Raw genomic sequence first — 58008 nt, 5'->3', positions numbered from 1 at the left:
CTTATTTGTTAGGTAAGTCATAACAGTAGCTAATCCTTGTCCAGAATAAATCCCAGTTTCTCTAGAGAGCGATGCCAAAAGACAGACTAGGAAGAGGTGCAAGCACCTTGAGACAGCGCTCGGCCAGATGGTTGCAAACAGCACCTGAGTTCAGTGGGGTTCCTTGCGTGTTTCAAGTGGGATTCATTTAAAAGGAAATGAGTATGTGAAGAAGGGAAGGAGAACACTGGAGGCAGGACCGAGACAGACGGAAAGGTAAAGGGAAGGGCACGAGAGGTGGAGGAGAGCAGTGAGATCGAGGTGAAAGGGCTGAGCGAAGGAAGAAGTTGGAGCGAACACCAGTCAGCGCAGGGCGAGGAAAGTCCTGCCAGAGTGCTGCTCCATCAGGCTGGCATGGCTTTATGCCCGAGCCAAAGCTCTGCTAAATCCCTTTGTGCTCCTTGCCTGATTTTATTCAGCGATGAGGCAACCTGGTTAGTGACATCACAGAAATACACCTACAAGTGGTGTTACAGTCTAGATTGTGACCGGCAGATTAGTCAGTGGTGTCACAATCCAGTGTTTATATCATTGTCTCCTGAATGTGGAAGTGATTGCTATGTCGATAACTAAGTTTTCATCGGCGGATCAGGCTGTTAAAAAAAGCTGTCCCTTTTGCAGAGGCAACAGCTTTGATTTATTTGGAATAAAATGATAGTATGTTCTAGTTAAGTAGAAATATCAAGCGTGGCACATTACTAAGATTTTAACAATTTGGGTGCAATGTAAACATGACTGAGCTTCTTCAGGTAGTGCATCTGGGTCACTTACGGCTACAGGGTAGTATTATATTTTATTGTTAATGAAAAGTATGCACATGTGCCAAAAAAGCAGTGTTTGTGTCTGCACATCCCAGAATTTCACGAACAGAAGCGGGGAATGTGAGTGAATAACACCTGAGAAAGTTAGCAGTCCTTTCCAATGCTTGCAATTTTGAGCTGGTTTTGTAATTTGTATTGGAAACAAAGTGAGTTATGTGGAAAAATGTAATTTTCTAACATCTTAATTGGATGACAGTAATTTTTTCATATGCAGGAACAGAAAAAATTTTCTTCTAGGTAATCTTGAATTAGATTTTAAAATGGGTTAAATGGGTTTTTATTGCATGTCATAAAGAACAATTTACATCAGTTCATTTCACTTCGTAGAGCAAGATCCTACTTCGGTAATATTTATCTTTGCTATCCTAATGGCAACATTTGTAGATCCAAACAAAGCATTTTGTTTCTAGAACGCTAGTTGTAATCCAGTCAGAGGATATTAAGCAACTTCTAGGATTAGACCCTTAGTGAAAGTTTCTTCCCTTTAGTTTCATATTTCCTTCGGTTGGCTGCTTGAATTGTCCTTCTATAATTTTGCATTGGAGTATATCCTGTACAAATAGGGAAGAGATTTTGACCTATAAGGAGAGACCTCTTATTAGCGTACATACTTTTAAATTACAGTAGCTATCTGAAGCATCTTGACATATGATAGATAGCATTGTTGCTATATGGGTTTGATTCAACTTGTTACTTAAACAAGCAACCTCCCACCCTTATTTCTCAAGGAGAAACTTAAGATCTTTCTGATTTAAATTCATGCATGCCACTTTGGATATATCTAATGTATTTGTAATGTTGCTGCTGCTGTCAAACCAGAGGAATTACATGCATTTCCAGCAGTAACTCCATTGTAAACCTCCCTTTCTCTCCAACCCCAGGTTCATCTACGAGGCACTAATGATGCTAGGATCCCCTGTACTGTGGAAGTTGGTGCAGTGCTCGTGCAAATTAACGTGCCTTGTGCCAGTTTTAGACTTTCCTAAAAATGGGTTTAGTGCAGGAAAAATAAATAAGGTTATATGGGATGGGAGAGGGAAAAGGGGAATCCATTTTTGGTGCAAAAACGCTGCCAGGGTGATTCCCGCGTCCCATACCGGGAGTCCTAGCCCAGGGCCGGGGTCCCGTGAGGCGATACCCCGCTAACGCGGCCCTGGGCCTTACGGGAGAGCGGGACGGGCGCCCTCCCCAACCCCTCCAACACCCCCCCCGCGTACCGCGGCCGGAGAAAGCGGCTGGGGACTCCGGTGCAGCTGCGGTGCCAGCGCCTTAGCCCCCGTGAAGGCTGGACGTGCAAGGGGAGAGGTGAAACCGGGGAGAAAAAGGGGTTTTTTCCTCAGGAAATCGGCCTTTGACAGCGGGGGGGGGGGGCGGGCATCAGGAAGGCCCCCAACCGTTGGGGGAGCAGGTTCCCCGCAAAGTTTTACTCGTGTCTTACTTGCGCCGTCCTCCACGTTGTAACGAAGGGGCTGCGGCTCGTATCACCCGCGGCCCAGCCTGGCCCAGGCCCTACGGGGGGGGCCTCAGCGCTGCCTCAGCCGCGGCGCCCCCCGTCCCTCGCGGAGCCCCGCACCGGCGCCAGCACCGCCCCTCCCCGCCCAGTCGCCCAATGGGGGCGCGGCGACTCCGCCCCGCGGTCCGCGACAACCAATGGGAGGCGTCGCGCGGCGCCCGTCCACCTGCGGCTGCGGGAGCCACCTGAGCGGGCGAGAAAAGCCGACAAAACCCGTCGGTGCGGCGGGCTGCGCGCTGCACTCTCCGCTCGCCCCCGCCTCGCCCTCCCGACCAGCTGGGCCAGTTCTGCCGCCCGCTGCCTCCGCCAGACATGACACAAGACTACGACAAGTGAGTGAGCCGGGCGGGGAAGGGGAGGGGGAGAGAAACGGGTCCGGTCCGACCGGTGCTGCCGCCCCTTCGGGGGGCTCGCCGCCCGGGACCCGCCGCCCGCTCTCCTGTGGGGCCGAACCAGGTCGGGGGGGGGGAAGCTGCTCTTCTCGGGGGCCCGCCCCCTCCATCTTCTTGGAGGAGTAACCGGAGGCTGTGGCGGGGCGGTGCGAAATGGCGGGGGAAGGGGGGTGAGCCCCGGGGGGGGCCCCCGGCGCAGCGGGACGACCCCGGCGGCCACCCCGCCCCGCGAGGCGAGCGGCGAGGCAGGGCTGGCTTTGAAACCCGACACCCGCAGCGAGGCGTGGGTCAGCGCCGCCGCCGTCCGCCCCCCGCCCCGCCGCGCCTTAAATGCGGGCGGTGGCGGTGAGCGGGCCGCGCCGTCGGGAGAAGCGGGCGCCGCCGCCGCAGCGCCGGGCTACCCCTCTCCTGGGGGCTGAGGGAGGCGGGCGGGCGGAGCCGCAGCGGCCGGGCTGTGCCCCCGCCGGATCCCGGCGGCGGGAGCGGCCCCCATGGATTTCTACGAGGCGCACCCCTCCGGCAAGGTGGATTTCGGCAGGTAAGGGGGGCGGCCGGCGCACGCCCCTGCCCCTCCGGCGGGCTCTCGGGGAGCTCGGCTGCAGTACCTCGTACTGCGCGAACCCGGGTGTTAGGAGAGTTAAAACTGAGCTTGAGGTGTGTTTTCTGTAACTTCACGGTGTGGAATGCCGAGACGTCGTCTTCAAGCGGATCCCTTGCAGCGTTTAATGGCCTGGGTTTGTTTCTGCGCTTGTCACCGTGCCCGTCTGGAGGTGGTGGCTGTGGACACCGTAAGAAAAACGGGATAACTCTGAAGGGATTTGAAGAACCGATTATAAAATGACTGTATTTTGAATGATCGGTGACTCAAATGCACTCATTTCCTAGGGAAAGCAGATTTTTACTAGTTTGGGGTTTTTTAATATACTGCTCTCTAGAAAGAGGACTCTGATGCAGCAGCTCGCTAGCTTCATCCTGTGATTAGGATTTTTCATACTTTTTTTTTGCTTCAGTGACACTTAATAGATGAGACCATAGCAATTAGGTACGTGCACTTCACTTTTCTGGCACGTAGAAGCCATCGAAAGAAATCTTCTCTGCTGCCTCAGCATTAAAGGTGTGCTCAGTGCAAGACCAGGTATAAAGCACATTGTGGCTGAAGATCTCCTAATGTCTGGAGTTAAATTGCACGGTGAGGGAGAGAAGGGGTGGGTTATGGATCGGTGAAGTCATTAGGAATAGTTTCTGTGATCAGAACACTGCAGGCTGTGGGATCCTCACGAGCAAGGAGAGAGTATTTGCTTTTTGTAGCATTCCTCTGCTTCTGCTTCAGTCACGTAGAAAATAAAGTTCAGAAATTATTAAAGCTGCAGTAGGAAACTTGTTTCCAGCCTTTACTGGACATCTCTACTACTTTGCGAGCAGATCCAGTAATCTTGAAACCTTAAACTTAGAAAAATAAATGTTTGCCTTCTCTTATTAATATGTTGGCGTTTTCCTGAAAGAAGCTGCGGTTCCGTTAAGGGATTGAGTTACTGCCAAACCCTGTGCTTCTCTTGATAGTTCTGCAGATAATTTTTTTCTATGCTGCACTTAGAGGGGTAGGTTACCTGCAGGGCAATGTGCTTTATATTTAGGTGTTGCAATGACAAAGAAATCACACAAAAATACGTTGGTTTTGCATTTGCTATGTTTCTGGTTAGTGGCTGCTTTAGTTTTCAGTATTTTTGGTTCTCTCTTTCCATGTGAACATTGCGTTGCTAGAGGGAATCAGCTTAGTGGTCTTGTGAGTTCCAGCAAGGCTGACTTAGCCCTTCAGCTTGGCAGGGGTGGATCGAGGGAACTGCACCCGGGTCACTTCAGTTGCCTTTTTCTTTACGAGTAACTTTAACTTGAGGACTTAGCCATTTGCTATGGATATTCGAGGCTTCTTCTATCACATTGTATAAGACTAGAAGCTTGTACCATGTCCCTAAAGAAAATTCTGCTTTGTCTTCTGCTGTGCAGTCTTCAATATGAATTGAATGTCCTTGATACTAAATGTGTACAAAGACCTAAAGAAAGGGCTCGGTGCAAGAGCTTGTCTTTTTTGGGGTTTTTTTTGCCTTTTTCCAACCATATAATATAGTTTTATAGCCACAAAGCGCTCTTACAAGTCCTGGAAACTCCCACTCGCTTTAAGTGTCTTTCGACTCAGCCAGGCTGTCTCATTGAAGCTCAGCAGGACTCCTTGTGTAACTGATAAAGGATCGAACGCATAATTTGCAAAGTGCTTTGCAATCTTTTTGGTAGAAGGTGGTGATAAATGTAGGATACTGTTAAGCTGATTATAGTGATTAGAGTATTTCACAACTTTGTATTTCACAACTTTTTGTAGTATATTTCAATCTCCGAATGCATCTGGGTAACTAGATGAAAAGAATGCTTATCTACTGGGGAAAGGGTGTGATGGTGGTGGGGAACTCGTTTTTGTGGGGTTCGGGGTTTTTTAATTATTTATTTATTTTAAACTATTACCAATTCATTAAAAACCGCTGAGTTTGGGATTATTTAAGAAAATAAAAAAGCCTCCCTGCCAGTCTGCAGTAAACTAATGTTACACTTGTGCTGGAAAGAAAACTGTGTGAACTGTTTTAAAAGTCAGATTTAAACAACATTAGCTTGAGCCGACTTGAAAGATGAAGCATATACTTTAACAACAGAACCAAAATATATTACGTTGTCTAAGCTGGTAGGACAGCATTTTCTACAGGTGTCCCACTTTCACCTGTGGGCAGAAGGTCCAAGTTACCTTGTTGCCAGCAATCTCAAAATGTTCAGAATAAATATTTTTTTTTTTAATACTACAACATAAAGGGAAAAACCTCCACTTTTTCTCTTTTTTTCCCAGTCATCCGTTGAGGGTGTTTCAAACTAGCATCACAGATTATTTCAACAGTAACCAGGCAGTAAGACTTTTGGCTTCCCTTGTCAGAAAAATTCACTGCCAAATTGATTTGAGGTCCCTTTAACCAATTTCCCTGTGTAGTCTATAACTAATCAGCAGCTTCTGGGTGGTGTTTTCAGAGGGAAAGACCCTTCTGAAAGCTCTGGGGGAAAGAGATGTTTTATTAATTCACATGTTCTAGTCCTATGTGGGAACTGGAGCAAGTTGCGGCTTGGTAGTATTACACAGGATGGGCTAGAGGTTTTGTAGGTGGTAGGCCAGTAAGAGCGTGTAGCTTTTTCTGGGTTGGATTCAGAGCATGAACAGGTCAGTGGTGCTCTTAAACGGCTTTGTGATTTTATATAGGCTGGTGTAATCCAGCTGAGTTTGGTCAAAGTAATCCTGATTTACATTGAGTGTGAGTGAGATCAGAATTAGGTTTCTGGGCTTTTTGTGTTGACTAATCCTTGCAGTGCACTGAATCAGAATATGAACCCTGTGAAACTGGGGCAGCTAATTTTGAAGAACTTCAGGAATGTTTTTCATGTGTTCTAACAGGTGGCTTTTTTCTTTCTTCCTTTTTTTTTTTATGATTCAAGTAAAAGACCCGTGTTGGTTCTTCAGAATGACTCTCTCTACTCTCAGAGACGTCCTTACACCAGTGAAGATGAGGCCTGGAAAACCTTTCTTGAAAATCCCCTTACAGCAGCTACCAAAGCTATGATGAGCATCAATGGTGATGAAGACAGCGCAGCTGCCCTTGGACTGCTGTATGATTACTATAAGGTAGATTGCTGTGGGTACGCTCTGGCAGCCAGCTGAGCTCTTGTTCCACCTGTGGAAAAGGCATCATTTGCTGGAGGATTTTACAGAAGCTATGAATAGATCACGAGGACTTTAAAAACTATGTGGGTTTTAAATGGAAAAAATTCCATGTCCCTTTTTCTGAAAAATGGTTTACTTTTAGGACAGTAAAATAAGATCCCCTGGATCTTAATCTAATGGGTCAGAAACTTCAGCTGTGTTTTGCCTGTCAACTCCAGGTTCTGCAGGAGGCAATGTATTATAGAAATAGTCGTGAAGAATGAGACTTTAGGAGCATGTCCATGTCTGAGTGTAAATACACACAGAGGAAAAACTTCTCCCTTTTTGCTCACATGATCCCTATTCTGGTGGGACCATTGGCCTTTGCTGGAGGTTGTATGTGCTGCCTTAGGCGCAGCTGATACTAAGCTATAACTACAGATTTTTGGTGATGTGTGGGGCTGAAGTGTCCAGCTTACAGAGTTGCCGCCTGCATCCCTCTAACCTTCAACAAGCTTCAGCTCCTGTAATCTGTTAATCCTTTGGCAACTGTGGTTGTCTTCCCCAGTGTTCTCAAGTCTTTTCGGAGTTGTGCACCTTCCTAGATGCTCACAGGTGAATTGAACGCAGTCAAACAGATAACCTTCCGGTTTGTGTGGGTTACATTTTGCTGGGCTTTCTTTCCTAAATACCAGAAGTCTAAGCCAGGGTAGTTTTCTCCGGTCCATGTCTAAGTCAGTGGAGACCAGCAGGCATTTCCAGGCAGGGAGGCGTCCTGCTCGCGTTAGACGCCTGCATTATGGTTGCCTGGCTCACCGGGTGGAGATGCCTGGTTTTTTTTCTTTGCTGAGCTTGCAGGGAAGCCAGGAGGCTGACTTGGCTCGCATGCCTGACAGTTTGGCTAGTGTCTTTTAACAGTAGCGAGTGCAATTACCAGCCATGGTATGTTCCTCAAGTGTGAGGAGAGGCTGCCTTGTGCGTACAAAATCCTTGCCTGTCATTTTAAGAGTTGAACATGTCTTATGTATCAAAATATTCTTGTAATGCTTAATATGGAGATTAGTGCTCCATACACATGCCAAAATGCCACAAACTCACTGATGTGGATGTTATTCAGCTAGTTTTGTGAGAAAACTGGTTTTCTGCTTTGTGCCTGCACTTGCTATGCTCGTCAAAAAAACCCCAACACTTTCACTAGAATGACTTTAATGCGCAAAATCAATTTTGATTTCTAAACCTGTAGATTACAAAGAGAACGCTGATGTTGATCCTTCACACTTGGCAAAACAGAAGGGATTTGCTGTACATTAATGTCTAATTCAAGGTTTCCTCTTGTGTTTGAGTATCAGCGGGTGTACAGAAAAATCAATTGAAGAACAGGTATGCCGCACACTTGTGTGAAGCAAAATGGTTAGAGGTTGTAAGATTTATTGAGGGCTGTTACAAAGTGATGCTAGAGGGATGACGTCTAGGCATTTCTGATATGCCCTCTTTTCAATATTAAGGGCAGCTGATAAGATTACCTTTGTACTAAAAAAACCCCAAACCAACAAAACCAAACAATTTGAGTTTTCTTCCATTTGACAAATGGGCTACCTTGATAGCTCAACTGAGGTTAATAACACCTTATGGGAAACAAATTTTTGATCAAAAGCTAGAGTTTAGGAGTGTTGGACTTAAGGCCAAACACAGCTTGGAAAGCCCTTGTTTTTCAGCGTCTAGTTAGTTTTGGCCTCCTAGCAGTCTTCAGCTAGAGGTTCTCCAAATTTGGCTGGTTACCCTGGAAAATCCAACAGTTCTGGTGTTACTGGAGATTCCAGGTTATGTGGAAGAGCCAGGACTTGGGTTTTAGTTGGAGGCTGCTTAGAGAAGTGTACCGTTCACACAGGTATGCCATCAGTCTTCGAGTTAGCAGTAAAGCGGTGGTTCCCCTCGTTGTGCCCAACTTGGCAAATGTGGGCAGTATCTGAGCAGGCTTCAGTGAAGGAAAGTGGTGGGAGTCTACTCCTCCTTACACTGCAAAGTGTTTTATTTGCTCATTCTGCAGGTGTGTTGAGGGTGTCAAAAGTCCTGGGCACCATGACGCAAGCAGAGGAGCTTGCGTGGACTTGCTGTGTGGTTGAGGGGACCTGAGCACAACAGACTTGTGCCAGTGGTGGGTTGCTGGGATGCTGGCTGTGTGCTGTGGTGAACAGAACTGCTGTGGGTCAAAGAATTCACCTTCTTCTGTATGTTTTGGCCTTGCAGCACAGCCAGGAAAATGGTGTGCGTCTGCGTGTGGATGAGGTGGCTTGTGTGATCAGTGTTGTGGTGTGTGGCGTTTTCAGGGCAAATCCTGTCCACGGCATAAAATACCAGGAGCAGTATTGAGCTGTATTAAATCCAGAGCACTGGTGGATACTTCTCCTTTATAACAGATTTAATACAGTTTGTGCCAGTGTGTTGTATGTGGCCATGCACAAAAATGAGCTGTAGCATCCCAATACACTTACTGACTCTGGTCATCCCTGAATCCCTTGGCCTCCAAGAAGAAAGGAAAGCCTTGAGTGGTCTTTGAGAGCGCGTGTTCATGGGCAAGGGGCTGTGGAGCAGCATCCTTTCACAAGCCTTGAGCTCTTTCAGCAAGCTGAACCCTACCAGTCTGCAAAGGAGAAAAGCTGGACTGCCAACACAAACCTTGGGGATTCTCCTCCTGGTCCTGTTCAGCCTGGTGCTGGTGCTCCAGCCAGGGACGGCTGGGTTTCTGCACTGGTTTTCCCACTGCCTGGTGCTGGCAGGAGCCCAGGGCTGGCACAGCTGGATGGGTCAGCTACATGGGGCTCTGTGGGGCATCACCTGGGGCTGGCCTGGCATCCCAAAGCTGTGCGAACATCGGTCAAGCTGTAATGCTAATAATGACTGGTATTAGAGAGCAGTGCTTTCTTAATTGGACCAAATGGCTGTTTTCAGCAGCTAATTATTTTTTTTTCTGTATGGGAAGAAAAATGCAATTAGAGTATGTCTTATATTTCTTAGGTTCCAAGGGAGAGGAGATCTTCAACAGCTAAACCAGAGGTAGAACATCCTGACCAAGACCATAGCAAAAGGTATTAGTTTTTATCACTGCGTGTCTGCTTATCTCCCTTCCCTCATGGGCTACCAAAACTGCTGAAGGAAAGTAACTTGTTGCACCGCAGTGTTGTGCTGGAAGAGAGAAATTGTTTGCTTTTACTCTGTGCCCCAAATTCCTATGCTGCCCCAGGGTAGGGGTGGGGATTGGACCATGATGTGGAGAGCTGAGGTCCAAGCTGCTTTTCATCACCATCATCTGCTTTCTATGTACTGATGTCATACAGTCAGCATAGCAAAAGCTGCTCTTTTTAACACTAGACGCAGCCTGGTAGCACAGGCACCCCTTCCCAAGGCTGTGGAGATGACTGGTGACCCTTTTATTTTTGCATGTGGGTGCTTTTGTTGTTCACTGCTGATTTTGTTCTCAGGCACAAGCAGCATTGCTTCGTGCATGTGCTGATAGGGAAGGACTTCAAAGTGCTTGTGATTTAATTTTGGTTTTGTATTGTTTGTGGACTTCTTTTGTATCCTCTGGAAGTCCTTTCTTCCTCTTCCTGCCCTCCCTCCCTTGTGTCTCCCAAGCAGAAGATGATACTGATTAAGTAAATATTACAAATGTGAGGTTCATTCAAGCCAGGCTTCCACTCCTATCATCCTCTTCCTTTGGACAGACTAGAATGCTTTAAGGACTCAAGGTGAGGTTTTGTGGTCTGAGCTGACTGAACGACTTCTTGTTAAGAAGAGCAGTCTGGTTCCCAGCCACGTGTTCCCACTGCTCCCCTCATACCAGCTCTGGTCTTCCATTGACCCATAACCTAGCAGGAAAAAAAAAAAAAACCGTGGCTAGTTTTCTGCCAGTGGAACAAGCCGAACTGGCTCACCAAGGGGGACGGGGAGGCATCAGAATTGGTGCAAAGGAGAGGGCAGGACCACGTTGTGGGGAGGGAGAAAGGGAGAGCAGGCTGACTTGGTGGCTTCTAGCTATGAGGTCAGTTCAGCCACAGATCTTGGTGGTGTCCTGGCATAAATGAGTGTGGTGGGGTGGAGAGTGGGAAGTTATGCAAACCACTCCGGGAGCCTTGGTGTGGATTTTCTTCGGGGTTTGAGCATGAAAGAGGGGCGTAATTTCCCTGTTAGTGCTTCCTGGGTGCTGCACAATCCTAGGCCAGAGGAGCAGCAGCCTTGGTCTCAGTCCTTCTCCATCCACCAGAGAGCAATTTCATGGAGCCTGCATGTGCTGATGTGTGGTGGGGAAGGACCTTGAAGTGCTTAGTTTTGGACTGCTGTTTTCCAGATCCAGTGAGGATCTGGGCTGTGAACCCTCACCCTTTGCTCCAGGGTAATTCATCTCCAAGGTGGGGTTGTTAGCAGTGGGTGAGGTTTCTTTTCTGAATTAGTTTTTTCAGCTTTTCAGGTTAGGATAGAGCTGTTCTGCACAAGCAGGAGACTTGGTGTCAGCTGTCCTTGTCCAGAAGACTGAGAAATATTTGTAGCTCTTGTTTAATGAGAAAATGAACTGTATTATTTATGCATGATTTTTTTCTTTTCCCTTTAAAGGAACAGCATCCCAAATGTGACAGAACAGTCACTCATTTCTGCTGGAGAAAACAGAGTCCAGGTTCTGAAAAATGTGCCTTTCAATATTGTCCTTCCACACACGCCCCAGATGGGCATGGACAAGAGAGGCCACCTTACCACCCCTGATACAACGGTCACCGTTTCAATTGCCACGATGCCCACCCATTCCATCAAAACGGAGACGCAGCCCCATGGCTTTGCAGTGGGCATCCCACCAAGCGTCTACCACCCCGAGCCCCCTGAGCGAGTGGTCGTCTTTGACAGGAACCTCAATCCCGACCAGTTCAATTCCAACACCCAGCCTCAAAACTCCCAGAGGCGAACACCAGACTCCACCTTCTCAGAGACTTTCAAGGAGGGCGTGCAAGAGGTACCGAGAGAGGCAGTCACTGTGTGCACGTGTGCGTGTCTAGATCTGGATGGAGAGATCCAGTTCCATCTTTAATTGTTCTTGTTACGTGAGCCAGAAATCTGTCCGGTTAATTAGGAATAAAAGACTTTATCAGGTGCATAAGTATAACTTGGTAAATAAAATCCACACAACATGAAATCATTATCAAAAGCAAATGACTAATCTTGCCAGTGACAGAGCCTTTGGCTTGTGGAGTGTGGAAATAGTTGTCTTGATCCACAGTACCAGGCTAGGTTTTGCAAGAGTTCAGCACTCTGCAGTGCCTTTGCAGGTACTGAAGTGACTGTGTCTGTAAGCTTCCTTACTGCCAGTTTCTAGGCGTGGTGTGTGTCAGTGGAAAACAGTTGATTTATTTAGGGGCCTTGAGTGAGAGTTAAACCTGGATGAAAATCCATGGGTTTTTTGTTTTATGGTATCAACTGAAAACAACAGCATAACCATGTGTGGTGGTTTTTGGTGGTGGTTTTTTTTTTTTTTTTTAAGCCAGACCTCAAGGAACTGTGTAGCCATGCCCTTTCTTTTAGATTTTGGAAAGTTTTACAATGTTGCCTTAAGCTGACTCAGAGGGCTTGTGAGATGTTGTGCTTAGTTGACACCCAAAAGTTTTGAATTAAAACCCTGCTCGAGTGTCCTGTTTGTACAGACCCAAAATTAGTTATCTGATGATGAGTTTGCCTGCCAGAAGTTCTGTGGTAACGAGTATCTGTTTAATCTTGACTTTTCTTGTTTCTGCTGTGTTAATTGTTGTGTTGTTTTGTTTTGTGTCTACCCCAGGTTTTCTTTCCTACTGAACTGAATCTGCGGATGGCCAACATGAATTCAGAAGATTATGTTTTTGACAGCATTTCTGGGTAATGCTTTAAGGCCCCCATTTGCTCGTATCTTCCCGTTCTCTTACAGTTGGCTTGTCCATGAGCAAGCAGTACAGCTCACTCCCTTCTGCGCTGAGTCTGTCAGGCACTGGGGGGGCTGTGGATCTCAAAACTACAACAGTATCTGCTCATTTGAATTTCACAGTTGGAAATCCTACCTGTATCTTTAAGGAAAACTTCCTGCAGGGTTGGAAATACCACCCGGTTTCAGTTGCTGTCCTTGTACTGACTCCCTGTCCCATGGGAAGACGCAGTGCTGTCTGTCAGCTCTGCAGTGGTCTTGGAGTTGGCTTCCAGCTGCATCCCTCTCCCTGGCCTGTTTGCCTTGCTCTCTCCTTGCTGGAAATCTACAGCAGAAATAGGAAGCATGAAACTCATCTGCACTCTAAGGGTGGGGATAAACTAGGTGTTTGGTTAGTTGCAGTTGACCAAGAGGGAAGAGGAGAAGACTGTGGCCACTGAATGGCTTATTAGCTTGTGAATTTAATTTAATTGCTAATAGATACTTTTCTGTTCCATGAGAGCAGCTTGCCGCTCTCAGCCTGAACAGGGAGCTTCCAGTCTTGCCTGCTGATGTGTCTTGGGATTTAGTTTGCCAAGAACTTCTCTTATATGTTCGTTCATGAAGGAAATGGTTGAAAAAGGGGCTCATCCTGTTTTCCAACTTCCTTGCCTGTTGATGGCTTAGTGAGTCAACTAATGACTTTGGAATTTCTCCAAATTAAATGTGGAACGTTTAATCGACTTTCCAGGAAAATGCCTTAGCAATCACTGCCCTCTTCGCTCCATAGGAATAACTTTGAATATACTCTGGAAGCCTCCAAGTCCCTCCGACAGAAGCCTGGGGACAGCACAATGACTTATCTGAATAAAGGTCAATTTTACCCGATCACACTGAAAGAAGTCAGCAGCAGTGAAGGAATCCATCACCCCATCAGTAAAGTCCGAGTGAGTGACAGCTTTTGTGGTTTCTTGGGAAAGAGGGTGTGTACAATGGTAGTCTTAAACTCTCCCAAAGTGCAGTAATCTAAACCAGAGCATCAGCACTAAGGCCAGCTTACCCGCTCTCTTACGTCAATGTTCGTTCCTTTGCTGTCCACCTACTTCCAGACCAGCCCATCCTGGCTCAGTCTGTTAAGAAGTGGTGTCAGCACTTGTGTAAAGATGATGCAACACCTGGAATGAGATCCTTGAACTCCAGTTAGGAGAGCAGTTCTGCTCATCTCTGTTTATGACCCAGAAAGCGCTGCTGCCTGCCTTCCTGTTTGGCAGCAGTGTGCCAGCTATACTGTGATGTGTCAAGTGGGAAAGCCTAAAGCAGAAAACCTGGTACCGGGGAGACCTTCCAAAACAAATGTACTCTGTGGCCTTTTCTCTTTCATGTATTTGCATCTCTATTTATTTTTTAATCTTACCCCCTCCCCCCTTTGCCTTCAGAGTGTCATCATGGTTGTGTTTGCTGAAGACAAAACAAGAGAAGATCAGCTCAGGCACTGGAAATACTGGCACTCAAGACAGCACACGGCCAAACAAAGATGCATTGATATAGGTAAGGAACATGCTCGTTGCTGATGTCAAACTCCAAACCTAATTCCTTGGCAAGGTTTCATTTTTCTGCTAAAGCTTTGTTATCTTAAGGAACCTTTGGATCACGCTCTCTGCTATCCATAGCTTCGCTGAAAGTCCAGAGAGAGCTTTTGATTGCTTGGAGCTAATGCTGTAGTTTTTAGAACTCCTTAGACTGAGTTTTGGAGGATTTTGGTTGGTGAGCAGGCTGAGTTTAGGGGTTTGCCTTAGGAGATCGAGCACACCCCTCCAAACTACAGTTGTTTTGGCATATCCTGGTGCTTGTAGCTAAATCACAGCTTATAGACTCTGTGGCTGTCCAAAATACTGTGTTTCTTCAAAGGACAAGATCCTTGTAGAAATACCTCAACGCTAATGATCCTCCTTCCCACAGCTTCGCTCACAACTGGTCTTTGGTACATGTAAAAAAAGAAAACACTGCAAATTTCCATTTGCCTCCAGACAAGGCTGGGGCTGGCTGGCTTCCAGCCTTCTCTGGCTGAAAGCTGGGTTGTACTCCTCGTCCTTTCCTTCTGTGAATAAAAGCAGGGATTAATCACTTGGCACTTAAAGCAGACGCGCATGCAAATCTTTGTTTGTTATTGAAGGAGTTTTATTGAGAGCTTATGCCCTTGCTGTACAGGGTAGAGTTTCCCCACACATAGCAGGTTATGGCACAGGACATGCGATATTTGGGATGTCTGCCTTCCTCAATGGAGTTTCTAGTTTGGAGAGTCCTGTTTTCTTCCTTCCTCCTGTTTGTTGTCTCTTTGGTTTTGTATGAGAACCATTTCCAGCCTTTTTAATGATCCATTCTTACATACAGTTCAGCTTCCTCTGCCCCCAAGGCATTGCTGAGGAGTTGCAGTTTCTGGTTGCTTTGTGTGATTAAGGACTCCAGATGGTATCGCCTCTTCTTCTTCCTCACGCATCCTTCTTTCTAACAGCTGACTACAAGGAGAGCTTCAACACCATCAGTAACATCGAGGAGATTGCGTACAATGCCATATCCTTCACTTGGGACATCAACGAAGAAGCAAAGGTATGTGACCACGATTATATTTCCTGTCCTTTTAGCAGATTTGGGGGCTGGAGGAGGGGAAGGGTGTGTGGCCTACCTGGTGATTAGCATGTAACAAGTTTGTTTACGCTCTTACATTAGGCAAAACCTTCTGGCTATTTCTTAAGAGGGTTTGCATGTGCAACTGAGGAGAGCTTTGCAACTGCTTTAAGGCTCTTGGCAGAACTGCCTACCTGACAGACAAGTACTGACAAAAGGAAGCGTGAGCGTTTCCAGAGCAGATGAAGTGGCACAGGAGGTGTGATGGAGCGTAGCTGGGCTTGGCAGGGAGCACAGTCTCTTGGAGGATCCCTGCGGGGGGCAGCTTCTGAGGGAGTTAAGGCTGTGGCAATGGGCTTGCCTGTAGCAGAAGAGAGAGTAGCTGCTGCCATTGAGCTCCCAAAGCGTGTGTTGCTGAAACTGCGGATCCCAGCACTCAATGACTGACTTCAAGTTAGAGCAGCCTTCTGGTGACCTCTGGTTTGATCTTTTTTCAGAACTGTGGGCACTACAGTAGGCGCGTAAGTGCGGGCACCTTCCCTAGCTAGTAGCTAACTGCAGCTATTTGAAGCCACTCCGGCTTTTGAAAAAGGCACGGGTATCTTCTGGGTACCAGGACAGCAGGTCAGAGAGTGGAGTCACCTCTGTTCCAAAGGTGTTTCCCACTGGTTTGTTGCTGGACTCAAAGTGCAGGAGTCTTCCTTGGAGAGTTTTGTTACTGCCTGGGTTCCCATTAAAAATTGGGAATGGTTTCCTTCAGTTTTTGGAGCCTGGCTGTTCCCTTGCTAGTATATCATGTGCTAGTTACTACCATTTTGGGGAAAGCCACTGGTGGCTGTGAAGTGCCGTGTCTAGGGAGAGCCTAGCTTGGGGGCATAGGACCTCTCGGCAGAGAATGCAAAGCTCCTTCTCTGGAGCTGTGTGCCACTATGCTCTGCAGGAGGCACAGGGGTCTGCCTCACTGCACAGAGCTTGCTGTCACCACAAGCTTTGCTCTGCCTTGCACAAGGGCTTCGGAGAAAAGAGACAGGGAGAGGTGGTGTGGGGGCTGCTGTTGGGTTTCAGCTCTGTGGGAGAAGTTTGGGGTGCTTGGCAGGCATTGGCAAAGAGCTGTGTGTGCTGATGATGACAGCGCTGCATTGCAGCATGTGTGATGTTACTTTTGAGGCTGGTGCTGGGTGCCAGCCTTCCCTATTCACTAGATTCAGCTACTGGCTTTGGCTTCAGTTGGGTTGAGAGGGGTGGCAGGAGGGACCTTAAGTGCTGGAGGATGCTAAAAGACTGATGGGCTGATGAAGCACTTTGCCATGTGAACAAACAGATGAAGCTTCAGAAGGGCTGTCAAAAGGAGGCAGTAAGTATTCCCAAAATGGTATCCTGCTTCCACAGGCAATCTAACATTGTCCTGTTCAAGGAACTCTGGTAATCTGCGTCTGTAAGGTACTCAAGGTCTTAGAATTTGCATGCAGGGTTGGATCATGTAGGCACAGCAATGATTTCAGGTCCCCAAGGAGTTGGAAGCACTTTGAAGCTCTGCAGCTGCCTCTCTGCTGGCTGAGCCATCCTACGGCAGTAGGAACAGGCTGCTAACCCAAGAGCAGGGCTTAGAGCCGGTGCTGAGAACCCGGTGGCTGCCCCAAGGAAAGCCACCCCTTCCCACCAGGTGACAGAGCCCAGCCCTATGAAGGTGGTGCAGGTGGTTATTGCCCAGGTGCTCTGCAGACCCCTGAATGAGTAGTTTCAGTGAGTGCGGGTCCGTATCTGTAGTGAATTTGCCAACAGCAGTTTGAAAAGGTCTAAGGACCCTCAAAGTGGTATTTCAGCTCGGAGCTGAACTTCATGGGATAAGGCGGTACGGGGAGGCATGACCCAGACTGGTTTTGTAGCTACGTAGGCAAATTTACCTCCAGAGTCACAATCTTAGTGTGTGAGATCCGTATACTCTGAGTATTGGTTTGTATGAACCTGCAGAGGGGACTGTTGATACCAAGAGCACAAGCCTTGGCTCCTGGGATCAGTATCAAATTAAGGCAAAAATACTCTGGACTTGAATGTTCAAGGAACTGGCATTTTTAGCAAGTGCTCTGTGTGCTTAAGTGTCTGTTTAACTTTATTTCTTTTTCCTGAGTGGATGTGTTTTGTCAATGGTTGGATTTCTCACCAGTAGAGCTGCAGTTCTTTCTCAACTCCTGTGATCTTATCAGGAGATGCCTGAGCCAATTTCAACAATTTTTATTGCATGGTTCATTTACCTTGCATGCTCTCTCTCTCTCTCTTTTATTTTCCTTTCCTTTTTTTTACCTTTCCCTCCCCCAAACAATAGTCTTGAAATATGTGAAGAGAGCAGAGAATAGAGCGTGCTGAGTTTCTGATGCTACAGAAAGTCCTCCACAGTAATAAATAGTCTTATGTTTAATAACAGCAGCAGTGTCGCCTAGATGATATGTTTAACAAGCCAGCAAGCCTTGACTATTAGAAACTTGCTTCCTGAGCCCTGGAGTAACCTGGACCAGAGCCAAATGATTCTTCTGGGGTTGCTGCTTCTCCCATTTTCCTCTTACTGTTGCTCCCAGTTTGCTGTGGGAATGATTTGGTCCTGTGCAGAGGTGTCAAACGGGAGGTGATGAGGCTCTGTATCTGGGGTTTTTCATGTAATTGCCCATTTAGACACCCCAGACTCCGTATGTGTGTTGGGTTTAAGGGAGAAATAGCATATTATCACAAGAAGTTGTCCCTAGCAGCTCTTGGACCAAGTACTTGCCCTTCTTGTGCTAGCCCTTGTTGTGGGGATGTACAGGAGTATCGGACCTCTGATGTTTTGTCCCTGCAGGAGGGTGTCACCTGCCTGAGAGGGCGCTTTGTCTGTTCCCTTGGGGCACTTCAGGGATTTTGTAAAACACAGCTTTCTGGTGAAGAAACACTGTTTTCAGGTGATACGAGTCATATGCTCACCCTGTAGCAAGGAAAATGTGTGGATTTTGCAGCTGTGGAGTTGGAGGATGGCAAGGATGTTTGAGATGCCCTCAGCAACCAGTATTTCCCAGTTGTGCTGTGCTGGGAGAGCTGAGGGCAACGCCAGGGCTTCGGATGCTGGATGCAGCACGCAGGTCTGGCTCTGTACAGATGGAGTTGTCAGACAGCTGGCTGACTTGGTGTGCTGTTTGTGAGCCCATTCATGTAGAAACCAGGAGTATTTCATGCATGACGGACACTTCATGCTCTGGAACCAGACAATGTCCACGGGTTTCAGAGCAAATGCTGTGTGCTGCTTTCTGGCAGCTCCTCTCTGCCCTCTTCTGTTGCTTTGGGACATCACAGGAGCTGCTAGAAGCAGCTGCTTTATAGAAGAGTGGTGGGTTAAGTATTCCTCTGACCTTTGCAAGAGTGTATTCAAGCTGGAAAGGGGCGAGGATGCATAGCCTTCTTTGCTCTGAGACAGTGAAGGGAGCCAAGGGCAGGAAGGCAGGCTAGGCTTTGAGAGGGAAAGACAAACTGCTCTGAAGTGGTGCTCCTGAGACTGGAGCAAGGTCAGGGTTAGAAAGATTGACAGGAGGCACTGTGGAGTGGGGAAGCCATGATTCAGGTGGGCTTCCAGGTGTCAGTGTTAGAGGTGAGGTCTGACCCCGCCACCTGGCAGACCAGGGGAGGGAAAGAATTGGATGAGGAGAGATTTGTGAGAAGAAAGGGGGGAGACTGTAAACTGGAAAATTAGTTGATGAACTGTGGTAGATTGTTGAATGGGATATTTAGGAAAGCCAATGCAGCTACTCAATCAGGAGCCTTCCTGGTTGGGTGGAAGCATGATCCGATGAGTCTGACAAAGATGTGTAGCTGATACTCACTTGCATGCAACAGGTAATGCTGGAGTTACCCTGAGGCTTGTGGAAACTTCAAACAGTTTCCCACCCTGTCCTGGATGTCTGCTGTGTTGGGCAGACAGTTGAGGTGGGGTTCTTCCCCTGCAAAGAAGCTTTTAGATGTCTGAACACAACCTTGTCATTTTTCACTTCTATGAGTTCATTAGGGACTGGGTGTCTAGAGCTGGGATGGAGCTTTCTCTGAAGGTGTCTGCCTTTCCTTGTTGACTGAGTAGGCTTGGCCGTCTTTAAAATCAGGGGATTTTAAAGGTAGGGGAGGGGAATCCTATCCTTGGAGCCCTTTTTGTGTCTTTGACATCTGTGTGTCAATCACAAGAAGCATTTGTAGGTTCAGGTCATGAATTTTTGAGGCCAGGAACCATCTCTTCCCAGGTCTGTACAGCATGCCCAGTTCTCCTTCTCTTCATTGGTACCCGTTAAACATCTTTTAATGAAAATTACTGCTACGTGCATGGTTAAATGCACATTTCTTTCTGGTGTTTCCTGCTACTCTATTCATAATGTTGGCCATTGTCCTGTTACCTCTGTTGTGTTACCCGTTAGGCTGTGAAGCAAATTCTCTGTCCCTTAACTTCAGCCTGGGGACATGGCCTGCTCTCAGGTCAGTGGCAGTTGGAACAATCTGGACAGATCGGTTTCCCCAGGGTTAACTGGCTTTGCTGGATCCCGCTTTGCTCAAATCCCGTCTGAGCTCCTGCCCGGTGGAGCAGGAGGGTTGGGACCTCATGTCTGAGCAGGGCAAGTTGTCTGCATGGTGATGGCGAGAGCCTTTGCCCTGTTTTTGTAGTCTTAACAATGCAAGGACCTGCTGTTGTGCTGGGGCACCCCTTCCATGCTTGCCAGTGGGTCCCTTCTGAAACATAGCGTTGCTTCCAGCAGCTCCCAGAGAAGGGCCTGGTGGAGGTCTTCCCTCTGGCTTGCTTTAGGTGGGACTGGAGCCAAAAATGATGTCACTGCACATTAAGGGCTCTATTGTCCTCCCACTCCTTCCCTCCAAAAAAAAAAAAAAAGCATTGTAAGCCAGATGCTGTGTGTGAAAAGACCCTTTCTACTAAAAAGGGATACATAGCAAGGGTGTAACAGGGATGTTTATTGCTGGAGAATATTGTGGTAGAGCTTTTACTGTCTTTCTACCAAAGGGAAGGTGCTATGTTATCTCTTGAGTGATACCCTGAATGACAGAGCAATTAAATAATGAACTTTTTTTTTGTCCAAGAAGAGTGGAAGGGTCTTGTATTAAAGTAATTTGAGGCTAATTTGGGTTGGCCATCTGAAATAGCAGATTGGGCAGCGAGGGTGGTCTTCTGGGAGATCCTCTTGTGTGTTGACTGCAGCTCTTGGGCAGGATTTTTGTGTTCAGATGAGCTCAATTTTTAAAGAGGGTGGATCTGTTGCTACAACTTGAAGTAAGGCTGGGGTGTACACCACTGATTTATTTTAAGAGTTTATTCTAGCATGATCCTTGGTGTTCACTGTAGGAAGAATTTCAACTTTTTTGATTGATGAATATTGCATGCATTTATATGGATGCCATTGTAATGAAACAGCAGTCATATGCCTCATTAAAGAAGGTGTTGCCACCTTCAGCAGCATTGAGGAGGTACAGGTTTGGCTAGTTGGAAATGAAACTATGAAATGTGATGAGTCAAACATACTTAAAGGAAAGAGATTGGTTTGAAGCCAAGGCTGCAGACCACAAGTACTTTGAGGCACAAGTACACACAGCCTCTGGAACAGTGACATAGGAAACTCATGTTGCTTACCTGCCTCTTAATGCAGACCTCTCCCTACTCTGTCCTGGGTTTTCTTAAAAACAAGCATGTGTGGCCCTTGATTTAAAGTGTTGCAAATTAGAAGCAAGTTTTCAACTCACAGTTCTTTCTTCAAAACTTGGTGTCCCAAACTTCACGATCCTTCTGGTCTTCCAACAAACTATGGAGCTCACAATGTGTTTCCTAATGCTGGAAGAAAAATTTTCATGAAGTTAGCTCTTCTATGGAGAGAACTAGATGGTTATTTTCTTCCTTTTCTCCATTTCTTACATACCTGATGGCAAAACTTCCTTTCCAGCCATTTTAATGCCTTTGTAGACATAATTCTTTCCGGTTTGTGTTGGGGTTTTTTCTTGTTTGTTTTGGGGTTTTTTTGTTGAGGTTATTTGGTTGGGTGGGTTGGGTTTTTTGTTTGTTTGGGGTTTTGGGGGGATTTTTTTGTGTGTTTCCTTTTTTTAACATATTGCCAATTTTTTTTTTTTGCCAAATTACTGCTTTTACTTTCTTTCCAACAAACCGAACAAAAGCTGACACCTGGCCCCGCACCTATATCTTATCAGTGTGGGGTGTTAGAAAGCATTGGTAGGACTGGGAACCTCCATCCCTGGCTTTCCCACGTGTTGCAAGCAGAAATGTTCCTGTATTTCCTTGCCTCAGAACAGGTTGGAATAACAATCAGTGTTGCTCTTTGTTAGCAGGAATATATATTTTCCTTTCATTACTATTCATCTTTGGTTTTTTTGATGGAGTAAACTTGCTAGAAGGATGTTCTCTGGGTCATATTTCCCACTTGGCATTCCTTGGCGTGGTGTGGGACCCACGGTGTGTTTTATGTCAGTCACCCAAATTGGGCTTGGTAGGTTTGAATGCAAACTAACTACCCCAGGCTGCGAGCAGGACGATACTGGGTCTGGCTGAGCAGAGCTGGAATGGATACAGCCCTATCGCACATCTGCCAGACAAACCTTATTTGGAGCATCCGATCCCAAAGGCAGGAGGTGGCTGGGGAGCCCACAGGTGCATGAGTTGCCCAATTTTTATATCTCTTTCCTGGCTCGCCTCCTGCTGATGCAAAACCTGTGGTGCATGTGGGAGGTGAAGAAACGAATGTGAGAGCAGTAAGATTAGCCACCTCTCAGGTGATCTGTACCAAGCGGTTTTTTTTTTTCCTTCTTTTAAAGACAGAACAGTCTTCCCAGCACTGCTTTCTTAGGACGTGCCTTCGCAGATGCGCGCAGGCAGACCTGTGCTTGCCCTGCCTGCACTCCAAGCTGCCTGCCCGTGACCCAGCGCCAGTCCTGGAAGCCAGATAGCTATGTTAGCACAGTGCAATGCCCAGGCTGACAGCTCTGCCTCTCAGAAGGGCTTGGAGCTGTGCTGGTGTAATTTATAAGGCTTTTTGGCTGGAGGTGATTTGCATCCAGCCAGCTCACGGCACAGATGAAGCGTGTTAAGGCCTATCTTGTACACATCAATGTGGACAAATCTTTAGAAAAGACCCTTTCTTTTCCCTTTTATATTTGTCCAAGCCTTTAGAAAAAACACATGCTTTCAACCATCAGCACTTAAATAAAAACCTTTGAGCTTCCGGGTAATTTTTCTTTAGTGGAGGGCTGATAAATGAGTTGTTTGTGGAATCTGGGCCTAGGGCTGCTCCTTCAGCTAACTAGCAAAGAGTGCTGTGACCACATGGCTGCATACCCCTGAATTGCACATGCATCTGCGGGAGACCAAGCAACCTGGTGGCTGCTGGGCTTTGCATTGACATTCCCAGAATTCCTGCTGGCAGCCAGGGTGGGGACCGGCTGTGTCTTGGCATTGCAATAGCTGTGTAGCTTCCTGCTCCCTAGTGTTGGATGGTGCATGTCTTGGTTCTCCGAGGGTCTGTGCAGGCAGAGGAGGAGGGACTTGATTCGTGTCCTCTAGCCCATACCCAAGTCCTTTTATTTAGGTCTGATGAATCCTTTACCATATTTGTTCTCTGGTTTAATCTGCTGTTGTAGCCTCAAAGGCTCCTCTTCAAGTCAGTTTGGTTGAGGGTTTCTATGACCCTTTGTTCTGCAAGAAGTGAAAATAACATGTAGATGAAGTCAGCTGTGCAGTGACTGCTGCCCTCCACAGCCAGAGACCACAGGAATGGCCTCGCTGATCTGAAGGAAAGCAAAGCAAGACATGGCTCAGGTCCAGTGGGTCCCGTTGAGTGAGGGCTGCATGTGGCTCAGCTTGATCTGCGAGTAGGATGCATGGTGATCGGTTGACAGGCAAGACACTGCCTATGTGTTGGGGAAATGGTCCCAGGACGCACTGGAATCCCTTTGCCTGCTGTGTCTTGGGCAGAACATTGAAATTACTTGGCCAAGGTCAAGAAAAACAGTATCCAACTACATTCCCTGGAAAGAAGCTCATCACAGTTTAACCTGTCCCTGGCTGTTGTGTTGTAAGCTCTAAACTCTGTGTTCTGTACAAACAGTCATCCAAAATCAAAAGCATCCTGACAATTTGAAGTTGAATATAACATTAAAATGAGAGGCTTTTGCCTACTAGTGCTAGAAAAGAGCTAAAGTTTTTATCTGAATTCTTAATAGAGAAAAAAATACCCAATGGACTTGGATTATTGAGCAATGTCTCTGTCCTCAGAGTACAAAAATATAATGGCGCATAAATAGGAGGAGGTAAATTCAATTTACTTGTCTTCTGTTGAAATGAAAGCCGTGTGGACCGAGGTGATCAGACTGGAATAGTCCGAAGTCCATCTGTGTAGGGCCTTACCCAGAAGGATATACAAGACTTTGCGTGATGGGGAGATCTGTTATGTGGCCATTACGGTCTTACCCATGGCAGTGTTTGCTGGGGACTGGCCAGAGCTTATGGTGTGCTAATACCCATCTGAGTTGCTTGCCATTACCTCTGGCAACCCCAGACATTGTGGATGTGTACCTGCATATCGTTCCTCTTCAACTTCGCTTTGCAGTGAGTCAGAAGAGGCTGTACAAGGTGACATTTCTTCTAAAGCTGCTGCATATGTAGCCTTTGGACTAATCAAAATTGGTGGTGCTTTTTGTGTGACAAAAGAGCACGGTGTCCAAGATAAACTGAGGAGAAGAGATCTGGGTATGCAAGCCTTCATTTAAAAAAGGCATCTTTCATCTCGCTGACAGTGAGGTTCCTGCAGTGCTTTGATTACCCTTTAATTATGCCTGTTTTTCCTGGTTTGTTTGAAAGGCAGATCTTGTTAGAAAAAGGTGCTGCGTGGAAAGAACTTGGCTGTCTCTGCTGCCCTTCCTTGAGGGCACACAGCAGAGCTGCCAGATTAATTTTTCTTTTCTGCATTATTAAAATGGAAGATTGTTTCTTGTAGGTTTGAACGTAGGCACGGTGTGTTTCTCCCGAGTTAGGCGAGGAGGGGCACAAGTAGCCGGGTGGTTAAAGCAGACCGGGAAGTCATGAGGTCTGGCTTCTTCCCACACTGGCTTCCAGCATGATCCCAGAGGAGGTGCTTTAATCCTTCTGCCTTCAGTCTTTCATTGTGTGTGGCTGGGCTGCTGCTCGTTGGCCCCAAAGGCTGCAGGAAACTCAACATGGGGTTGTAGCATGTTGGGGTGAATGTCAGATTGGGGGGGGGGTTAGCAGCTCATACCAGCTCACAGGTTTCATGCTGTTTGGTGTTTTATCTGAAACCCTGCCATTGTGGAGCCATTTGTCTTGATGAGAATCTCAGCTTTCATTAATAATAATGAAAAAGCATGAAAAAAATCAACAAAAAAGGAAAATAAAGCCTAGCTTTGGTTGGAGAGAAAAGCCTGGAAATATGATTCAAATATAGACTAAAGGCTTAACTGCTAAGCAAGCAAAATAACTCAAGAACAGGTTTCTAATCCTTTTAGAAATCTCAGTTTTAAAGAAAATCTGCTTAACTTTTGAGGGCTTGGCTCAACATTTGTAAGTGCTCGGGCTTGACAATGCTCTATTTTTAAGTTGAATCTTGGGAGGTGAGATGAAATTTTTTTTTTAAAGTAACAACAAATCTTAATATAGCTGAGAATGCGGAACTGCCCTTAGAAAAATAGGTTGGACACACGAAAAGGAATCTTGCTCAGCAGGCTGAAGACGCAGAGCAACTTCTGCGGTTACGTTTTTCTTTCTTCTGGCAATTTTGGGGTGGGGATGTAGCTGGCTCAGTCACTTGGCCTTACGCTTCTTTTTGAACGCAAGACAAATCTTCCTGCTGAGCACCTGGCTTGAAACTGTTTTAGCCCAAACTGGAAAAGCAGTTAGGTAAAACTCTTTTTGTGGAACTTGAGGCAACCTGAGGTGGCTCAAAAATAGGAGTTACAGGATGGGTAGGGAGAAGCAGATGATCCTTTTGAACTGAAATGGTGGTGTAGGAACAGGACAAGACAGGCTGGCTCTCTGTTGCTTCAGATAGGTGATTAGGTTTTAGTTGTCATCTCCTGCCCAGAGTCCTGAAAACTTAAATGGCATGAAAATGAAGTCAGCTGCTTAAAGCCAAAAGTAATCAAATGAGGAGACTCTCATTTGTAGGAGGATAATCTTTGTCATCTGACAAGCATCCCAAATTCCCATGGGATACCCATGCAGCTTGTATCTGCAGCCCAGCATGCTGTGTGGGCTTTGCATGGCTGGTAAGCCATGGAAACTGAAAACATAGACCTGAATTCCGCGGTATCGCTTGCTAGGGAACTGGTGGCTGATGCTGCATATTGAGTCTGCTGGCGTCCAATGGCATGAAACTCAAAATGAGGGATTTCACAGATATTTCGAGGCTGTGGTGCACCTGCTGGCATGGCTGCTTGGGAATCTTTTCTTAAAGAACGCAGTCATTTCTTCATACAGACCTGAGAGTTGTATGTGAATATTCAGTATGGGTAAATAAATTTAAAATGTAAAAATATGCAAACACCAGAGTTGTGTCTCTCTTAAAACAAACCCCCTGCTCAGGGAACACAATTATTCAGGCTGTGCATACATCTGATTACTTAGCTCCCAAGTGGGTGACAGCAGCTCTTCAAACCCCTTCAAGCTTTCCCCTGGGGCGTGCCAGCGCTGCAAGCAAAATGCCCTCGTAAAGCTGAAGGTAGCAAAAAGGGAAGGGGGGTGTGTGTGGATAAAAGCTGGCAAAAAGCCATCGTTTAGGTAAGTCTGTAGAAGATTGAGAAGAGCTTATTTTAAAATAATTTTCCTGGCTGCAATTTGGGTTGTATTTAATGCTTTCAAAAGAAGTAGTCTTAGAAGAACCTGGGTTGGGGATGCTGAGGCCCAGGCTGGTGGGTGAGCAGGCATTGAGCACTGCTCGCCTTTGGTGCTGCTGTCCCTGCGCGTCGTCCTGGCTGGGGCCACTGCAGAACAAGCGGCGGGGTGGTTGGGGATGGGCTCTGCCGGCACGCCGTGCTGGCGTGAGTTACACACTGTTTCACACGTCTCAATGTCCCTTTGCACAAGTGGGGCTTGGCAGGGGCGTTGCCAGCTCCATGGGACAGTGTGTGTGCACAAGGGGAGGGGATGGGGACTGTTTGCTGGGCTGGTGTGCCGCTGAGCTGGTGCTCACAGGGGCTGCAAGAAGTTACATGTGAATCTTGAACATTCAGGCGAGTTACTATGACACTTATCTGTACTTCCCATGCCCGCCCGCCCCCCCCCCCCCCCCGCCTTTTTATACAACTATATATGAGGAAAAAAAGATCTTACATCCCTAGTCTGGTGATAGTTATTACATTTCCATTTCCTCTCTTTTGTTAAAACTAGCAAAGGATGTTGCAGAACCTCTGTGAAGAAGCCTGTGATAAGCACTTTGCAAACCCACATATCCAACCCCAACCCATAAGCTTTTCAAAACCTACTTTCAGCTTTGCAACACTGGGACAGCTCCGGGAGGTGGCACTAACTCACTGCAGAGATTGTCAAATGGGTAGTAGCACAATAAGGGAGCGATAAGGTGTTGGGACCGTATTCTTGCAGAATCTCTGGCAAGGTGCTTCTGGCTCCCAAGGCTTTGATTTATTTTATTCTATTAGCACTGGGTTCCCAGTTTTGTTCTTGAGGCAGGTAGGAGAGTAGCCACTACAGGTCTTGGTAGCTCATAAATTCCTGGTAATTAATCGTTGCAGCTGCTTTGGAGACATGGCAATAAGGAGCATTGTGTCTGGAGAAAAGCCTGACATGCAGCAAGCCCGTGTTTTGGATACAAAGTATTCTGGTCTATCTGTTCATATCCACACAAGGATATTTCTTCTTTCTGTTAAGCAGCATTGGGCTTGTTCGGGGTTTGTTTTGTTTTTGTGGGTTTTTTTTTTTCTTTTAGGCAATTATGAAAATGAAATTAGATATGTTCAAAATCACTCAATTCATTTTCCCTATAATTCATTTTTTATTAGAATAATGAAAATATTACCCTTTCCTTCTTGATTTGAACATTAACAAGATATTGTAGGTCTTACTGGGAAATATTCAAAACAGTGTTCATCTTTTTAAGTGTAAAGCTCAAACTCTCTCACTGAAATAATGGCATTATTTCTGTGTTTAAAGATAGCATGTTGCATAATATTTTTACAAAGCTTTTAATATCATTTACAAAACAACAACACCCCCACCCCCCCGCCCCAAGTAGCTTGAAGCATAAGCTGTGGAAAGCTTTGTTTTAACTTGCCCAAAGTAACATAAATTTTTCAAAATATGATTGTTTTACCAAGCTAGTAAAACACTGAGCAGTTGAGGACTGGGTGTAGGAGGATTCCTGTTGCCAAAAGTTTGATGACGCAATTTGAGATCTCTCAGGCGGAAATATTTGGGAAAGATGGGTGGAGTCTTCATAAAGTTTGGAGAGTTTGTTGAAATTCATTCTGGTCAAAGTGGCTTTGTCCCCTGTAATGGCTTATATAAAGAATTAAGAATGTCATACCACTTTTCGGGGATTTTACCTGATCTCTCGGAAAAAAGAAGGTCCTGCTACTTTCGGCAAGGATCAGCATTTAGTTCTTTGCACTCACTGAGCAGTCCTATGCTCAGCAGCCAGCCAGGAGTCTGCATGTCACTACTGACGGGTGCTGCTTTCCTTTTGTACAGGTTTTCATTTCTGTGAACTGCCTCAGCACAGATTTCTCCTCTCAGAAGGGAGTTAAAGGCCTGCCCCTGAATCTTCAGATCGATACCTACAGCTACAATAACAGGAGTAACAAACCTGTCCACAGAGCCTACTGCCAGATTAAAGTCTTCTGCGACAAGGTAAGGTTGGGTCAATGTGTCAGTGATCCTTGGGGAAAGACTGTTCCAGAGCTTAGCAACTTATTTTTTTTTTTTTCCCCTAAATCTGCCACTTGCTATCTTGGCTGACTGAAAATTCCCATCCGTGTTCAGTCTCTGCAAGGAAAAAATTTCAACCCCTTCTGCTTGGCTCATAGATGTTATGATGACCTCGGATAAATTTGTTGCTCTCAAAATGCTGGAGCACCGAGTTCCTGAGTGACTTTGGAGAAAGGTCAGTCAGTGGCAGAAGACTGTCTGTTGGTACGCCAGACGCCGGAAAGTACTGCAGAGTGCCCTCAGTAGGAGAAATCATTGCAATTGATTGGAGCAAGTGGAGGCTTTGCTTTTTATCCAAGCTATGTCATGTTGGTCCTTTTAAGTTTCCTTGTGTGTTTTTACTGTATTTGTTATAAAAAAAACAACCAACAACTTGCATATCTTGTGAACAGGAGATGTTGCTGTTTTCACTGTTCCCCTGTGAGATGCAGCAGCATAATGAAGTCCACTTACAAGCTGGGTGGGTGCTGTAATTTGACTGCTCTGCCTAATGCATTTAGCACACAGAGAATTAACACCTTTCCCAAAGCCACTGTTCATCTGAAGCTGTGAAGGAAACACAGCAGGAGCTGAGCTGAAAGCAGTTGTAAAAGCTGAACTGAGTTTGCAAAGAAAGGACATTTTCCCAGTCTTTTGGAACCTGTTCCTATCAGAACAGTCTTTTGAAGAACCAGAGCAGATAATGTGCAATGTTACTATTTGCAGAGCGACTAAGATCTTTCTAGGCTGGAATGAGCACTGCCCAGACTTCCCCAGTCCCCATTCTGATCACTGAACCACTCTGATGTCCTGTTTTGCTGGCATCCTGCTTGATTAGGACCTCTCATTCTTTGCATCCAGACCTTGTCTTCGTGGCATGGACTCTTTGTGAGTGAGATCTCAAGTACCTCTCTGTGCGGCTGCAGGTCTGAGACAGGCCGGTGACCCCCACTCTTGAGTGCTGTGCCAGCTTTGCAGTGGTCGCATACTGTGTGGCCTTGCCATCCCTCAGGACGCTGCCGCAGCGATTCATCTCGCACGCCATTGCTCTGCCTCTGCTTCCCAAATTATCTGGAGCCCTCTACAGTCTGCCTCTGCTGTAGCATCCCATTGACTCATCCTGCCATGTTTTGTAGTCCATCTGTGTACTTCTAACTAGGCCCCTCTGCTTTTCTGCGTGGTTGGGAGAAGCTTTCTGTAGCTGTCTGCTGGTGTAAAGCTACTTAGTCATCTTCCTTCATGTCCCTCCTGAGATGGCTCCTGCTGTGACGATTTCTGCTAAGAATTTACCAGGGAGTTAACGAATGCTCTCCAGAGCTATCCTAGACTTGCCAGTAAGCCTAAAAGGCTTGGGTCTCATGGGCTTTCTTCAGGCCTTTTTTTTTTTTTTTTTTCTTTCTCGTTTTTCTTTTTCTCCTCTAAAATGAGACTGAGGCAAGTGGCTCATCTAAACCTCTTTAACTATCTGTGAGTCTTGTGTGTTACCAACCTGTGTACTGTACAATACCAGTCAGCATAGGCTTGCTGCAGGGAAGGAGGGATCTTTTACTCTGAAGTTGTCCAGTCAATTACTGACACTTTGCTAAAATTGCTGAGAGGCTTGTGCCACTGCTAATAAGACGAATCGGTTAATAAAAGGGCAGACGTTTAGTCAGTACATAGCTTAAAGGAAACCTTTTGAGTCTATACCATAAATTTCAGCAAGTAGTACAGTAATACTAATCTATCTGTTATTTTTCCTTTGCGATTTTGACCTTTTCTCCTGCTTTATTCTTCTAGATGCATTGCAAATTGGACCTGAATTAAAAGGGGGGGAAGGAGAAAAAATTACTTTTCTGTCATTAATCTGCCTGTTGTTCATTCTGAGCATGCAGACATTGCAAGGGTGTTGCCTGAAAATTCTGCAACTTGCATTTATAGAAATGATGTTAAAGTTTGTTGCCTTTCAAATCTGGTCCAGGTCTGGCAATGAGAGCTGGGGACAGAGGCCAACAAGCTGAATATATTTGTCACTGCATTGCATCAAGCTCTGTACTCAAATGCTTGTTCGAAGCACTGGGCAAGTGCTCCTGTGAGCAGACCTATGTCCTTACAGCTGCTGGGGCTGACTCGGTGTGGTGGGTTGACCCTGGCTGGATGCAGGTGCCCCCCAAAGCTGTCCTGTCACTGCCCTCCTCAGCTGGGCAGGGGAGAGAAAATATAACGAAAGGCTCGTGGGTCGAGATAAGGACAGGGAGAGAGCTCACCAGTTACCATCATGGGCAAAACAGACTCAAGAAAATTAATCTAATTTATTGCCAATCAAATCAGAGTAGGATAATGAGAAATAAAATGAAACCTTAAAACACCTTCTCCCCACCCCTCCCTTCTTCCCGGGCTCAACTTCACTCCCCATTTGTCTCCCTCCTCCCCCCCAGCAGCACAGGTGGACAGGGAATGGGGGTTGTGGTCAGTTCATCACACCTTGTTTCTGCTGCTCCTTCCTCCTCAGGGAGAGGACTCCTCACACTCTGCCCCTGCTCCAGTGTAGGCTCCTCTCTCCACGGGTCCACAGGTCCTGCCAGGAGCCTGCTCCAGCGTGGGCTTCCCATGAGGTCACAGCCTCGTTCAGGTGCCTCTACCTGCTCCAGCGTGGGGTCCTCCATGGGCTGCACGTGGATATCTGCTCCTCCATCATCCTCCATGGGCTGCAGGGGGACAGCCTGCTTCACCATGGTCTTCTCCACAGGCTGCAGGGTAATCTTTGCTCCAGCGCCTAGAGCACCTCCTCCCCTTCCTTCTGCACTGACCTGGGTGTCTGCAGAGTTGTTTCTCTCATCTTCTCACATCTCTCTTGTGGCTGCTGTTGCACAGCAATTTTTCCCCCTTCTTAAATACATTATTCCAGAGGCACTACCACTGTTGCTGATGAGCTTGGCCTTGACCAGTGGTGTGTCCCTCTTGAAGCCAGCTGGCATTGGCTCTATCAGACATGGGGGAGGCTTCTAGCAGCTTCTCACAGAATTCACACCCCCCAGACTTTGCCAGGCAAACCCAATGCATTCAGACCCCAATGCTGGCCACTTTCTCCAGACTCCTGTAAGAGCATTGGCATTTCGGAAAGAGCACCGTTTTCTGCCCTGCTTTGAATATTAGATAATCAGTCAGCTGGTCTTGAATGTTTACAAGGTCATTGTTACTATAGCATCCACACATACTGCAGTCCTTAAGGTGTTTGTCCTCGTGCAGCCACTCTTACCTGCAGAAGTGCTGTTACCCATGCTTTCTTCGTGGAGAGCCAAGTCTATAGTGTGGAGATCTGTTGGAAAACCAGCACAAAATGGTGATGCTGTGGCCGCCTCACAGGGACAGCTCTGTGTAGGTCCCCTCTATTCCTTTGTCTGTAAAGGCTGTGCTTGCATTGCATGCCTGAACTGGCTTTGAACCCAGACACTGGCATGGCAGTCCTCTGCTGTCTCTGTGTGTGTGTACAAATCAAATACGGAAAGTCAAATGGTTTAGTTAATGTTTTGTGGTGGCCCTTGCATGGGAAAACAGTGATGGAGAAGGGTTCCCATGCTTGGGGTAGAAAGAAAAGCTGCTAATATTTGTTTCTAGTTTTTGACTGCTGCCTCTGAGAGCAAATTTCTTCCTGCATTTCTGCCTTCCCCTTCACATTCTCTGTGTGGAAAGGGTGTCCACAGGTGCCCGGGACATTTGGTTTTCATCTAATCCTGTGTGGTTTCAAGACCCGAGTAAAGCAGTATGGGCGTAATGGTGTCATCCTGTGGCATGTTACAGCATAAGCTTGGTTCAGGCTTGGCCCAGCAATATTTGGGCTGTGCAGGGATGAGGGTGACCTGTCCCAGAGGAAGACAACCTTCTCTGCTGTAAATCGTGCCTTAGCTAAGCATCCGCGTGAGGAAGATTAAATACAGGATTTCACAGACTATAGCTAGCGTTGTCCTCTGGGATCTGCTGTTATTCTTGTAGTGATGGGCAGTGCTGCCAGAAGGTTTTTATGGGATGGTAGGAACAAGCAAGTGAGATGCTGTTGGAAGGAGAGAGATGATGCAAGGTGGCTGGAGGTAGCATTGATGTGGATGAGCAGCAACACAGACTGTTTTCTGTTGCATGGTCACAGAATAGTTTGGGTTGGAAGGGACCTTTAAAGATCATCTAGTCCAACCCCCCTGCCATGGGCAGGGACACCCTTCACTAGACCAGGTTGCCCAAAGGCCTTGAATGCTTCTAGAGATGGGGTATCCACAACTTCTCTGGGCAACCTGTTCCAGTGCCTCACCATCCTCGTTGTAAAAACAAACAAACAAAACCAAACAAAAAACCTCCAAACTTCATCCTTACATCCAATTTAAACCTACCCTCTTTTCAGTTTAAAACTGTTGCCTCTTGTCCTGTCACCACAGGCCCTGGTTAAAAGCTTCTTTCCATCTTTCTCATAAGCCCCCTTCAGGTACTGGAAGGCTGCTGTAAGGTCTCCCAGAGCCTTCTCTTCTCCAGGCTGAACAACCCCAACTCCCTCAGCCTGTCCTCATAGGAGAGGTGCTCCAGCCCTCTGATCATCTTCATGACCCTCCTGTGGACTTGCTCCAACAGCTCCATGTCTCTCCTGTACTGGGGCCCCCAGAGCTGGATGCAGTACTCCAGGTGGGGTCTCACAAGAGCCAAGTAGAGAGGGGCAGGATCACCTCCCTCGACCTGCTGGTTACACTTCTTTTGATGCAGCCCAGGACACAGTTGGCTTTCTGGGCTGCAAGCGCATGCTGCTGGTGCGTGTCCAATTTGTTGTCCACCAGTATCCCCTGGCAGCTTGGCTGCTGGGGCCACAGGGCAGAGGAAGAGCTCGAATGGCTCATGGGCTGGGTGCCAGAGCTGCACCCAGCATGAGAGGGTGTGCAGAGAGGGGCCAGGAAGCAGCCCACCGTCTTCAGAGCACATCTGACTGACGCAGCCCATGTGCGGATCCGGGGAGTCCCGCAGTGTCATGAAGGGTCCAGATCCCAGTGTGTTGTGACTTGATGTTGCATTGCCTTTCTGCATCTCTGTGGCTTATCAAATATGCCATGATTCTCTGTGGGAGGGATGGCAGCTCTCTCAAAAATGTCGCTTCCCTTATTCAGCCCAAGAGTCGATTATACAACCGGAGACTGAGGGAAAGAACAACAAAAAAACCACCTGTAGCCTTTAACACAGACACAAGAGTGTGAAATCTTGCTTTTCAGACTGTAGGCCTTTGTCTAGGTGATGAAGTTGGGGAAACGCCTTTCTTACGAGCTTATTTATTCCATAATTGCAGAATACAGTGTCTTTTCTTCAAAAGTATCTGATCTTGGCTGTTGCTGAGCTCCACTGGCAAGGCAGAAAAGCCTATTACCGAGACACAGCTTTTTTTTTTATGTGAGATTTGAGATGTGTTTACCTGAGCCCCTGTAGCCGGGAACAAGTTGACTTTCAAGCAGAACTCAGACTGTGGGTATTTGAGGGCAGACATTTTCTCAAAACCTGTGCTCTTGATGGATTAGCGTGTTCTCCGTGAGGAAGCAGGTGCTGGTCTGTGGCACAGTGTTTGGGTGGCAGAACTTTATTATTTCCACATGAAAGGTAAAAACCAGGGCTGGAACCAAATCTGGTCTTCCTGCTGTTCAAGCTGAGATGTTGCGACTATTCTGGTAAGGGAAGTCGCCGAGGGGCATGGGTCCAGCTGTGCAGAGATCTAGGTGAGATGTCTTTGCTGTAGTGGGCTGTATCAGCTTTGTGGGGTCAAGCAAAGCTGGCAAAGTGTCTTCATTAGTAATTTTTTCTCTTTTTCACAGCAGCTGCCTGAAGCTGCTTATATCCCTGCTGTTAGGTGGGAGAAAAGGTGATATATGTTAATGCATGTCAAATATCTAGGTTAATTTTCCTTTTTATTGCTGTTGCAGAGGTACCTCCTGCTACCTAGCAGGTATAGATATCCTGTCACCTATAGAGTATTGATTTACTGGGAGGTTAGGAGGACTGTTGCCCTTCTCCCATGCTGTGTGTTAGGCGTCGTTTCCCACCCCATCACCACATGGCTTTTAACATCTCATTTGCCATAGCTAATCTAGTCTTCCTCCAGCACTGTGCAAGGATGTGGGTGTGTTTTGGCAGCTTTGCAGGGGTGACAGTGAGAAATAATGGCTTCCTGTGGCCAGATAACTGTTACCTTTTACCCTTTGCAGGAGGGTGTTGGGAGACGGGTAGAGCTTGTGTTTATCAGTTTGGGCGGTGATCTGGTGGTAGCACCAGGACTGAGTGTTGGGGATCTACTGTGGGCTTATCACCTCATACGACTGGCAACGTGACATCCCTGACTTAACCCACAGTCACGTGTGAGGTCTGGGCAGAGCTGGAGGAATGAATACAATTCCAATACAAACCTTCCTTTTCTGTCTCAATCATAGCTGCCTGCACCTTGGCAGAACATATGGCGCTCTCCCCACTGCTGTTTGGTTTGGAGAGCCAGGAGCTGTGCAGGCATGAACCCAGTTAGGTATCTGTGGATTCCACCATAGCCTGACCCTGATAAAAAGAGAAGCGTTAAAATGGTGCACGTCTACAGCTTGAGATCATTGAAGGCTGATGTAACTGCTGTCGGCTCCATGTGCAACACACAGGAAGTTATCTTGCACTTGGTGATCCAAGTGTGGCATGACTTCTACCAATCAGGATTTAATGATGATCTAGTCAACTCTTAAGCTGAGGGAACTGGCAGTTTTTTATTGTTTTAAACACTTTGGATATATTTTTATCTTGCACTTTATACAGTCGTTACAGCTGTGAGTATGTTTTGTCATCATATCTAAATCTGCCTTGAAAGAAAAGCAAGTGTTTGCATCTTGGATATGGTTGTTGGATGTCATTAGATGACAGGACTCACAAGTAAACAGATCTCAAAGCTGGCATGCTCTGGCAGACCTGCAGCTCGGATACCATGGAGCTGACCTCCACAAACACAGCTCTGGAAGAATTGGTGTTCCTGCCTCTGCAGCTGAAAGCCCCTCCAAAAAAACTAAAAAGACCTTCTCTCTCTCTGCCCCTTCCCTTAATCTTTTGTCTGGCAGGGAGCAGAGAGGAAGATCAGGGATGAAGAGCGAAAGCAAAGCAAAAGAAAAGGCAAGTGCACTGACCCCAGCTCTCAGTTGAATGCCTGTAAGTAAAAATTATTCCATCAGTATTTTAATTATTAGATCTCATTTTGGCTACAAATAACTTGTGCAGTAGAACTCTTAAGTAATTTTTTCCCCCTATGGTATAGTGCTTGGTTTAAGCAGTTGTTTATGAAGCCGTTAATTGTGTTTTGTAATGTACTGGGTCACTTAGGACTTGACTTCTATGTAGTTCTTCCCATCCAAGACAGGGTCCTGCTGCATATTCAGTCAGGTGTGGGTTTCAGCAGTTGAAGTGACAGGGCGAGGGTAGGATTTTTGGGCACTGCTGGAGCCTCTGCAGCTCCAGGTGGCAGCGAGAACTTGAGCTGTTCCAAATGTTTCCAGCTTGATCTAAACTTAGGCTTTAACTTATGTTAAAAATGCGTTTATAACTCTGCAGCAAGGCAGCGGCAGCCTTGGGACTGAACCTCCAGCCTCCCAGCCCTATGTTTGCTCATGTGGAGCAAAGTGGTCCTTAGTAAATAATTTCAGTAGAAGCTGTTTCTGCACATGTGAAGGCCTCAGCACTGTGGTATGTAAAGGCTGTGGAGTTTCTTCTTGCTGAGCATCTTTCCTTTAACTGCTGCAGATGACTGCAAGATCCTGTGTTTGGATATGACTAGTTATTCACCAGCACAGCTGCTTAGAGGAAAATGTATCTCCCTTTTCTTCCTTTGCATGGGGCAGGTGCGTGCTCTCCCTTGTTCTGCTCAGTGTGCTTGTTGGAGCCATGCTATTAACAGTCCAACTGGTTCAACAAGCGTGCGCCTCACGGCTTGTTGGGCAGGATTTTCCTGACACAGCAGGTACAGGCTGCTGGAGCAGCTTCAGAAGAAGATAATGCTACAAGGGAACCCATTTGCTCAAGGGCAGTTGCAGAAAGGGCTGGGTTTTTGTTTTTTTCCCAAAGTACGTCATGAAAGGTAGGTTTAGCATTTCACAAATGTAGTAGCCCCAGCGGCTCCTAAAAGATTACTGTATGCAGCTCTCTGCGTAATGGCTGGAAAGCACAGTTTCAATACAGATTTCCAGGATCTTATGATTTTACAAAAGCTGCTTTCCAAAATGAATTTCCTAGGCTTGTGATTATCCTGATGTGACCTTTATTTTCCTGGAAAGTACAATCCATTGCTGTTTAGTTTTTGTGTGGGAAGTTTTTCATGCTTTAAGCCATAAGGTGTTATACCCACCTCCAGGATCACAAATACCACATGCATTTGGACTCATCAACAACAGAAATAGTTTGTGGCTTTTGGTCAAAGTGATTTTTAGAGGGATTGAGCAATCTTTAAAAAAAAACCAGGTTTGCAAGGGGGGAAAAGTGTATTTTCCACTGGGGATATGAGAAATGAAGTGTTTGGTTTGACCCAAAATTGAAATGTTTCCACTCGGTAAAATGAAGTCTTCAGTTTGACATGAACGTGTCTGAAGTGCAGTTTAAGGCACCTCCTGCCTCGCTCTCTCCCAAATGGGTCTTTGTGGGTGAAGTCTGTCCACTTAGTGGCTTGTGTTACGTCAGTTGGTGCATCATGAGAGCCAGAGTGCTCTGTGGGAGACAGTGCTGGTCCTACTGGGGGATGAACTGGGGTCTGGCAGCTTGAAGTGACCAGGATAAACAATGAGATGAACAAAAATGTAAAATTTGAAAGTGTGGAATTGAAATGTAACTCTAAATGTCACATCTTGCAAGAAACAGTCTTTGTACCACCTCTGCGGTGTGATATGTGCCATGACAGCGCTGCCTCTCTGAGAGGCTCCCAGCTGGACCCACGTTGGGTTGTAGGTTGTCTCTTTGTCTTTCTGTCTTTCTGATATGGGAAATCCAGCAACCTTTTTGAGGGAATGGTTTGCCCTCCATTTGAATGGTTTGCTTGGTACATGGAAGACCTAGGTTCCTCTGTTGAGGCGAGTGGCCAGGCCATTCTCCAACCCAGTTTAATACTGAACAAAGTCAAGCAGCTGACTTGGAGTGATGGAGCAAACTCCTACTACTCTGTGAAACGAGCTGTTCCTTCAGGGTCCAGGCCCTCATCTGAGAGGTAGACAACCCAAGTTCAAACTCCTCTACCACAGGAGCTTCTCCCTTTGACCGTGTTACAGAGTACCCTTGCTCAACAGCATATGTACCTTTTAAACATTGTAGGAAAGCTGCAGTCCCATCAGTGCCTTCACTATCCTCTATTCTAATCTTTGGTGTCTCTGCAGTTTCTGATGTCAAAGTGCCCATGCTTCCCTCACACAAACGTACAGACATCACCATCTTCAAGCCCTTCATGGATCTGGACACTCAGCCTGTCCTTTTCATTCCTGACGTTCACTTTGCAAATCTTCAGCGTGGGGCTCACGTAAGTAAAGCTCATGGGTGTGGGGATGAGGAGGGCTATGAGATGTATTTGCAAAAGGCTTACATATATACATATGAAATGCCAGACTGTTTGCATTGATGCTGTAAACAAATACAGGCTGAGTCTCATATGAGCAAGAGATGTTGCTCTTAGTCATGTTGGCTGGAGTTAACTGGAGGTGTTTTATGAATAAATTATTTTCCTGTGAACTCCTGTTTCCATGAACCTGAAAGGTTGTTCATTGAATGAACTGCAGTCTGGCTTTCTCTTGTAAAGTCCCTTAGGTTTCTGTTGTGCTGCTGTAGACCTCGGGCTCCTCCAGCCTGCTGCTGCAGGGTGAAAAGCCGTTCTGTGGAACTGGCAAGTGTGTCAGCTCTGTGATCCACTGCCAGAGTGCCCTGCCTGAGTGTTCCTGGAAAGTCCCAGCTGACAGGAAACTGGAAGGGAAAAAGTTAGTGCAACCAAGTTTCAAAATCGTGAACTTTCCTGTGCCAGGAGTTCTGGCATGCTCTAACAGAATCAAAACCTTACTTTCTAAGAGTGTTGCCTAAACATCTAACAGGGATGGAGAGTAAACTTGTATCCGTAAGGCTGACTTTTCTGCTTGTTTTCCTATGAAGGCTGTAGCGCTGAGCTCTGTCAGAAGACTTTGCGCCAGTCCAGATAGAAAGCTGGCTAGCTCTTGTATGTTCTTGTCTCCCTCATTTGAGATCCTTTAATTTCTCTTTATGAAAAGAAGTGAAGATGGTGCTTACTGGCTTTTGCAAGACAGAGCCAAAGTTTCATTTGATACAGAGTTGAAAGACAGTAAGAGGAAGTGAATTTTAATTCTGGATAAAATTTTCACAACCCTAAGTGCAAAAATTTGTGTATGAAAATGAAGGCCAATGTTTAGTGCTTGGACCAAAGCATCATCTTGTATTGTAGATGTGCCAGGCTCCCTACTTGAGAGCTATGGTTTCCCCTGTGTCCTGTACCGATGGGCTTACAAGTGGTGGGTGAGCCACCTGCTTAATCCTTGTAGCTCCTGCTGTGGGTTCAGGGGTTCCCTCTCCTTTAACTTGATGCTGTTGGACCTCTTCTCGTGCCAGATGCAGCAGGACTGTTGTTCAATGCCAGTGACTCTAACGCAAACAAAGCTATTGCGAAGTTGCTGTTAACAGAGAGCACTTAAGAGGGGTGGGAAGAACCTTGCTGAGAAGACCATGTTACACCAGCTAATGGGTCTGTCCTTATGCAAATTTGTTTTGTAGCATTCAGAACGCTTTGTAGTGTTTTCCAAGGATTGAGTACCACATAAGATTCTTGCTAACTAGCTAATTCAGCATGTGTTTTTCTGCATATGCCAAGAAAATCTCCCCTTTGTTTTAAAAGGTCCTTCCTGTTGCTTCAGAAGAACTGGAGGGTGAAAGGTAAGAGCTGCGCTGCTTCAGCCTACTGCAGTCTTGCCCTCAGACAGAGGGGTCAGTCCCTGTAATTGTACTGCTGCTAACTTTTTGCCCTGTCAATGACAGCTCCAACCTGAAGAGAGGAGCCTATATTGGTGAAGAGGACTTTATTGCTACTCCGAATAAGATGGCCAGAATAGAAGAACCAAAAAGAGGTATTATTTTCTTCTTTCAGAGACTGAACTATTGGAGTATTTGTCCATCATGATAGAGAGATGCATCTGAGTTTAAAGAGTTGGTTTAATTTATTTTAGAGTATATTTTAGCCTGATTTTTCTGGCTTTGAGCAGTAATAGAAAAAGTTTGTATATCAGGATGTAGTTCAGCTGCAAATCCTTTACAATGTCTGAATTTCTGGGCTTTTCTGCCAAGTCAGATGCTATTGGCTCTGAACCTGTAAGGAAGGAGACTGAGAGGAGGTGAGCAGCTTACCAGTCTCCTTGGTGGATTGTGGGAGTGAATTCATGATATAATCCACTACAAAATACTTTGGAAATCTTCTCTAGAACTTTAAGCAATGAATGCCAGGAACTGGTTCCGGGTATAAAACTGTTGCATCTTTTATTGTGCCAGAAAATGGGCTGTTCACCACTGAGAGCCAAACTGAGAGAATATTCTGCTTATTTGTAACCTGTTGTCAACCTTTGCAATTTGATGTGGTGCTGTGGAAGGAGATGAGAGGTCCCTTTGGAGATGCTGTAGCAGATTACCTGCCTGATGACAGTTGTGTGTGGAAGGACCATGACAAAGCTTAAAGGATTAAAAGAGGAGGATTTAAACTTGTGATGCAGCTAAGGTTAAGTCTAGTAAGTCTGACCTTAACGGGGCTGCACTTCTGTAGTGAAGATAATATCCATCCTTCCTTACTAGTTTATAAAAGGAAATTAGACTTGTTTTCTCTTGTTGCCGTATGTCATAAAATGAGACCAATGGGATTCTCTCTTGTTTGGCTGGTGTATCATCTGACCTGTGCTGTAACTGAGACTGTGTGTTATCTTCATTTTTTAAATCTACAGTCCTTCCTTTTTGGAGCCTGCCTTTGGCAGAGGAAATGCATCAAGGTGCTGTGCTGTCCTGAGATCACCTTGCTCAATTAGATATGCCAGTAATTGTTCCATGTTGCAGGTGTGTCAGAGCTGTGGCTGATGAACCCTTGTAAACAATCCAGGCTGCAATACCTAGTCATTAGAAGATGGATTAAAGGCAGCAAAGCTGTTAAAGTCCAAGCTTTCCTGCTCTCATGGCTTATTCCTCAGCCTTAATGCAGTTTTTAATGAGGCCGATGTTCCATACAATGACTCTCTGCTAGCTTGAGAACGCTAGGGCTGCTTACCTAATTGGGTTTCTTATTTTTTTCATTCCCCTCCTAGCAGGAGACTAAGTCTGCATTGTATGTCAGCTGGGGTGGTATGAGTGTTACTGAAACATGGCAAGGGGTAGGAAGAGAGATGAGGCAGCGTAGGAGGAGCAGAGGACTGTACAAATACATTATTTAAAAGTGAGGAGGTGGCCAGGATGGCTTCACTTGCTGTGGTAGCATCTGTCAGATCGTTTTATTGTGCAAAGTCTCATGGCAGATGACCCGTCAGATATGGATACCCAAGAGTCTCAAAGCTGTGTGTTTTGCATTCCACCTCTCTGGGTTTCAAATATAACCTTTTTCTTTCAAATAATAAAGAAAATAGCAAATAGAGAAAAACTGAAAAGTATTTTGACATTAAAGATGTTTGAGCACGCAGTACTAATGTGTGCAAAAAGTATGTTTTAACCTAGCTATGCGTGTTTTTGATGCAATCTCCAATGTATATTGAATGTATGTGTGTATCTCTCTTCATGAGATCCTCAATGTATATTACTCTGTACTTAGCCACTGTCATATACAGATTGTTTTTGAGGAGCAATTATGGAGTAAATTCCTCTCTCCGATTTGCTTTTCAGTGTTGCTGTATGTCAGAAAAGAGTCAGAGGAAGTCTTTGATGCGCTGATGTTAAAGACGCCGTCTCTGAAAGGTCTTATGGAAGCGGTAAGTAATAAGGCTAATAAGGCTGTTTCACAGTCCTTGCCTCCAGTTTGAGAAAAAGCGAGTGTAGTCCCTTGCTGTCCCATCCTTATACACTGGACAATCACAGGAGCTAGACTCTCAGTTGCAGCTTGTGTCCACATATTCCTGCTCTTCTGGATAAGAAACGTAAGGCTGATTTCCCTTCAATAACATGGAAATTACTGTAAATAATGCCTTAATTCATTATTAAGGGACTTCAGGAAGCTTCCCTTTTAAGTGTCTTTTATTCCACATCTGTGGGGTCTGGGTGTAGGAAGGTGTTTCTCAGCCTTCCTGAAAATCCAGGTGTGTCAAGCTTGGTGACTGGATACCTGAGATAGTCCCAAAATGACAGGCACTGTTGGAGAGAGCGCCTTCTGGACTTGCTTCTTAAGCAAGCTCTGCTTTGGCCAAGCTGCAGAGGCAGCTGTGTGGGTCTTTTCCTAGCTGCATCAAAAAACCGTCAGATTCCCACTGTGGATGTCCCTCATGTCAGAGAGAGTATTTTAATTAGAAGACGGAGTGATTTCCAGAATGTGTTCGGCAGCTTGGGTTTATTTCAGTCTTTCAAAGCCTTGTTTGGGGGCCTCCCCTCCCCTTTCATAACCTGCTTATGAGGAGGTCCAAGTCTCAGCTTCTGAGTGTGCTTGAAGAGTTTTATATATCTGTGCACATGTATGTGAAATTGCTCTCCGGTACTTGACTTCCAAAACAACCTTCCGTTACCCCTGCTGCTGCAATGCTGCAAAGGAAATAGAGAGCTTAACTCTGAGGAATGGCGTAATGTTTGGCGTGAGCTCAAAACTGATGTTTCTGGCTGCCTCTTTCTGTGACTAATGCCTCGCTGATGCTCGGAGGATGGAGGCTTTGGGGCTGTATAGCCAAGTTTTGGCGTTAGCTTTGGGATCCAGAGGTGGTTCTGCAATCTGAAACGTTCTCTTCCTTGGGGCTTTGTCAGCACAGGCAGGCTGGAGATGGGCGCTGATGGGGAGGGGGAGTGAAATGAAGTCTTCCCTTACCCCGTAATCCTGAGAGTGAAGCTGCGCCTTTGTTGTTTCACTTGGACTTCTTAAAGCAAGGAACCAAGAGATTGCAACTGCAGCTTGGAGGAAACCCCCTGTGCTTTTACATCCCGAAACGGCATATTGGCTTGGTACTTGCTGTCGGTGTGATAGAGCAATTTGCCAAAGTAAACCAGGCTTAGGTTACTGACCTCATGACTTTCTGGAGGTTTGTACGATGAAGTGCCATGGTTAGTGGCTGTGGTTTCACACTGAGGTCACTCTGCTGGGTAAGGGGGACATTTCTGATCAGCTTGTGTCCTTGGCAGCAGAGGTCTTTGCTCAGTTGCTATCTTCTTCCTGCACCAGCTGCTGTGATGACTAGTTTTCACCTGATCCCTCTGACACTGAATTTAAAAATGGTTTTCGGTATACTAAGAGCCAGAAGAGGACGAGAACCAGGGTGTGGGGTGGGTTTTTTTTTCTGCGTGGGCTTTTCATTGTGGGGGCAGGGGGTTACTGTATGAGAAGTCAGTAGCCGGATTTAGAACATGATTAAATTTTTTTGCAGAGAAGTTGGCAAACTGCAGAGGAGGGGTTCTCATCTGTAGGCTTATGCTATAGTTCAGGATTTAGTATTGCCTTTATAGGGCAGAGCAGTTTTGATCCGCAGACCTTTTATTGTTCCCTTTCTGTAAAATAGTAAGTGGAGGGCAGTGCCAGCAGTATCCTTGCTTCACAAATGCTTTTTTTCTTTTGTTTTAGATATCTGACAAGTATGACGTACCTTTTGATAAAATAGGAAAAATCTTCAAAAAATGTAAAAAAGGGTGAGTATGTACCTATGCAGCAACCGTCTGAGAATCTGAACTCCTTTTTTCAAACTTGTAGGCAAATATGCTTTGTAATTCCTCCACACACTGCACATATGCAAACACCATTTGCAGATGTGTATGTGTGTACACAACATACTAATCCTATCCCAATGTCATTCACAGAGCAGAAGACCAGGAGGGTCCTACAGAAATAGATAGTCTGACTGGGTAAATGCAAGTGACGGGACCTCTCTGAGTTAATTGCTATTTGAACCAGAGTTGCTTGTGTCAGATGAAGCATAGTTCAGTTTGTTTAAAGACTCCCAGCAACAAAAAAACCTGCTTCCATTGAATTGTTCAGGTGGTTAACTGTACTCGCTATGTCTACATCTGGCTACAACTGCTAAACCTAGTTATCTTTTTGTGTGCTAAATTGAAGAGAGCTTAACTTGTGAAGTACCCATTCCCACAGAGGCCACACTCCACAGTCCTTTTGTTTTGTAACATAAATAATCGAGTTCCTGAACAGGTCCTCTTTTGATTTTCCTTTTAATCTCTCAGTAATTTTCTTAGGGTTTTTTTTTTCTGTAAAGTCACTTTGGTGTCTTAGCCCCTTCCCCAAAGCCCCTCTGGCTGAAAAAATACATCCTTTAATCACCTTTGGAATGTGGTTTTGAGGCTTGTGCTTTCATAGCAGAATTAACCCACCGGAATAACTGCAAAAGGTTTGAACTGATGGTAGCTAAACCAATGCTAAGGACAGCTTTGTGTGCATCTGCACACAGGCACTCACACGCATGTGTGCACACACAAGCACACAGGTATTGACTGTTGTAGCAAATGAAAGGAATGGCCAGGCATTGGCTGTTTCTTCCCTGCAAGCTCTGTAGGGTTTTGTGCTGGTGGTTTACAGCTGTCAGACAAACCATTTCAGAGCTGCAAGGGTGCCCAGGTGCCTGCAGCTGCAGAAGGATTCCTGCCAGTTCTGAGCTCTCCCTCCCTGGTTCAGCAGCCAGCGTTTACCCTTTCCTTCAGATCCTAGAAAACTGCAAGCCTTGATTGCAGGTTTGGGTAAGAACAGCTAGATCTGCTGTAGGAAGTCGTGGGTCAGTGATAGGTGAGCAGGGATCTTGCGTTACCTCTGGACAGTCCAGGCTCTCTGGGTTTTCAGGGCACCTTTGCTGGCTTGGGCATTTGTAACTGTAACATTTTTCTGACTTATTTTATTTTTCCAGAATTCTGGTCAACATGGACGATAACATTGTGAAACACTATTCTAATGAAGATACCTTCCAGCTGCAGATTGAAGAAGTTGGAGGATCTTACAAGCTCACTCTCACTGAGATCTAAGATCATGGATCCTCCGTGTATTTTAAACAAAGGTCTCAACTGAACATTTTCCCATAATTTAGTATGTTGGGCAAAACACTAATCGCCTTCTCCAGAAGACAGCCAGGTGTTGACTTGTTCTGGGGAGCAGAGCAGTGTTTTTGCTTAATGCATTTGTGTTTCTGTTCTTTCCAAAGAACATCATAATGCTCATGACCTTATTTGCACTTGAAATGAGCGAGCAAAGATCAGTGATTAAATAGAGAGCATGTATAAAACACTAGTAAATACGGGAGGGGAAAACTCCTGGAAGGTGGCCTTTTAGAGTGGTGATATCTTATTTATCTATTCAGTATCCATGTTTGAGCCTGTTATCAGCTAATGCCATTTTATTGAACTGTTTTCTGCTCGGTAGAGCTGCAAAACTACTAATTGATACTAGTAGGAATTGCGTGCAGGTTGGAGAAAAGTCTTTATAATGTTTACTCTTGAACAGGGCAGACTGTTGAAATCACTTGTGTCATTTGGGGGGAATGTAAAACTGCCTTGCTTATGAAGAACTCGCCTTAGTAACTGTGTGAACTCTCATCTGATGAAGCTATATTGTATATAAGTGCAATATATTTTTGAAGGTTTGTAAATGTGTACATACAAGTGATATATAATATATATAAAATATGGTGTTCTGTATATACCGTGAATATATGCAATGAAGCCCATCTAAAAGGATGCCATATACAGAGAAAATAGATATTTAATGTAGCTATTTAGAACTGGACAAACCCTGAACACACACCGAAGGTGAGCACACGTTTGTACGTTCATAGAAGGCACAAAAGACCTGCTTGTTCAACATGGATCTTCCTGCATGGAAGGAAAAAGGTACTGGCTCTCTCCTAAAACCTCCTGCACAGCCAGGCGACGGCAGTCCTGGCTTCTTCCATGAACTGCCAGTTTGAGCCCTGAAATGGCTGCGTACTGCTGCCCTAGGAGTTGATTTGGGCCAGGTCCGAGAGCTGGGTCCCAAGGGGAGCTGAGCAGATGCAGTTTCCTTGAAATCTCACTTCTGGGGGTCAGGAAGAAGGTCTCCTGGAGGGTGGATTTTATTTTTTTTTTCTGTAGCAGTGTAGTTAAGGCTCAGCTGGATGCTGCCTGCAATAGCAGCCCCTGGATGAACCCATGGGTGGGAGCCAGCTTGCGAGGTCCTGGGATGTTGACAACTGGAAGTGCACAGGCAAGGCTTTTGAGAGAGAAAGGTGGCATCCCAGCTCAGCAGGCCAAGATTTAGTGAGAACTAAGTGCTGCAAGCAGGTTAAGTGTTCCTGGTGTACATACATCACGCTGACCCGCTGCTGAGGTGGAGAGAGCAAACTGGCAGCTGGTAGCAGGCGTCCTGAGCCTAGCCCCAGATGGGAGTGCTGAACACCTCTAGAAGTTACTGCTCTGCAGTAGATTGTACAGTATTTGCTCATCACCTGCATGTGCTTATGAAGAAGAGGCACCCTCTGTTTAGCAGTAAGTGAGAGAGGAACATTTAAACAGCAGCACTTTGCTCTGAGGCAAAACCTGGCTTTACAGGGTGAGCAGATGAGTGTGAGTACCAGGTCCAGTGTCACTTGGTTCTTTTGTTAGGGATCTGTATAACGAAAGAGGTTTATAATGTTTTCAGGCAGCAGGAAGCTGCACGTGCCTCACCTTGAATGTGAAGGTCAATCGGTGGGCTGGAGAAATAGTCCAGAAAAGTAGGATATGATTCTACTTAATGGTTAACGATTCTACTTAACGGTTAACGAATCATAACCAAATGTTGTTCAGCTGTGTCATGCTGCTGTTTGGAAGAGGGAGGCAAATGCCATGTTGAGTTGATAAACAGGAGTGTGGCCTGCAAGAAATAGGAGACCCGCCTTTTGCTCTACTTGGCATCGCCAAGGCGTCTGCTGGGACGCTGTGCCCTGTGCTGTGCCCAGCCCTCCTAGCAGGGCCTGGTCCTGTCGGATGTCCCAGAGAGGCCAGGGCCACCTGGTCCTTCAGCCAGAGCTTGTGGGTTCTGAGTGGGAAGGGCTGGATGAGTTGCCTGGTGAGGGGGGCCATCTTCAGGAGGGCAGGTTGAGGGGAGCAGCCTCCCAACATGCAGAGGCGTTCTCCTGGTCCATCGCAAGCACAATACGAAGTAGTGGGTGGAAACTGCAGAAATTCAGGTTAGGTGTCGAGGCAGTTTTCTCTAGTGAGAAGAGCAGGTTGCCCAGGGAGGCGGTGGAGTTTGGCATCGGAGGTCTTTGGAGCCAGGCTGGGCAAAGGTATCTCTGAACTGTCACAGGTGTAGTTGATTCTCCCTTGGTGCTGAGACTAGGTGACCACTTGAAGTCCCTCCCCACCATATTTTTTTAATGATTTACATGAAATATAGTATTTTGGGATTTGTATTAGGACCAATCCTGAGCTGGTTCATAGACCTTCCTCCTCCATTGACGGGCCCCACGAAGGCTTGTCGATGCTCTAGGCACTGCGCGCTCCTCTTTTTGCTCCGTGGCCAGAGTTGAGCAAACTCCATGTGGATGCATCCGCGACTGCGGGCGTGTGGATGGAGCCTGTGGGCTTGAAGCCGAAGAGGAGAAGCCAGCCTGCAGCATGCCACTGAAGAGACTTGGCCAACAGGTGCCACCCCGTGCAGGAATCCACCACCCGCAGAGCGGCCATGGGCTTGTCCCACACCAACCTGCTGCTTGGGCTTCCCTTCATCAGTCACGGGGAATTATGTTACTATGGCAAGGGAATTTTTTTTTTAAACCTGATACATAGAATACATATATATTTACACATTTTTATTGAAAATGGAAGTTTTATTACAGAAACTCAGTCTAGGGTCAGGGAAGTAGATTTAGAGTCTCCATAGAGGTAGGATTGACATGAATGTTACTTCTTTTTACTGCTTAATGAAGTATGTGAACTAAATCTGACGATTGTTTTCCACTATAAGATATTTTGGGACACGGGTCTTATAACAGTAGCAGCAATGTCATGTATGTTTTATGAAACTGATTTTTTTTTTGGTTTGCCTGCTGTTTTTTAATTGAAAATGTATTTTAAACCAAGCTATTAAATTTTATATGTTCATTTCTAATGATGAGTCTTTTATCTAGTAAACACATCTGCCCTTTCCCCTTTATTTTTCCTTTGAGAGGGGATCTATAAAACAAAATCTCAGCAATCAGTAGTTTCTTCTCTTTGCAGAAGAAAATAATCCCAATGCCAGCCTTGCTGTTAGTCTCATTCCCTGCTCGATTTCAACTGACCTCATTCATTTTTGGGCATGGGGAAGCCGTGTAGCATTGTGTTTTAAAAGGATGCTTTCGTTTGGCAGTAAAACAAAACCAAAAAGCTATCGGCAAAGCTCAGATGCACGGTGGGTAGGTGATGCCTGATGGTCTCTGCTGGAGGTTGAACAAAAGCACTGGGGGATTGCCGCCGTGAGCGCCCTGTGCAGCTGTGGATGGGGTCTCCTGTGGCTGCAGACATGAGGGGGAGCTGTGGGCTCGCAGTGGTGCCAGTGGCTGTCCCTGATCCGAGGGGTCTTCATGTAATGGCCAGGCTGCGATGGCTGTGGGGAGCAGTGGGTGCCCTTCCAGGAGGAGCTGTCGTAACACTGGCGGCATGAGGCACCACTGGTGAGCCTGCAGGCATTGACTTTCCTGAGATAAAAACACTCAGTTAAAGTCCATGCTAATTCTCCAGACTAATTGAGGGCCATGAAGATGATCAGAGGGCTGGAGCACCTCTCCTATGAGGACAGGCTGAGAGAGTTGGGGTTGTTCAGCCTTGAGAAGAGAAGGCTCTGGGGAGACCTTATAGCAGCTTTCCAGTACCTGAAGGGGCCTACAGGAAAGCTGGAGAGAGACTGTTTACAATGGCATGGAGTGATAGGACAAGGGGTAATGGCCTTAAACTGAAGGAGGGGAGATTTAGACGAGATATTAGGAAGAAATCCTTCCCTGTGAGGGTGGTGAGGCACTGGAACAGGTCGCCCAGAGAAGCTGTGGATGCCCCATCCCTGGAAGTGTTCAAGGCCAGGTTGGATGGGGCTTTGGGCAACCTGGTCCAGTGGAGGGTGTCCCTGCCCATGGCAGGGGGTTGGAACTAGATAATCTTTGAGGTCCCTTCCAGCTCAAACCATTCTGTGATTGTATGATTTTATGGATCCTAACACCGCCATTGCTCTAGCATCTGGAGAGGTGATCACCTCCTCTTCTTTACCCTTAGGAAACATCTCTACAAGCTTTTGCTCTAGCCGGGTCCCCAGCCCCTGCCATGGTTGCAGGGGGCTGCCTTGGGGTGGCTTCTGTGCCGGCACCTTCCCAATTGCTGGACTTGTGTCAGCGTGCCCGGGGCTTGGTGGGGAGCAGCGTGGGAGGCAAATTTCTGGGCTAGAAAAAGGCAGGTAATGCTTTTTATTTATTTACTTATTTATTTCTAGTTCTGGTACGGGCTGTGCTTGCAGAGTTTGTGTCCTAGATGTAGGAAGATGTTGCAGGACATCGCCCAGCAAGTCCTGGAGTGCCCTGGGTGATGCAGAAGTGCCGGGTGATGTATGGAAAGCTGAATTCTGCAGCTTATTCAAGGATCTTTTGTCTATACAAATTAATTGCAGGAGCTTTTTCTCAAGGCTTTGCGAGAGCATGGAGCTTACATGCTCCTCTATTTGATTGATTTGTTATTGTAGATTATTTGATTTGTTACTGTGATTAAATTATTAAATATTAGATGATATTTAGATGACCCTTCAACTAGATGAATTGCTATAATAAAAAAATATGAGCTTTTATAACTTGTTTTGCTGTTTGTCCTTGGACAAACCTACTACACCACTCATGCTCTTTTTTTGTACCTTTGCATGGTTCACAATACTGCAGAAGGGATATTTTGGCTTCTCTTCTCTGCTAGTTTCAGAAGCTGCTGCAGCCGGGGTGTTTGCGGGGTTTTTGGTTGATCTTGCAGTTTGTTGTTTGGGCAGGGCAATGCTCCATCACACCATCGATCTGTTTGCCTGCACACACAGCTTGTGGATTGATGGCATGCCCGCTGGCTTAAGCGTTATTTATTTTGCCATCTCTCCAGCGGCCATCCTGCAGGCTGCAGATGCGTGAGCAAATACCAGTGCCAATGGCGTTGAACTTGTGTGCTCCTGCTGCAGCGCTGGTCGGCTCGGGCGGCATCCCGAGCCTGGCGCCAGCCTGCAGGTCGGTCACCCCCGCCGTGGTTTGGAGGGTGGGAAGCAGGCACCGGGCAGAGGGAAGGTGCATGGCTGAGCCCGGTGGCAGCTCTGAAGAGCGGGAACACGGTGGAAAAGCGTTTGTACCTCTTGGGGGTTTGATGCCTGGAGGTGGGAACAGCCCCAAGCTCAGGGATCGATGGCAGCGAGGGATGATGGAGCGTGGTGTGTGGGCGGCTGCTGCCACCAGGCTGGAAAAGACCGTGTAAATTGGAGTGAAATCTGGAGCGGGGGCGAAGTGACATGGGGAAAAGTAGACTAATCCAATCCTGTCATTTCCCAGCACCAGGAAAATCGAGTCCTGTGGTTCCACAGTGACAGGGAAATCAAGTCCCAGGGTTCCCCAGTCCCCGGGAGCTGGATGGAGCCCCGGCTGGGCAGCGCCAGCCCTGCCAACCAGTTGAGTGCACCCGCAGTTTCTGGGCTTGATGGCTTGGGGCGAGAGGGCGCAGTCCTGCTGCCGCTGCCAAGCAGCTCAGCTTGAACCAACTTGCCCGCTCCAGCCATGGGCACGTGCCTGGGCAGAGCCCCATCCCCTGCCCGGAGAGACGCGTTGGCTGGAGTGGCTGCTGCTGGTAGGGACGGCGCTGCGGGGTGATGCTCAACCCTGCTCGGAGGGGTGATGGGTGCCCGGGGACAAGGGCGCAGGAATCGGCACCGGCTCTGCCAGGCAGCTGTGCCGGTGGCACCAGGGTTGTTGCCAGCACTTGGTTTGATGCTGCTTTTAATTCTGTCATAAGGCTTGCTTGATCTTTTTTTTTTTTCCTTAAAGTAAATAATTACACGAGCTTTGCAAACATTAATAAGTAAATACAGTACAAATGATCGCTCGGTGGTCAGCTCTGCAGGTCGTGTTTCCACAGTCTCTGCTCTGTGACTCTGCTCGCTTGAAATACTTTGCTTTGAGCCTGTCAGCCAGCACTGGCCGAGGGCTTTTGGGGGGGCAGCGCTGGATCCCCCATCTTGTGGATGTCAGGGCCCTAAACCAGCCCTTGCTCTCCTGCTTCCTTCTGCTCTGTGTGCTTAAAAAAGAGCTCAGGCTGCAGGCGAGCGGCTGGCCGAGACTTGCCGTGTACGAAGCCCCAGGTCAGGATAACGTGTGAGCCAAAAGGAGACAGTTATAAAAGCAGCGATGGCAAGCTAAAAACAAAATCTGTTGCTGCTTAAATCACCCCTTGTCGTGCCACGTGGCCATCCCCAAACGAGCAGGCACCTCATGGCAGTCCTGTGTGGAGCTCGGGCTGCGAGCGATCCCCAGACCGGCCTCGGCAGGGGCTGAGCCTGTGGGGGTGCTGTGTGCCTGTGGGCTCCCTGGAGCTCCGCAGGGGCGATGGTTTCGGTGAGACGGGGGCCCAAATCCACCTGACCTCTGCAGGCGTGCAGCTCATTCCTGCTCATCTGTATGTGCTGCAGGACCAGGAACCATGGTGCTGCTCTATTCATGGCCGGCAGCAACCTCGGTACCCCACGCTGACTGCCATTGCTTTTTTGAAGGACAAGTTTGAGCCCTTTGACTGCAGAGGAAATTTTGAACATGCCTCAAGAGGAAGATAAATTAAAAAGATAATTATGACCCTAAATCATTCTCTTTTGCTTTATTTTTTCTTCAGGTCCATCTTCCAATTCCTAAATGCTTGGGGTTAATGATGCTGTACAACACCATCACATTTTTTCTATATTTAATTTCTTGGCAGAGTTTCCCCCCATCGCCCTGCTTTGAAAATCCTCTCTCTCCAATCCTCAATATTTTCTTCACGCTGCATTACACGTATCCATTACTCTGCTGTTATTTTGCTCCAAAGGTACATCTCAGGGCTTTTACAAAGCATATTTGAGCTCCCTGATGACGGCGCTCAGGCAGATGTAATCCAGCATGACAGGTCGTGTGAATGCCATAAAGTGCAGAGATAGCGGGTGGAAATCCGGATGGCAGGGACCTGGCTGCCTGCAGCGGTGCTGGGATTCCATGCCCGGGTGAAGGGAGGAGGAGGACCTGGCCTGAGACTGATAGAGCTGGGGAAAAAAATAAGCTCACAGCTCAAAGTCTGTCTTTGGCACTGAAATGGAAGCACAAACCTTCAGGTTAAGGGCGTTGGGATCTCTGCTGTGCAAGAGGAGTAATAGCAAGTTAAGTCCAATCAAGCTCCAGTTATGAGAAAAAGCATCAAGTCATATTCAGCAGCCCAGCCTGGCGGGAGACTTTATTGAAGCAGCACATTCTGCTTCTGAGCAAGAGGGTGGAGGAGATTGAGTCATCTGTGACCAGCAACACTGCTGGAGAAGTATCACCAGAGCAAGAATTTTGGTTTTCCAGCTCCTTAGCTGGGGCAGGGATGGGATGTGGACATCGCCAGGGTGAGACACCCCCCTTAGACACTAGGACAGGGATTTAAACTGTTAAGTGACTCAATTGCTACTGACTCTTCCCCCCAAAAAACCCCAAAGGCTCAGAAGAACATAGGTGGCTTTTATTTATTCAGGTCTTAATGGAAAAAGTATTTGTCAGTAATGAAGTCCTATACTTGATTGTGTGCGTTTAAAACATGCAGTTAATTGTAAAGCACGGTGTTAACTCAGCACTATATATACAGAAGGCAGTCAGGGAATGTAATGATTAGCTGTAGGGTTTGAGTGCGAGCGTTGGCGGGGGATATGACCCTTGTGAGCAACCTCATCCCCAGCTCGTGCCCTCCTTCGTTTTGGCTGCCGTTAAACAGAGATGCGTCCTTGTCCCTGCGTTTGCCACCCGTCCTGCCACGTGCAGCTCCGCTCGGGCCCCCCGGCAGGAGGGTGGCACTGGAGAGGGACACAGAGACCCGTCTCAGCTGCAGACAGTGTGTTTTGAGGAGCACGCCTGTTCTGCCCACCAAGCAGTGGGCAAGTTGGGGAGGCAAAGGGGGGTGTCAGGTGGGCGCAGATGGAGACCCCCGTGACGAGGAGCAGCAACAGGAGCGGGCACAGCGCAGTCCACGGAAACTGGAAGAAGTTGACACCGCAGCCAGAAACTGCACTGGTTGGTGAAGAGTTTATTTATAAATGTAACGGGTTAGCGATCGCGTAACGGTTCGATGTCAGTGCGATGTGACAGCTAGCTGTCATGAGGAGGATTGTATACAGCAAAATTCATGGTGGCACTCACTCAGACGTTATTTCAGGCATTTATGTTGTGCTGCAGAAAGCAGCAAGAGAAGCTGAGCATGCAGAGCAGGGGTAGCTCAGCTTTTGTCTCTTGCTTATCTACTCCTTGAGACCCCGAGCGTCTGTGAGCGGTGAGGTGGGGAGAACCACGCTCCTGCTACGCTGGTGGCCCCACAGCCGGGTTCTTCAGCCCAGGCTGGGAAATGCCTGGAGGCAAATCAGGGCTGAGTCTTGGTGTCTGTGAGGACATCCACGTGCGGGAGGGCAGCGGGAGAGGTGTGACCGTGTTTGGTGCTGAGGTCGGTCGCTTGAAGGTGGCCGTCTCATCTGTCCCTATCTCCTCCACACAAGCTCTTGTGCTAACCTCTGTCCGGGTATGCCCTGGCTGGCCTTCTGCCCCTCCTCAGTCCCCTCATCTGTCTCATTTTCAGTGATGGTCATTAACTGCAACCCAAGATAGTTATTTTTTACATGGATTTTCCTTATTTTTAATGTTTTGTCAGGAGAGGGCCAAGGAGATAGAGGGAGAGGCTCTTTCTGCAGGAGAAGAGGAGGGGAGGGGATGGGATGCAGCTCCAGGGAAGAGCAGGGGAGGCTGCGGGATTGGCGGTGTGGACGGGAGGCACGTGAATGATTAATTCCCTGGTCAGGAGTCACCATGGGGTCAGGGGAGAAGAATACAGCTAAGGCACTGGCCCAGAAGTAAAATGGACACTTACTTTAAGGTCTGCTTGGAGACATGAGCCAAGAGGCAGCAACCTTTCATTGGGCAACCAGGTCTGGGATGTCACGGACCTTCCCAGGCACATAAGAAGGGCCTGCTCCCAAAAAGGGGTGTTGGGGGAAGCCTTCGAAGATGTTCAGTAGTGTCTCAGGTCATCAGACATGACGGGGTACAGAAGTCGTACATCTGAGCCATGCAGAAAGCCCCTCTGATATCACCTGGGTAATCCAGAAGCCGTGCGAGGAATGGGGGAAAAAGTGCCAGGATTTTAAACAAATCCCATTTAGTGCCACAATAGACGACCCTTAGCGAGTGGTCGTGCAGGAAGACCTCATCGACCACCTTTTCTGACCACACACAGAGCTTGGCCAAGAGCCGGCAAAGACAGAACTAAACACATAGGACGAGCGAGCTGGATGCCTGCGATGGGTCAAATTCAGCCCCCCCCCAGACCTGCCGCGGGCTCGGCACCGTGCTGTGCTTGGCGCTGTACGAGTACTTAGGTGCATACGGACAATGTCCCAGAGGAGATGGCAATGTTGGTACTGGAGGACCTTCCCTCTGACATCACTAGCTCTGCATGAGGTCACTCCTGCCCATTGGAAGTCACGGTACCAGTCAGTCCCAGCTATGAGCGTGAACAATGCCCAGTGGTCCAGAAGTCTGTGTCTGGTGACAGGGGACATCTTCCCAGCATCCGAGTGCTGCATGAAAACACTTCAGAGTTAATAAAAGGTGAGAGATGATTCAGGAAGAAACACGTGTTTGCACGTAGGCTTGATGCCTGCCCAAGCAAGTCGTGAGATGACCAAAAGAGGGGAACATCTGTCAGCATTGCTAATGCTTTAATATACTGTGTGGCAGAAAATATGTGTGGGTTTAGTTAGCAGTAATATTGAGGTCAAGAGAATGGTGAAAATGATGAAAACATCCACTTAAGCATAACAATAAATAAATAACGTGTCATTTTAATGTTTGCTGGTATTTGAATCCATCTTCTGGTGCCACTAAAATAAGATCAGGGCACGAGTAGCAGCAGTAGAAAAACCAGATGGTGCACTCGAGCGAGCAGATGGTGCACGAGTGTGTCATGGTTATTACTGTCACTTACTTTATTATTTCTATTATGGTGGATCTCTGGATGGTCCTCACCTGTAATCAATATTTGTGGATTGGTTTTAATTCAGTAAACATTAGGTTTCACATACTTAGAAAGAAATTCGTTGACTGGTGATTTCTCTCCGTAGTACTGCCAGGTCTCAGGAAGTTTGACACAGTTGGTACTTTTTCAGGTAGAAACATGTTTTTGGGAGTGGAGAAAAAAAAATCGGCAGTGTGTGTTTATTCTATAAGCACCCTGGGTCCAAAATAAAGTGGGAAACAGTCTGTGTGACTCTTCTCTTAAACCCTTTCCTTTTGCCATGAGCTGGCTATGTTTCCTTATGCTGTGCTGGCTGCTTACCTGCTCCTTGGACTCTTATCTGCGTACTGAAAGCTAAATCTGTTTCTGAAAGTGAATACGAAAAACACAGGAGAGGAAGAAGTCGCCTTTCGACTCACACCAGTTGGGGATGACACTTGAGGACCGTGTTTTTCATCCTCCCTTTGGGCAAAGGCTGCTGTGTCACAGCCTGTCCCTGCTAGCAGACACGTCCGCAGTTTGCCGGGGAGGGCTGGGGCTCCTCGCCCAGCGGCAGGGGGGCCACTTGCTGTGCGATTCGATAGCCCGCAGCGATAAATGAGATCTGCCCTTTGGCAGCTGGCCCACGTGCAGCGTGACAGTGCGGAGGGAGGGCACGTTTGCACGCCCCTTCCCTCTTGCACGCTGCCTAGCACCGTGCTCGCCTCTGTCAGCACGCTGGGAGCGTGGCCCTTCCGCTCCACGATGCTGCCAGGCACGACGACAGGCGTGAGAGCAGCCAAAGACTGAACGGTCGTCGCTTGCTAGGAAAGAGGCAATCCATCAAAATATGCTTCACACAGACCCTCGCTGTCACCTGGGGCCAAAGTCTGTGGAAAAGCACCTGGATTTATCATTGCTATTGCATCAGAAAGTATTCTAGGGAGAAATACTCCTTGTTGGTCTGTCTGGGTTTTTTTTCCCTTCTTTTTTTCTTTCTTTCCTTCCTCTATTCTTCATGGATATCCCTTGGATTAAATAAATATAGATAATTGGATATCCCTTTCCTCCTCCACTCCTCATGGATATCCCATATATAACTCTGCGACTGTAGATCCCTGCTATAACTCTGCTGTTCCCATGGAGGTCAGTGCATTCAGCCCCGGGGCGAATCCCTCCGGTCCCACTCCCGCCCTCGGCCAGGGGCTACTGCAGCCATTTCCATCGGCCGGTGTCAGGCACCACCTAGCAGAGCTGCTTCCTTTGCTCCGCGGTGGGCAGTTTCTCCTCGGGCTGCTGCTGTCAGCCCAGCGAGCGTGTTTTGGGGTGATCTGGGGCTGCAGCGGCTCCAACTGCTCCAACCTTCAAGCGCACAACAGAGGAGGGAGAGCGGACGGAGAGATGCATCCTACACGTGCATCGCAGTCTTTCATTTCTTCCAATGCGTCTTCTCGCGTCTCCCGTACGGGAGCTCGGGTGGTAATTATCTATATTTATTTAATCCCGCCCCATTCGCTAGGCTATATGCGTTTGCTACAGTAGCTGGCTGCTGCATTCAGCCAGACCAGATGCCGCCGCCAAATTGCACTAACTCTAAAGCTGCACCCAAGACAAATGCTTTGGTCTATTTTTAACTACTGGTAAACATTAGGAAAACTGTCTGAGCCCGTAATAATCTTCCTCTAGTCTCTTTTGAATTGTTTATTGTATAATTATCTGCAAAAAGGGAATGGGGGAGAGCTGCCTGTGTGCTCTTTTGCTGTTTTCAGTCTACAGTATCAAATGTTTTCCCTCCTACTCACACGCGATGTTTGATTCTTTTCTTGTCTTCCCAGACGAAAGGATAAGATAACCTGAGCGGAGCCTTCTCAACCCTCCGCTGAAGCGACTTCCATCTGCTCCTTCCTACACTGAATGAAGGCGTTGTCTTTGTCAAAGACAGCTTTTCTCTGGAGTGTTTGCCAACAGTCTGAGTTAAACAGGCCTTTATAAACCCAAACGGTCCTTGGGGAGCCAGAGGCGGAGGATACTGGAGCAGCAGGCGTGCAGGGGCATGGGCTGGGGGCCACAGCCAGGTAGGGCAGGGGCACCAGCATCCTGCAGCCACCAACACGGGTGGGTGGGTAGGCTCCTCCGAGCTTTTCGGAAAGGAGTATTGGGCATATTTGGATGGTGTCCCAGGTTACTAGCCTCGGGAGGGAAACCACAGCCAGTGCGGATCATCCCCATGAGCACGCCTGGATGTTGCCCAGGAAGCCGTGCTGCTGGTTGAAGCCCACGGGAAGTCGGTGGGTGTAGGCAGAAGTACGGAGGAGCGAGAGAAAATTAACTGCGTTGAATATTCACCTTAGCGCAGCCTCGGGGAAAGAAAGAGGAAGGGGGGAGAAGCAAGAAGGGGGAGAGGAGGAGAAGGTCTGTAGGCTGTTAGGGCTGGGGGCTCAGGCTCTGTGGGGTTCAGACCCTTGCCCTGCCACTGACGTCCGATGTGAGGATGAAGAAGATGCTCCTTCCCCATCTAACGCTGCCTCAGCTGGCAGCAGCAGAACAAGGCAGACCAGGTGATTTTGGCAAGAGCTCTGGGGATTTACATTAAAAACCTTAGTTGCCATTTGTAGGTCAGCAAAGGGAACAAAAACACATTTTCCATGTGGCGCAAGTCGGAGTACAGCCGTGTAACATCACATCTTTGGTTTTGTACCCATGTGCTGTAGCGAGGCCCCCCAGTTCAGCAATTTCTGGGGGCTCTGAACACATAGGCACAGTCTGTGGTATGTGACACAGGAAAACATCCTGCTGGGAGCTGGGAGGAGGAGGGATCCACTCTGCTTCCCTGAGACTGCTTCCTCACTGGCAAGGCTGCTGTGTGCCCTTCAGATGCTGTTACTCAATTAAAAATCTGCTCCGTAAATGAGTAAGGCTGTGTGTGTAAGCACTTTAAGCAGAAACTGCGTGTGCTTCAACAAGCAGCAGAGAGACAAATACAATCATTTCTCAACTACAGTGGAACTGGAAAAAATGCAAAATAGAACGGCACAGTATTTTCCTAGTTTTACAATTCCCTAAATGCTTCCCTCGAAATGGGACTGTATGAGTGGCGCTGGTCTTACAAGGAACAGCTAGTGATTTATAGAAGAGGCACATACCCTGTGCCCCCACTGTGTCACCCCCCGTTGTGTTTTTTAGTCACTGACAGTATTATCCCCAAATTTGTTTCATTCCCTGTCACACAACTGATTTCCTTTTGCGAACGTAACTCATGTTAGAGCTGGATTTGCAGTTCGAATTACCAGCATTTTCCTTCAGACCTTAAAGCACAGGGCCCTGCCAGACAGGCTGCAGCTCCAGCACGTCAGGTACCACGCAAACACAAGCAGAAAGCTGCTCACAACCTAAGTACAGCATGAGATGCTGGGCAGAGGCAAGAGCTTGCGGGTTGCAAGCTGCGAGGAGGAACAATGGCGTGCAGGAAACCCTGTGGGACCTTCTGGGGTGAAGGGCTTGTAGCTGCACCGGCTGCCGCAGTCCCTGTTGGACTCCCTGCCAGGGAGATGGTGGTGGGAGCCCTGGCAATGAGAAAAAAAGAGAGATGAGGTTAAATACAGGAGGCACTGGGGAGAGATGCAAAGAGGCA

The 58008-nt window shown here is 47.2% G+C and overlaps 1 protein-coding gene across 2 annotated transcripts; it reads left to right on the top strand.

The window, feature by feature from the left end:
- Positions 1–2571: 2571 nt before the first annotated feature.
- On the top strand, positions 2572–47216 carry GRHL1 (grainyhead like transcription factor 1). Of its 2 annotated transcripts, none has more exons than XM_054822555.1 (16): positions 2572–2705; positions 6288–6474; positions 9508–9578; positions 11101–11491; positions 12308–12384; positions 13197–13353; positions 13843–13954; positions 14919–15013; positions 27762–27920; positions 35063–35150; positions 37355–37494; positions 38869–38906; positions 39009–39097; positions 40881–40966; positions 42751–42815; positions 44036–47216. In XM_054822555.1, the coding sequence occupies exons 1-16, from the start codon at positions 2686–2688 to the stop codon at positions 44148–44150; spliced, it is 1890 nt and encodes a 629-aa protein (XP_054678530.1). In that variant the 5' UTR covers positions 2572–2685; the 3' UTR covers positions 44151–47216. The 2 variants fall into 2 exon arrangements, with proteins under 2 accessions (XP_054678530.1, XP_054678529.1); XM_054822554.1 differs by lacking the exon at positions 2572–2705 and adding an exon at positions 3191–3303.
- Positions 47217–58008: the final 10792 nt, after the last annotated feature.

The sequence above is a fragment of the Grus americana genome, chromosome 3 (genome assembly GCF_028858705.1).
Source record: "Grus americana isolate bGruAme1 chromosome 3, bGruAme1.mat, whole genome shotgun sequence".
NCBI classification, from domain to species: domain Eukaryota; kingdom Metazoa; phylum Chordata; class Aves; order Gruiformes; family Gruidae; genus Grus; species Grus americana.
The sequence above is the reverse complement of the archived record's forward strand: the minus strand, read 5'-3'. Positions and strand labels throughout refer to the sequence as shown.

What these genes read in the sequence shown, in the direction of transcription:
- GRHL1 (XM_054822554.1), top strand. Translation starts at nt 3,257, where the DNA reads ATGGATTTCTACGAGGCGCACCCCTCCGGCAAGGTGGATTTCGGCAG. An exon ending in TGCTGTATGATTACTATAAG is followed by an intron (nt 6,475 to 9,507) that starts GTAGATTGCTGT and finishes TATATTTCTTAG; the next exon opens with GTTCCAAGGGAGAGGAGATC. An exon ending in TTAAAGTCTTCTGCGACAAG is followed by an intron (nt 27,921 to 35,062) that starts GTAAGGTTGGGT and finishes TTTGTCTGGCAG; the next exon opens with GGAGCAGAGAGGAAGATCAG.